The 71,313-nt window shown below is 46.9% G+C and overlaps 4 protein-coding genes and 1 pseudogene across 6 annotated transcripts; 4 read left to right on the top strand and 1 right to left on the bottom strand.

Moving 5' to 3' along the window:
* Positions 1-4,150: 4,150 nt before the first annotated feature.
* On the bottom strand, positions 4,151-10,518 carry LOC311011576 (mitochondrial import receptor subunit TOM20 homolog; the record flags this gene model as incomplete). The annotated part of the gene is made up of 6 exons (XM_084006611.1): positions 4,151-4,747; positions 4,872-5,014; positions 5,134-5,215; positions 9,711-9,757; positions 10,097-10,104; positions 10,514-10,518. The coding sequence occupies 6 exons, from the start codon at positions 10,516-10,518 to the stop codon at positions 4,703-4,705; spliced, it is 330 nt and encodes a 109-aa protein (XP_083862737.1). The 3' UTR covers positions 4,151-4,702.
* Positions 10,519-11,468: 950 nt separating this feature from the next.
* Positions 11,469-28,284, top strand: LOC311011357 (E3 ubiquitin-protein ligase TRIM21-like; the record flags this gene model as incomplete). 2 transcript variants are annotated; one of them, XM_084006263.1, is made up of 2 exons in its annotated part: positions 11,469-13,769; positions 28,160-28,284. In XM_084006263.1, the coding sequence occupies one exon, from the start codon at positions 11,469-11,471 to the stop codon at positions 13,107-13,109; it is 1,641 nt and encodes a 546-aa protein (XP_083862389.1). In that variant the 3' UTR covers positions 13,110-13,769; positions 28,160-28,284. The 2 variants fall into 2 exon arrangements, with proteins under 2 accessions (XP_083862389.1, XP_083862390.1); XM_084006264.1 differs by lacking the exon at positions 28,160-28,284 and adding an exon at positions 13,863-13,950.
* LOC311011359 (E3 ubiquitin-protein ligase TRIM21-like) lies at positions 22,406-25,566 on the top strand. Its single transcript, XM_084006266.1, has 2 exons — positions 22,406-22,516; positions 23,233-25,566. Exon 2 carries the CDS (start codon positions 23,243-23,245, stop codon positions 24,881-24,883), a length of 1,641 nt encoding a protein of 546 aa, XP_083862392.1. The 5' UTR covers positions 22,406-22,516; positions 23,233-23,242; the 3' UTR covers positions 24,884-25,566.
* Positions 28,285-30,136: 1,852 nt separating the features above from the next.
* LOC311011360 (E3 ubiquitin-protein ligase TRIM21-like) lies at positions 30,137-32,898 on the top strand (annotated as a pseudogene). The gene is made up of 2 exons (XR_014599438.1): positions 30,137-30,236; positions 31,250-32,898. The product of XR_014599438.1 is annotated as an E3 ubiquitin-protein ligase TRIM21-like (transcript).
* An 8,160-nt stretch (positions 32,899-41,058) lies between these two features.
* LOC311011577 (uncharacterized protein) lies at positions 41,059-52,265 on the top strand. The gene is made up of 6 exons (XM_084006612.1): positions 41,059-41,186; positions 42,071-43,706; positions 44,480-44,535; positions 48,475-48,592; positions 49,866-49,879; positions 49,986-52,265. The coding sequence occupies exons 2-6, from the start codon at positions 42,081-42,083 to the stop codon at positions 51,634-51,636; spliced, it is 3,465 nt and encodes a 1,154-aa protein (XP_083862738.1). The 5' UTR covers positions 41,059-41,186; positions 42,071-42,080; the 3' UTR covers positions 51,637-52,265.
* The last annotated feature ends 19,048 nt before the right edge of the window (positions 52,266-71,313 follow it).

The raw sequence follows: 71,313 nt of genomic DNA on the forward strand, positions 1-71,313 counted from the left end.
GCAGGAAGAGGCGGAGCGACGTCACACTCCAGAAACGAAAGTAAAGCTGGTCAGAGCGGCAGCAACGCAGCAGTCGAGACTAACCTCCGTTTGTTTCTCAGAAAACAAGATTCAAAGTGACGTCATCACGTCTTTCTTAAACACGGGTGAGTACAGCTGCTAATATTGACTCTTCCAACAACCAGCATGAACTTCAGCTCGACTCGGCAGGAAGTTCTGGTCGAGTCAGCCGACACACACAAATCGGGAGCGGCCGTGAAGTGATAAAACTTCCGGTTTCAAAATAAAGGCTAGCGTGAAATATAAAAGCTTTTTTTTTTTTTATATATATATATATATAAGATTTTATTCACAATAAGTATAAATCATATTGTGAATGTCTCTCATAAATTAACGTAATGCTCATATGTAATAATGTTTAATCATTTTCAGTTTCGGGGCAGACAGAGATGTCCTGCACACAAATCTATCAGTCCTTTTCTGGAATTATTGAAATCATTATTTTGATATCATCCAAAAGAAATCTCATAAATCTACATATTATTCTGTATACATGTAGGAGTTAAACTAAATACAAATCAATACTGCTTCCTCTACTTTTAAAGGTTTTTACACCAGAGGACCAGTGGGAGGCTTTTATTGTGAAGCAGCTAGAGGAAATGTTTGTCAGTAAGCAGAGCTTTGATAGCAGGGCTATTCTCCAATTAAACTTCTACACAAAATGATGTGTCATCGCTTTGTTTCTCAGCAAGTCAAGACACAGTATCACAGGACAGAAGAACAGTCATCACACGTGTTTCTTAATAATATATGATAAACAACTAAACTGGTATTTTAAATGAAGCGTTTTTCTTTTCTTTCACACTAGGTGTGTAGATATGGCTGCTGCAAACTATCCACATTCTGAAGATCAGTTTCTGTGCTCCATCTGTCTGGATGTGTTCACTGATCCAGTCACCACAACATGTGGACACAACTTCTGCAGAACCTGCATCGATACACACTGGAATACTAACGACCTGTACCTGTGTCCCATGTGTAAGAAGGGTTTTAACCTGAGACCTGAGCTGCACGTCAACACTTTGTTCTCGGAGATGGTTGCTCAGTTCAGACAGTCAGCTCCACAGAAAGCCAGCAGCAGCAGATCAGAGCAGCAGGAGGCCAAACCAGGAGAAGTTCCCTGTGACGTCTGCACTGGATCCAGACTGAAGGCCCTGAAGTCCTGCCTGGTGTGTCTGGTCTCCTACTGTGAGACTCACCTGGAGCCTCATCTGACCATGTCAGGCCTGAAAAGACACCAGCTGATCGACCCTGTGGAGAACCTGGAAGGCAGGATGTGTAGGAAGCACGATAAACCTCTGGAGCTGTTCTGTAAGACCGACCAGACATGTGTCTGCATGCTCTGCAGCGTTTTAGACCACAAGACACACGAGTTTGTTCCTCTGAAAGAAGAATATGAAGACAAGAAGGCAGAGCTGGGGAAGACAGAGGCTGAAGCTCAGCAGATGATCCAGAAGAGACGACTGAAGATTCAGGAGATCAAACGCTCAGTCGACCTCAGTGAGCAAGATGCAGACAGAGTGATAGCAGAAGGTGTTCAGGTCTTTACTGGTCTGATGGAGTCTGTTCAGAGAGTCCAGAATGAGTTCATCAAAACTATAGAAGAGAAGCAGAGAACGACACAGAAACAGGCTGAAGGCTTCATCAAAGAGCTGGAACAGGAAATCTCTGTGCTGAAGAAGAGAAGCACTGAGGTGGAGAAGCTCTCACTCTCTGAAGACCACGTCCTCCTCCTCCAAAGCTTCCCGTCCCTGAAAGCTGCTCCACCCACCAAGGACTGGACAGAGGTCAGAGTTCATCCACCATCATATGAGAGGACTGTGGTGAAAGCTGTGGCCCAGCTGGAGGAGAAGCTCAGTACAGAGATGAAGAAGCTGGTTGAGTCTGAGCTGAAGAGGGTCCAGGTCTATGCAGTAGATGTGACTCTTGATCCTGATACAGCAAATCATCATCTCAACCTGTCTGATGATGGGAAAGAAGTTAGTGATGATGGTGTTTGGAAGAATCTCCCCGACAACCCAAAGAGATTTTCTGATTGTGTTTGTGTCTTAGCAAAGCAGAGTTTCTCTTCAGGCAGATTCTACTTTGAGGTTCAAGTTGAAGGAAAGACTGATTGGGATCTTGGAGTGGCCAGAGAGTCCATCAACAGGAAGGGGGGAATCAAGCTGAGCCCTCAGGAAGGTTATTGGACTATATGGTTGAGAAATGGAAATGAGTACAAAGCTCATGCTCGCCCTCCGGTCCGTCTCTCTCTGAAGTCTCAGCCTCAGAAGGTGGGGGTGTTTGTGGATTATGAGGAGGGTCTGGTCTCCTTCTATGACGTGGATGCTGCAGCTCTTATCTACTCCTTTACTGGCTGCTCCTTCACTGACAAACTCCTCCCATTCTTCAGTCCTTATTTAAATGATTCTGGTAAAAACTCTGCACCTCTGATCATCTGCCCTGTCAGAATAAACTAATCATTTATCTTATTTAATTTATAGAAATTAATCATTGAAAGGAACAAATACACAGTCTCATTTGATAGTGTGGTATTAGTACTTTTACCTGAGTAAAGGATCTGAATACTTCCTCCACGTCTGTGGGAGCGTATGTGACGCAATTCATCCAACAATTTTGCTGTTATTTTATTGTAATAAACATAAAAAAAGATGCTGAAATAACTTCATGATGATGACAATATGTAAAAACCCCAAAGTCATGTTTTTTTTAGGTCTGACTGCAAGACGACAAGCAAATAACTTAAAATGCTTGTTTTCTGAATGGAGTCTGGTTGATGGGAGCTAGGCTACGCTAACATTGTAGCTGCTCCGTCAACACTTAAAATAACATCTAGACATAAATACGGCAGAAACCTCGTTGTTTGTACCGTTGACAGTCCCTGGTTTCATCATAGTCTGGTCTCTGGACTCATGTGGACTACTATCTACACCTCTGGGAGACCACAGACCGCTACGATATGTTTAAGTCTCCATTTCTGATTCAGTGACGACAGGAGGAGAATCTCAATGAAACCATTGAGGAGAATCCACTCTGGGGGATGAAGCAATAAGACATGGAAGAAATGTCCAACAGAAGCTTTGATGAATGTCGACTGTCGTTATTAATGAATGTAAATAAAGGAAGAATGATTTCAAACTGGCCTTTGTTTGTTGGCTTTTGTTTGTACACCAGATTCATGTGAGACTTCATGCTGTTGTACTTCGTGTCGCAGAGCGCCGTCTCGGTCCGGCTGGTGTTGGAACTGGACGGCACTAATCTGGAGGGCAGGTCCATCCGGGTGAAGAAGAATTATAATAACAACAATAATAATAAACTTAATTTGTATAGCACCTTTAAAAATAAGAGTTTACAAAGTGTAAACGCATAGTGACCTGTCAATCAGCAGGTAAGCCCCGCCCCCTAAAGCATCCCCTGCTTCCTGGTCTGGTGGACTCTAAATGGACCATAATGTACTAAATGAACATCATGCTGGATTGAAGAAGACTTGAAACTAGAGATTGAGACCATAAACTCATGTTTACAATGTTTACTGAGATAATACATCAAGAGAGAAGTAGGACCATTTTCTCATAGACTTCTATACGACCAGAGAGGAGTCGCCCCCTGGTGGCCAGCAGAGAGAAGTAGGACCATTTTCTCATAGACTTCTATACAACCAGAGAGGAGTCGCCCCCTGGTGGCCAGCAGAGAGAAGTAGGACCATTTTCTCATAGACTTCTATACAACCAGAGAGGAGTCGCCCCCTGGTGGCCAGCAGAGAGAATGCAGGTTTAAGGCATATTCCAGTCCAACAGTTATTTAAGATGAGAAATGAGAAAGAAAAAGTGATGTTTTGGTGTTTACCCGCGGTGGATGAATCTCTCTGGAGGAGAAGATCTTTGGGACGTCTCTTTTGTTTGTCCCCTTTCCTCCGAGATTATAGCAACAAAAAAAATAAAAGAAATTAAGACGTCTAGATTAAGATGAGACGTCTAAGAAACTGTTCAACCCTGAATAACCTGAATGTAAACTCATCTTTTAAACTTCAGCCGGCTCTTTCAACATAAAAGCATCTCCACAACTTCAGTTTGTTCATGTTTTTTATTTTTTTCCTGAAGAGGGGTCGTCCTCTTTAAAATGAACAGAACATTCCATCACTTAAAAAAAAAAAAAAAAAAAACTGTTTCCAAATCGAGACCAGAAACCGAGAGACGACTGATGACAGAAAGAGAAACAATAAATACTCTGAAGCGTCCGAGCAGAGAGAAGATTCCCGCTCGTGTAACTTTCCACGCCGTGAATCTGGTGCATGACGCTGCCAGGATGTGTGCTACACCAGCCTGGAGGAAGGAGCGGATTCATGTTAACACCCAGTCCACTTAATGAGCACACACACGGTGTAATGATGGGGGGATACGATCCGGAGACTCTTAATACCCCAAAGAACGGCTCATTTAAGTTCAAAAACAGACAAACACTAGTATCGGGGACAAACCAGGGATGGAAAACTAATTCCCTTTAGGACGCCTTGATGGGGGAAGTGTTGGACGTCGGCCGGAGTGATGGAGGCCGAGGCGTTGGCAGGTTGTTGTGGAAGGAGGGGTCCGCGTGAGGAAGAGGAGGGCGAGGAAGAGGACGGGGTTGCTTCCTCCCGGTCCTCTCATTCTATATCGTCCTCGCTCAGACTCTGTGCGCTCACGATACGCTGCAGGACAGAAGCAGAGAACAAACGTTCCACTCATGAACTTTTAAACCGTGGCTTGTTTGTTTGTTTTCTATGAGGAGCAACAGGAGGAGATCCATAGTAAAGGAGGAGGTGTTGGGCCTACCTGGCTGATGCTGGGCAGTTTGGTGAGCAGCATCTGGAAGACGGGCGGAGGCAGAGTCTGCTGCAGCACCTGCAGCAGCTGCTGAGGCTGACCACACACCGCGATGGCGTTGGTCAGGTGGTCCACGCCTTTCTCGTAGTCTCCTGTGGAGCGAAGGGCAAGGCGTGAGGACACGCCCACGGACTACACAAACTACAGGGAGGATCGGACGGGAGAAACAAAGAGTGAATGTGAAGGAGGTGTTGGTGTGAGGAGGTGTTACCCTGAGCCAGCAGCTCCTCCCCCAGCTGGATCTCCTCCAGGAAGAACTTCTGCATCGCCTCGGCGTCCTTCAGGTCTGGGAGCTGCAGGACAAACAAGCGTCAGACGCAGGAAGGAACTGGTGTCTTTGTTTGACCGGGTTCCCACATGAAGGGGAATAAAAACAGGCCGCCTCGGCGTTGAGCGGACAGAAAAACAGACACAGTATTTTAAACCCGTTCATGTGTGAGCTGAAAAACCAAGTAACCATAGTAGAGTTCTCAACGGGTCGGCCCAGCCCGACAAACCCGACGGGACCCGAAGTTTCGGGCCGGGTCCGGGCCAAAAAATACGCAAATGAGCCGGGTCGGGTCGGGCCTCGGGCTTCTTTTTTTTATAAAACACATTTCATTAAAAAAAAAAAAAAAAAAAAAAATTGTAGGTTGTAAATTATATATTGTTTGCTGTGAATCATCGCTGTTCACGTTTGGTCAATCTGGCTGCCTGCTTCATGGGGCAGACGCACACCTGACGACGCTGCGTGACGCACTCACGCCTATAGCTATTGTGTGAAGATTTAATTTAATATTTATTTACGGCATATTTATTTATATAGGCTATTTAAAGTTTCGGTTGTTTGTGTTAAATCTTTTAATTTTAAATAAAGTTTCATTTGAATTCACTTCTGCTGTCTGTCTGATCGTGATAACAAGTGTATGAGGAAAACAATGCAGGCGCGCGGGGGGTCGGGTTCGGGTCGGGTTCGGGCCGACAATTCATGCTGGTGTGTCGGGCTGCGTCGGGTTCGGGTTTAAAAACCCGCGGGCACTTGTAAAAAAAAAAAAAAAGATAAAGAAAAATACAGCGTGGGAAATATTATTGCAACTAAAATGTATAACATGATCAAAACAAAACTCCCTCATATTTAATGACGCGGCCCCAAAAAATGATCAAATCCTCCGACTTTCTACGTCTTCAAAATACTTTTTAAATTCCCCCGATATTCCAGAAACTCCCCGACCCCTGGGAAACCCTGTTTAGAGGTCAGACGTCACAGGAAGTCATCGTCCTGTAAAAGGTAATAAGCTCTGATCTGTGAGTCAGTCAAACTGTCAAAATAAAACAGGAAGTGAAGCTGTTCTGCCTCTAAAATAAAAGCCTACATATAAAGTGGTTACTGCTTCCAGTAGTGCAGTTTATTAATGCTTATACATGATGACATATGTATCAACGATAATTACATATTAATAAGATACAGAGAGGGTTGTATGGTACGTGTTATTTATATGAAAGTTCATTACATGTTTTGTAACAGGAGGAGTCGCCCCCTGATGGCCGACAGAGAGAATGCAAGTTGTAAGACACAATAACCAGTGATGTTACGAGATGTGCCGAGGCTTCAAAGCGTGTGTCGAGTAATGAAGGGGGCGTTTCCGCGAAGCGCCTATCGAGGCTTGCTTCATTTAGGGGAGGAGCCAAAAATGATGACGTCCGAAGCCTCGCTGCCCGGCTGTACCACGTGATTGCTTCTGGAAGTGGTTCAGATTTTGCTGCGAGGTTTTACAGCTATATAGAACCCTCAGGCTCCATTCAAAATGTGGGTTTTTGAAGGCGAGTTGCGGTCAGTTGAGAGTTTGGATAGTTTGGATACTAGAGTTTGGATACTAGAGTTTGGATAGTTTGGATACTAGAGTTTGGATAGTTTGGATACTAGAGTTTGGATAGTTTGGATACTAGAGTTTGGATAGTTTGGATACTAGAGTTTGGATAGTTTGGATACTAGAGTTTGGATAGTTTGGATAGTTTGGATACTAGAGTTTGGATACTAGAGTTTGGATAGTTTGGATACTAGAGTTTGGATAGTTTGGATACTAGAGTTTGGATAGTTTGGATACTAGAGTTTGGATACTAGAGTTTGGATAGTTTGGATACTAGAGTTTGGATAGTTTGGATACTAGAGTTTGGATACTAGAGTTTGGATACTAGAGTTTGGATAGTTTGGATACTAGAGTTTGGATACTAGAGTTTGGATACTAGAGTTTGGATAGTTTGGATACTAGAGTTTGGATACTAGAGTTTGGATACTAGAGTTTGGATAGTTTGGATACTAGAGTTTGGATAGTTTGGATACTAGAGTTTGGATACTAGAGTTTGGATACTAGAGTTTGGATAGTTTGGATACTAGAGTTTGGATACTAGAGTTTGGATAGTTTGGATACTAGAGTTTGGATACTAGAGTTTGGATACTAGAGTTTGGATAGAGTTTGGATAGCGTTTATATAGTTTGGAGAGTTTAGGGAGAGAGAGAGATTTAGGAGAGTGATGATATTACCATTTGGGGAAAATTTACACACACAGAATACATACATAAAAATGTATTATACACATATGCAGTGTTTCCCCTACCATTGTACCGGGGCCGCCAGTCCAAGGAGACCTACCGCCAGGCCAAAAAAAAAAAATCAATACGCCAAAAATAAGCCACCTATCAATTCATTCATAAATCAATAATCATTTACACTAGGAGCGCCTCCGCGCAACACAGTAGACTTGCTCCGCAAGACGCGCGGCCGCAACAATCCACGCTGCGCGCTCCAGCTACGTTCTTCTTCGTGTACTTTATGCGCTTGATGTTGTTCTGATGCCGCTCTGCCTCGTTAAACCACCACGATGTCGCTTTCTACTTTGAAAACACGGAAAGTTGACACTGTATTTTGATAAGCTGTTGCACTCTTCAGACTCGTGGTGTGAGCGGAACCGGACCGGTGCCGGAACCGGACCGGTGCCGGTCCAAAATCCGCTTTCCTCGCGCTGCCTGCTCTCACAGATCCGCTCGTGCGCACATTCGAGCGTTGTCGAGAAATATATGCAGAGACGGCGCTCCTTAAAAACAACATCAAGCCATGCGTGTGTAGTATGAGGACGTGGTGACGTATGTACAACCGGCTAACGGGCCAAAGCCTGTTTGGGCTGGAGCAGTGTGAATGCAAAGCTGCGGGGGACCCCCCGGGGGCAACCGTGCCGAGGCACGCTACTGATCGCGCCCTTAGGCAGCCTATGTTAATAAAATAAGGATTGTTTTTTGATAAGCTGTTGAACTCTGAGTTAATCTATTTCTACCTGAATTTCTATGAACTATTAGGCTGTTGAGTAAACCTATAACTTATATTTTACTTGATAAAACGAGACAATATATGCACTCATATGTCGTTATAGTGTTTTACAGTATCTGTAGCTATTAATGTGATGCTCATCATTTTCAAGCCATATTTTTTTGGCCCCTAATTTTGGATAATTTCCATCAACCGGCACCTTAATAAGTCACTCTCTCCTTGAATCCTTGAAAACCTTGAATACACTCTGGTTGAACAAAAATGTTGAATGCAAATATAATAATTGCAGAATTGCAGACTGCTTGCTGTGCCACCTGACTTAATCCAACTGCACCAATACACCATCCCACGCGTCTCGTCTGTTTAGGGTTTTTTCGGTGGGTACCACCGGGCCTGAAAAAAATTCTAGTGGAAACACTGCATGTGTGATCATTTATGTACAGAAATGATTTGGTCATACATTTTTTTGTAATTCAAAGTCATTCCCAACAGACATAACAGACACAAAAATTCAATGCATCACACATTATGTGGTTCAGATACAGCTGCCTGTGATTACACACTTGGCCAGTAGGTGGTTCCGTGTGCACATGAAGCTTCAAGAAATGAACCCTTTCTCGAACCAATTGGCTCAAGTGGTTCGATGGCTCATGAGGCTTCATCTCACCATCACTAATGTGTTGCTGTTGTTCTCACCAGGGGCGGATCTAGGATTATGGGAGATCCGAGGCTTAGCCCAGAGGGACGAAAGATGTATGCGCAAAGTTCTGGCATATATTCTGCGTATGCTAACTGTTATTACAACCGACGGTAATGAAAACCATCTAGCAAAAACTCTATTTTTAAATCTTTTTTTTTAAAGATTTTTTTCTGGCATAGATGCCTTTTATTAGCAGTGGACAGATAGGAAACACAGCAGAGAGGGGGGGTGTGACATGCAGCAAAAGACCACCAGCCTGGATTTGAACCGGGGTCGGTTGCGTATACGGGTATTCATGGCATGTGCTCTAACCACTCGGCCACCTGCACACTTAAAAGATACAACTTTGTCAGTCAATAACTTCTCACACACCGAGTATTAATGTTAACATTCACAGACCTAAAACATCTGTTCCAACGTTAGTCGTTAATTGTTGGTCGTTGCGCCACCGAGAAAAACGTTCTTCTGTCCATCATGTAGCTACGTCCATCTGACATGTCGATTTGAACCCGCGGGCGGAATCAACACAGGAAAGAGAGAGAGGACACACTTCTTCTTGGCAGGGCAGGCTATGAACGCAGGTTTCTTTCCCGCTGCTGCTGCCTCTCTGTTGGACTCCGGTACTGCAGGAAGGCTACACCAGACTCTGGTGCGGTCAGGGGAGGGAGACTGACATAAACCGCGTTGAGCTCCCCCCCCCCCTACTGTAAACATTCGGGGCTTTGGCAAAAACATCCGGGGCTTGAGCCCAAGTAGCCATCCCCTAACCCCGCCCCTGGTTCTCACCTTTGCCAGGCCGGCCCTCTCTTTGGCTGCCTTCTGCTTTCTCCTCCCTGCAACAGAAACACAAAACAAACAAAGTCAGACTCCCAAAGTCAGCGTTTGAAGACATTAGAAACCAAAGAAACCGTTGCAGTTCAAACCTCCCCGTAAGACGACAGACTTTGGTGTTTGTTGAGTTTCTAACTATTGGTTTAAAAGTTGATCTCGGTGTCAGCGGTTGACTTAATGACAGCTGACACGTCTCTGTCTCTCTGTATTCAGCGTGCAGAGAGGTGAAAACCAGATTTACACCAAACAGCTGTTTCCTGTGACCTCTTACGTCCTCGGCAGGCTTTGGGATGTTTACGGTGGAAACAACTGGAACAACTGGGAGGAGGAAACAACCTCACCAGCAGAGCTGCAGGAAGAGGCGGAGCGACGTCACACTCCAGAAACGAAAGGAAAGTTGGTCAGAGCGGCAGCAACGCAGCAGTCGAGACTAACCTCCGTTTGTTTCTCAGAAAACAAGATTCAAAGTGACGTCATCACGTCTTTCTTAAACACGGGTGAGTACAGCTGCTAATATTGACTCTTCCAACAACCAGCATGAACACAAACTAAAGCTTGACTCGGCAGGAAGTTCTGGTCGTGTCAGCCGACACACTGGTAGCAGTCAAATAGTCAAAAAAATAAGGTCCTAACTCCTATTCCTTGACCTCTGGGGAAAACGTCACGGGGTTAAGGAAAGGCGATAGGAGAACTCAAAAGGATTTAGGAAAAGACGACCGCGGTGCTCAGAGAATCCGACCGGACTTTCACCCAGCTACGTCATCATAATGACCGCTAATGATTAACAGCTGATGATCGGCACCGGCGATTAGGCTCGTTGGAGATGAACTGCGCCTCACCTGGAAAGTAGACGAGAGCAGGCGGAGCAGCAGGAGGCGGAGCCTAAAAGCTGCGCTCCAGTTTCCATCGGCCAAGAAGATTTGACAGGAAGTCATAGAAAAAGTTACATCCTGTTAGACGCTAGGCTATCTGTAGTTTGTGACCACATTCGCATTTATTTATATTTGTTCATACATTTCTGTGGAAATGTAAATGTAAAGCTGCAGTTGCTCCTTAAGAGTCAGGAAAGAAAGTCAAATAAGTATAAAAAAGTGCCAATAAATATCACTAAAATGTATTGGCATTATTTTATACTTTATTTTTTTGACAGTTATACTGTATTAAATGTGTATGTTTTTTTTTTTTTATGTCTGCCTCTTAAAGCACACCGTAGGGTAATTGCTCGTTTTGATAAGGGCTATATAAATGACCTCTTTTATTGTCGTTTTTATTATTATTATTAATATATAAACCACATGAGATGTTTAACGGACTGAACTGTGATTGCACAACATGAGACTAACAGCCCACGATCTAGTGTTAAATATTAGACTCACATAGGAAATTTGCATTTTCTACATAACGTGCCATTTGTTGTCAAAACTAAGAGCCAATCAGCTATTAGATGAGGCGAGAGCCGGGCTTTTCCCATCATGCCCCGGGGCTTGCAGTCAGTTTAGAGCAACGGCGGCGCATTGTTTTTAAATACAAGATTTTATTTATTTTATTTTAAGTATAAATCATAGTGTATGTCTCTTATCAATTAAGTCAAGACACAGTATCACAGGACAGAAGAACAGTCATCACACGTGTTTCTTAATAATATATGATAAACAACTAAAGTGGTATTTTAAATGAACCGCTTTTCTTTTCTTTCACACTAGGTGTGTAGATATGGCTGCTGCAAACTATCCACATTCTGAAGATCAGTTTCTGTGCTGCATCTGTCTGGATGTGTTCACTGATCCAGTCACCACATCATGTGGACACAACTTCTGCAAAACCTGCATCGATACACACTGGAATACTAAAGACCTGTACCTGTGTCCCATGTGTAAGAAGGGTTTTTACCTGAGACCTGAGCTGCACGTCAACACGTTCATCTCTGAGATGGTTGCTCAGTTCAGACAGTCAGCTCCACAGAAAGCCAGCAGCAGCAGATCAGAGCAGCAGGAGGCCAAACCAGGAGAAGTTCCCTGTGACGTCTGCACTGGATCCAGACTGAAGGCCCTGAAGTCCTGCCTGGTGTGTCTGGTCTCCTACTGTGAGACTCACCTGGAGCCTCATCTGACCATGTCAGGCCTGAAAAGACACCAGCTGATCGACCCTGTGGAGAACCTGGAAGTCAGGATGTGTAGGAAGCACGATAAACCTCTGGAGCTGTTCTGTAAGACCGACCAGACATGTGTCTGCATGCTCTGCAGCGTTTTAGACCACAAGACACACGAGTTTGTTCCTCTGAAAGAAGAATATGAAGACAAGAAGGCAGAGCTGGGGAAGACAGAGGCTGAAGCTCAACAGATGATCCAGAAGAGACGACTGAAGATTCAGGAGATCAAACGCTCAGTCGACCTCAGTGAGCAAGATGCAGACAGAGTGATAGCAGGAGGTGTTCAGGTCTTCACTGGTCTGATGGAGTCTGTTCAGAGAGTCCTGAATGAGTTCATCAAAACTATAGAAGAGAAGCAGAGAACGACACAGAAACAGGCTGAAGGCTTCATCAAAGAGCTGGAACAGGAAATCTCTGAGCTGAAGAAGAGAAGCACTGAGGTGGAGAAGCTCTCACTCTCTGAAGACCACGTCCTCCTCCTCCAACGCTTCCCGTCCCTGAAAGCTGCTCCACCCACCAAGGACTGGACAGAGGTCAGAGTTCATCAACCATCATATGAGGGGACTGTGGTGAAAGCTGTGGTCCAGCTGGAGGAGACGCTCAGTACAGAGATGAAGAAGCTGGTTGAGTCTGAGCTGAAGAGGGTCCAGGTCTATGCAGTAGATGTGACTCTTGATCCTGATACAGCACATCCTAAACTCAAGCTGTCTGATGATGGGAAAGAAGTTAGTGATGATGGTGTTTGGAAGAATCTCCCCGACAACCCAGAGAGATTCTCTCTTTACATTTGTGTCTTAGCAAAGCAGAGTTTCTCTTCAGGCAGATTCTACTTTGAGGTTCAAGTTGAAGGAAAGAATAAATGGGATCTTGGAGTGGCCAGAGAGTCCATCAACAGGAAGGGGAGAATCCAGCTGAGACCTCAGGAAGGTTACTGGACTATATGTTTGAGAAATGGAAATGAGTACTACGCTCTTGCTGGCCCTCCGGTCCGTCTCTCTCTGAAGTCTCAGCCTCAGAAGGTGGGGGTGTTTGTGGATTATGAGGAGGGTCTGGTCTCCTTCTATGACGTAGATGCTGCAGCTCTTATCTACTCCTTTACTGGCTGCTCCTTCACTGACAAACTCCTCCCACTCTTCAGTCCTTGTCTTAATGAAGGTGGTAAAAACTCTGCACCTCTGATCATCTGCCCTGTCAGAATAAACTAATCATTTATCTTATTTAATTTATAGAAATTAGTCATTGAAAGGAACAAATATACAGTCTCATTTGATAGTGTGGTATTAGTACTTTTACTTGAGTAAAGGATCTGAATACTTCCTCCACGTCTGTGGGAGCGTATGTGACGCAATTCATCCAACAATTTTGCTGTTATTTTATTGTAATAAACATAAAAAAAGATGCAGAAATAACTTCATGATGATGACAATATGTAAAAACCCCAAAGTCATGTTTTTTTTAGGTCTGACTGCAAGACGACAAGCAAATAACTTAAAATGCTTGTTTTCTGAATGGAGTCTGGTTGATGGGAGCTAGGCTACGCTAACATTGTAGCTGCTCCGTCAACACTTAAAATAACATCATCTAGACATAAATACGGCAGAGACCTCGTTGTTTGTATAGTTGACAGTCTCTGGTTTCATCATGGTCTCTGGACTCATGTGGACTACTATCTACACCTCTGGGAGACCACAGACCGCTACGATATGTTTAAGTCTCCATTTCTGATTCAGTGACGACAGGAGGAGAATCTCAATGAAACCATTGAGGAGAATCCACTCTGGGGGATGAAGCAATAAGACATGGAAGAAATGTCCAACAGAAACTTTGATGAATGTCGACTGTCGTTATTAATGAATGTAAATAAAGTAAGAATGATTTCAAACTGGCCTTTGTTTGTTGGCTTTTGTTTGTAAACCAGATTCATGTGAGACTTCATGCTGTTGTACTTCGTGTCACAGAGCGCCGTCTCGGTCCGGCTGGTGTTGGAACTGGACGGCACTAATGTGGAGGGCAGGTCCATCCGGGTGAAGAAGAATTATAATAACAACAATAATAATAAACTTAATTTGTATAGCACCTTTAAAAATAAGAGTTTACAAAGTGTAAACGCATAATGACCTGTCAATCAGCAGGTAAGCCCCGCCCCCTAAAGCATCCCCTGCTTTCTGGTCTGGTGGACTCTAAATGGACCATAATGTACTAAATGAACATCATGCTGGATTGAAGAAGACTTGAAACTAGAGATTGAGACCATAAACTCATGTTTACTGAGATAATAAATCAAGAGAGAATTAGGACCATTTTCTCATAGACTTCTATACAACCAGAGAGGAGTCGCCCCCTGGTGGCCAGCAGAGAAAAGTAGGACCATTTTCCCATAGATTCTATACAACCAGAGAGGAGTCGCCCCCTGGTGGTCAGCAGAGAGAATGCAGGTTTAAGGCATATTCCAGTCCAACAGTTATTTAAGATGAGAAATGAGAAAGAAGAAGTGATGTTTTGGTGTTTACCCGCGGTGGATGAATCTCTCTGGAGGAGAAGATCTTTGGGACGTCTCTTTTGTTTGTCCCCTTTCCTCCGAGATTATAGCAAAAAAAAAGAAAAAAAGAAATTAAGACGTCTAGATTAAGATGAGACGTCTAAGAAAGTGTTCAACCCTGAATAACCTGAATGTAAACTCATCTTTTAAACTTCAGCCGGCTCTTTCAACATAAAATCATCTCCACAACTTCAGTTTGTTCATGTTTTTTATTTTTTTCCTGAAGAGGGGTCGTCCTCTTTAAAATAAACAGAACATTCCATCACTTAAAAAAAAAAAAAAACTGTTTCCAAATCGAGACCAGAAACCGAGAGACGACTGATGACAGAAAGAGAAACAATAAATACTCTGAAGCATCCGAGCAGAGAGAAGATTCCCGCTCGTGTAACTTTCCACGCCGTGAATCTGGTGCATGACGCTGCCAGGATGTGTGCTACACCAGCCTGGAGGAAGGAGCGGATTCATGTTAACACCCAGTCCACTTAATGAGCACACACACGGTGTAATGATGGGGGGATACGATCCGGAGACTCTTAATACCCCAAAGAACGGCTCATTTAAGTTCAAAAACAGACAAACACTAGTATCGGGGACAAACCAGGGATGGAAAACTAATTCCCTTTAGGACGCCTTGATGGGGGAAGTGTTGGACGTCGGCCGGAGTGATGGAGGCCGAGGCGTTGGCAGGTTGTCGTGGAAGGGTAGCCGACAGCTCCCTCTAGTGGGCTTGTGTGTGTATGGACTCGGGCAGTCGTCACGCGTCAGTCCTGTTCCCGCTAACTCGTTCAATACATATTACTATGAGACACAGCCCGACTCCGTGTATTCTTCTATGCACCTTCACTTGCAACATGGTGTCAGAAGTGGTTTTGGAACCCAGAGTGCGTGCTACGTTGCCTGTCAATGGAACAGCGTGCGTTTATTTGTTTTGCTAGACATAGTTAGAAGTTTCAGTTAGCCTGTTAGCTTTAGCACCGCGCGGGGAAGATGGCTTCAAACATTCCGCCACCGGAGCCCATGAAGATGACTGGGGATCTTCACTGCCACTGGGCTAGCTTTCGTTCAGAGTTTGAGGATTATCTGCTTGCGACCGGGATCGACAAGGCAGAGAAGCCGGTGCAGGCAGCAACGCTCAGGAGGCTAATGGGGAAGGATTGCCACCATGTTTACAAGCACAACCTGGGACTCACAGAGGAAGAGCAGAAAGACGCGGGTGCGATACTCGACAAACTGGGGCAATACTTCATACCCAGCAAGAATGTGATCTTTGAGAGGTATGTTTTTGGAAACCTTAAACAAGAGGATGGAGAGTCAGTGGATGCTTTTGTCACAAGACTGAGAGCGAAAGCTGCCACATGTGAATATGGAGCTTTAAGAGATGAGCTCATAAGGGACAGGCTTGTTCTGGGAATAACTGATGAGGGCGCCAGACGACGCATGCTAAGAGAAAAGGACCTTAAGTTGGAGGGGGCTATTGACATTGGCCGTGCAGTGGAGGTGTTGGACAATAAGTTAAAATCCATGTCACTTAGCAGCTCTGTGCCTGGGGAGAGCATCAATGTAGCATATGGACAGCGACCAGGACGGAGGCCTACCGGCAGGCCATCCGAGTCCGCCAGCACATCTGCACAGCCACAGAGAGGCACAGGTGGATGCAAGTACTGTGGCACACCACACAGACGGGGGCGAGACCTGTGCCCCGCATTTGGAAAGACATGTCGCTTGTGCGGCACTGCTAATCACTTTGCCAAAGTATGCATGAAAGGAGGCCAGCAAGGACGTCAGTTGAACGCTGTGGATGACCCGCCGCTGGGGGACCCGGAAGACCGCCACCGCGATGAGAGAGATGTGTACACGGCGGAGAGCTTGGGGGCTGTGAACACTCAAAGGAAAAAGTGGTTTGTAAACCTGCCACTCCACAGAGGGGTCCAGAGGTGCCAGCTTGACTCTGGAGCCACCTGCAATGTGATGAGCATGAAAGACAAGATGAGACTGGCACCTAGAGCTCCTCTTCAGAAAAGTCTCACCAGACTGAGGCTTTACAACAGTGAGTGGATGAGCTCAATGGGCGTGTACAGCACATGGTGTGTCATCAGGGGCAAGACACACAGACTGGATTTTGAGGTCGTGTGCACCAGCCAGAAGCCCTTGCTTTCAGGGGAGACATGCGAGAGACTTGGCCTGATGCGTTTCACCATTCCAGAAGAGCTGAACAAAGTGGAGCACTGCAAGGCAGGTGAGCTGACCAGAGACTGTCTTATTAAAGCTTACAATGACGTGTTCACCAGCCCAGTCGAGTCACTGCCGGGTGATATTCACTTTGTGTTGGACAGCACTGTTGTGCCCGTACAGTGCGCACCAAGGAAGGTCCCGGTGGCCCTCAAGGCGGCTGTTAAGGCGCAGCTGGACCAGTATGAAAAGGATGGACACTTAACCACAGTCACTCAGCCCACGGACTGGATAAGCAATCTAGTCATAGTGAAGAAGCCAGACAAATTGAGGCTTTGCATCGACCCTAAGCCCCTTAACCGAGCCCTGAAGAGGTCCCATTACCTCATGCCCACTTTAGATGACGTGCTATACAAGCTGCCAAAGGCACGCGTCTTCACCCTGGTGGATGCGCGCGACGCATTCCTGCAGTGTCGCCTGGATGAGGAGAGCAGCCTGATGACAACGTTCTGGACGCCGTGGGGTAGAAAGCGATGGCTGAAGCTCCCTTTCGGTGTGTCAGTCGCACCGGAGCTATACCAGAGGAAACAACATGAGCTGCTGGCCGGTTTGAAAGGGATTGAGCCTATAGCGGATGACATCCTTGTGGTCGGCTGTGGGGACACAGAGGAGGAGGCTGTACAAGATCACGACGCAAACCTCATTGCTCTCATGGACAGATGCAGGGAAGTGAAGCTGAGGCTGAGCATAAAGAAGCTGCAGTTTCGTGTGAGGGAGGTCCGTTTCCACGGCCACGTACTGTCGGCGGAGGGCCTCAAAGCTGACCCCGAGAAGGTCAGGGCGGTCCTCGACATGCCAAACCCCACGGATGCAAAAGGCGTTCAGCGGTGTGTCGGCTTCGTTAACTACTTATCAAGGTTCATGCCCCGCTTGTCAGAGGTGTGTGAACCGTTGAGAAGGCTGCTGGACAAAGAGGTGCCGTGGCACTGGTTGCCCAAACATGATGCTGCTATGAAGGAGATCAAGACGCTGGTCACGGCGGTGCCAGTACTACGTTATTATGATGTCAGCAAGCCAGTCACCATACAGAGTGACTCCAGTCAGACCGGGTTGGGCTGCTGCCTGCTTCAGGGGGGGCAGCCGGTTGCGTTCGCCTCCCGAGCGCTAAACCAGACGGAGCAAAACTATGCACAGATCGAGAAGGAGTGCCTGAGCATCGTATTCGCTTGTCAACGCTTCCACTACTACCTATATGGGAGGGGCGATGTGACTGCAGAGACCGACCACCGCCTGCTAGTGTCAATCTTCTCTAAGCCCCTTCTCAGTGCACCAAAGCGCCTGCAGAGCATGCTCCTTACACTGCAGAACTACTGCCTCACAGTGGTGTACAAGCCAGGCCCTGAAATGTACATAAGTGACACGCTCAGCAGGGCCCCCACCCCGCCACAGAGAATGGACATTCAGTACAGACGTGAAATGGTCTGCAGCATGCAGCAGGAGCAGTGTGACGCAGCAGCCATTCAGCAAGCAGACTACCTCAACGTCACTTGCCAACGCCTCGCACAGATACGGAAACACACAGAGGAGGATGTGTGTCTTCAAACACTCAAGTCGGTCGTGCTGGGCGGATGGCCAGAACACAAAGAGGAGAGCCCCATGGCCATCAGAGATTACTGGGCCATCAGAGATGAAATAAGCACACAGGACGGTGTGCTTTTTAGGAGCCAGCGAGTCATCATTCCGAAATCTATGCGCCCCGAGATGCTGAGACGGATCCACTACAACCACGTGGGGGGTGAGGCTTGTTTCAGACAGGCCCGCGATACTCTCTACTGGCCAAACATGCAGGGAGAAACCAAAGACTATGTCCAACAGTGTTCAGTGTGTAATGAGTATGCACACGAGCAACAGAAGGAGACTATGATGTCACACCCGCTCCCCACACGTCCCTGGCAGCTGGTGAGCATGGACCTTTTCAGCTACGCAAGGCAGGATTTCCTGCTCATGGTGGATCATTATTCTGACTTCTGGGAGATTGATCTACTTCCAGACCTGTCAGCTGGTACGGCCATCAGAAGGTGCAAGGCGCAGTTTGCAAGGTACGGCATCCCTGACCGGGTCATTTCAGACTGTGGAGGTCAGTTTGACTGTGGAGAGTTTCGGGCGTTTGCGAGGGAGTGGGGCTTCGAACATGTCATGTCCTCCCCGAGACACCCAAAGGCTAATGGCAAGGCAGAGTCTGCAGTGAAGATTGCGAAGAGCTTATGCAGAGAAGAAGACCGTGCCGACGAGGACCCCTGGAAGGCTTTTCTGCACTGGAGGAACACGCCCACTGAGGGCATGCACTGCAGCCCAGCACAGCGACTGATGTCACGGAGGCTGAGAACTCTTCTCCCTGTGGCCGACCAGCTGCTAGAGCCTCAGGTCACCACTGGGGTTACAGACAAGCTGAGAGTGAAGCGTCAGGCAGCGAAGCTGACTTACGACAGATCTGCGAGGGATCTGCCGGAGCTGAACGTCGGCCAGCCCATCAGGATGAAACCACTCCCGGGCGACAGGACGGCCGATGGAGGAGAGGTGTATGCTTGCAGCAGGTGGGACCGCGGTCCTATCTCGTCAACGTGGAGGGAACCGCGTATCGTCGCAACAGGATCGATCTCCGACCAGCAGAGGTTTCCCCTCCACAGCCAGCAGCTCACGAAGAACGGCCACCTGAGCAGCCTGTGGACGCGGGTGCAGCTGACGGGGGCCATGCAGGCGGGGGCAATGCAGAGGAAGTCGTCAGCAGCCCTGCGACGTCTCCAAGGTTATCAGCCCCGAGGTCACCGCCATCTCCCTCACGGGCTGTGTCCACACCATGCCGTGCGTTACAGGGCCGGGCCTTCTCCCGGAGCGGGAGGCATATTAAGCCTCTGGACAGACTTGACCTTTAGGTCATACACTGAGCTGAGACTGACACACGCTCGCACACACACACACGCAGGCACACGCGCACACACACACACACGCAGGCACACGCGCACACACACGCACACACACACACGCAGGCACACGCGCACACACACACACACGCAGGCACACGCGCACACACACACACACACACACATGCGGGACAGTGGATTATTGTTTCGAAAAAAAAAAAGAAAAGATGGTCACTTCGAATGTTCTTATGCGGTTGTTTTGTGCATGCTTTGATACTGCTATTTTGTGGTTATAGTTCTGCAAAGGTCCTGGTTCCTATTAACTTACTGTCTCGTCTTGATACATATTTCTATTGCACTATTTTGATATGTGGATATGAGCACTAATGTTCTAAAGACTGATACTATCCATGTTATTGTTTGGTATTGTGTTATACTAAAGGAAGGGAGATGTTGTAGGGTAGCCGACAGCTCCCTCTAGTGGGCTTGTGTGTGTATGGACTCGGGCAGTCGTCACGCGTCAGTCCTGTTATGCGCTAACTCGTTCAATACATATTACTATGAGACACAGCCGACTCCGTGTATTCTTCTATGCACCTTCACTTGCAACAGTTGTCGTGGAAGGAGGGGTCCGCCTGAGGAAGAGGAGGGCGAGGAAGAGGACGGGGTTGCTTCCTCCCGGTCCTCTCATTCTATATCGTCCTCGCTCAGACTCTGTGCGCTCACGATACGCTGCAGGACAGAAGCAGAGAACAAACGTTCCACTCATGAACTTTTAAACCGTGGCTTGTTTGTTTGTTTTCTATGAGGAGCAACAGGAGGAGATCCATAGTAAAGGAGGAGGTGTTGGGCCTTCCTGGCTGATGCTGGGCAGTTTGGTGAGCAGCATCTGGAAGACGGGCGGAGGCAGAGTCTGCTGCAGCACCTGCAGCAGCTGCTGAGGCTGACCACACACCGCGATGGCGTTGGTCAGGTGGTCCACGCCTTTCTCGTAGTCTCCTGTGGAGCGAAGGGCAAGGCGTGAGGACACGCCCACGGACTACACAAACTACAGGGAGGATCGGACGGGAGAAACAAAGAGTGAATGTGAAGGAGGTGTTGGTGTGAGGAGGTGTTACCCTGAGCCAGCAGCTCCTCCCCCAGCTGGATCTCCTCCAGGAAGAACTTCTGCACCGCCTCGGCGTCCTTCAGGTCTGGGAGCTGCAGGACAAACAAGCGTCAGACGCAGGAAGGAACTGGTGTCTTTGTTTGACCGGGTTCCCACATGAAGGGGAATAAAAACAGGCCGCCTCGGCGTTGAGCGGACAGAAAAACAGACACAGTATTTTAAACCCGTTCATGTGTGAGCTGAAAAACTAAGTAACCATAGCAACCACTCACCAAATTGGGAGACACTCTTAAAAAAAAAAAAAACGATAAAGAAAAATACAGCGTGGGAAATATTATTGCAACTAAAATGTATAACATGATCAAAACAAAACTCCCTCATATTTAATGACGCGGCCCTAAAAAATGATCAAATCCTCCGACTTTCTACGTCTTGAAAATACTTTTTAAATTCCCCCGATATTCCAGAAACGCCCCCGAACCCTGTTTAGAGGTCAGACGTCACAGGAAGTCGTCGTCCCATGAAAGGTAATAAGCTCTGATCTGTGAGTCAGTCAAACTGTCAGAATAAAACAGGAAGTGAAGCTGTTCTGCCTCTAAAATAAAAGCCTACATATAAAGTGGTTATTGCTTCCACTAGTGCAGTTTATTAATGCTTAAACATGATGACATATGTATCAACGATAATCAGTGTTACTTCAAAAGCATAATGCATTATTTATTACTTGTTACTGTCATTTCAAAGTAATTAGTTACATTACAATATTACTGTCTTTGAATTGTAAGGCATTACACTACTTTTACATTACTTTTGCATTACTTTTCTCCAAAATAAAAGGAAATATGGATTCTGTGTTCTCAATAGATCTTCTTGTGTTAAATAAAGCTCGTTACACAGCAGGATGTGATGTGGTTTGGCATAATGACTGAGCTAGGCTTAAGGCTGACAAAAGTACAATATAATGTATAATATAAGACATTATAGAAATACTGTAACTTTAGGTATTCATATTGAAATCAATAGAGCTAGAGCCTACTGTAGATTGTAAAAAAAAAAAAAGTCATGACAAGATACACAACCCTTTTTCGTTTCTATCCATGGACGTCGGAACTATTTTCTGAGAGGGGGGGCGGGATTTCTGTTGGGAGGGTCGGGGGAGAGACCACAATGATTAACGAACTAGACTGGATAAACGGTCCGCGTACGTTGCGGCCATCCGACTTTCGTTTTTACTCGACAGTAAAACGGACAACGAGTCGTTTCCCGTTTTTCGCTTCAAAATAAAAGAACGAAAAACGGAAAATGACTCGCATCCCGTTATTCGTTTTAAAAACGGAAAAGTTAAAGTTAACTGATATTAGATATTTTGTTCATGAATGGGATTCGGGGATGAAATAACAGGGCCGTTTTTCATTCCAGATTTGCCGTACGTCTTTTTTAATGACCCGGAAGGCGCTGTGTTATGCTGCGAAATGACCTGAAAGCCTACCTGAGACATTTAGAGGGACATTTAGAGGGAGCTCTAAAACACTGTTCACTGTCAGCGGTTGACTTAATGACAGCTGACACGTCTCTGTCTCTCTGTATTCAGCGTGCAGAGAGGTGAAAACCAGGTTTACACCAAACAGCTGTTTCCTGTGACCTCTTACGTCCTCGGCAGGCTTTGGGATGTTTACGGTGGAAACAACTGGAACAACTGGGAGGAGGAAACAACCTCACCAGCAGAGCTGCAGGAAGAGGCGGAGCGACGTCACACTCCAGAAACGAAAGGAAAGCTGGTCAGAGCGGCAGCAACGCAGCAGTCGAGACTAACCTCCGTTTGTTTCTCAGAAAACAAGATTCAAAGTGACGTCATCACGTCTTTCTTAAACACGGGTGAGTACAGCTGCTAATATTGACTCTTCCAACAACCAGCATGAACACAAACTAAAGCTTGACTCGGCAGGAAGTTCTGGTCGAGTCAGCCGACACACACAAATCGGGAGCGGCCGTGAAGTGATAAAACTTCCGGTTTCAAAATAAAGGCTAGCGTGAAATATAAAAGCTTTTTTTTTTTTAATATAAGATTGTATTCACAATAAGTATAAATCATATTGTGAATGTCTCCTATAAATTAACGTAATGCTCATATGTAATAATGTTTAATCATTTTCAGTTTCGGGGCAGACAGAGATGTCCTGCACACAAATCTATCAGTCCTTTTCTGGAATTATTGAAATCATTATTTTGATATCATCCCAAAGAAATCTCATAAATCTACATATTATTCTGTATACATGTAGGAGTTAAACTAAATACAAATCAATACTGCTTCCTCTACTTTTAAAGGTTTTTACACCAGAGGACCAGTGGGAGGCTTTTATTGTGAAACAACTAGAGGAAATGTTTGTCAGTAAGCAGAGCTTTGATAGCAGGGCTATTCTCCAATTAAACTTCTACACAAAATGATGTGTCATCACTTTGTTTCTCAGCAAGTCAAGACACAGTATCACAGGACAGAAGAACAGTCATCACACGTGTTTCTTAATAATATATGATAAACAACTAAAGTGGTATTTTAAATGAAGCGTTTTTCTTTTCTTTCACACTAGGTGTGTAGATATGGCTGCTGCAAACTATCCACATTCTGAAGATCAGTTTCTGTGCTCCATCTGTCTGGATGTGTTCACTGATCCAGTCACCATAACATGTGGACACAACTTCTGCAAAACCTGCATCGATACACACTGGAATACTAACGACCTGTACCTGTGTCCCATGTGTAAGAAGGGTTTTAACCTGAGACCTGAGCTGCACGTCAACACGTTCATCTCGGAGATGGTTGCTCAGTTCAGACAGTCGGCTCCACAGAAAGCCAGCAGCAGCAGATCAGAGCAGCAGGAGGCCAAACCAGGAGAAGTTCCCTGTGACGTCTGCACTGGATCCAGACTGAAGGCCCTGAAGTCCTGCCTGGTGTGTCTGGTCTCCTACTGTGAGACTCACCTGGAGCCTCATCTGACCACGTCAGGCCTGAAAAGACACCAGCTGATCGACCCTGTGGAGAACCTGGAAGGCAGGATGTGTAGGAAGCACGATAAACCTCTGGAGCTGTTCTGTAAGACCGACCAGACATGTGTCTGCATGCTCTGCAGCGTTTTAGACCACAAGACACACGAGTTTGTTCCTCTGAAAGAAGAATATGAAGACAAGAAGGCAGAGCTGGGGAAGACAGAGGCTGAAGCTCAGCAGATGATCCAGAAGAGACGACTGAAGATTCAGGAGATCAAACGCTCAGTCGACCTCAGTGAGCAAGATGCAGACAGAGTGATAGCAGAAGGTGTTCAGGTCTTCACTGGTCTGATGGAGTCTGTTCAGAGAGTCCAGAATGAGTTCATCAAAACTATAGAAGAGAAGCAGAGAACGGCACAGAAACAGGCTGAAGGCTTCATCAAAGAGCTGGAACAGGAAATCTCTGAGCTGAAGAAGAGAAGCACTGAGGTGGAGAAGCTCTCACTCTCTGAAGACCACGTCCTCCTCCTCCAAAGCTTCCCGTCCCTGAAAGCTGCTCCACCCACCAAGGACTGGACAGAGGTCAGAGTTCATCCACCATCATATGAGAGGACTGTGGTGAAAGCTGTGGCCCAGCTGGAGGAGAAGCTCAGTACAGAGATGAAGAAGCTGGTTGAGTCTGAGCTGAAGAGGGTCCAGGTCTATGCAGTAGATGTGACTCTTGATCCTGATACAGCACCTCCTCAACTCAACCTGTCTGATGATGGGAAAGAAGTTATTCATTTAGATGTGAAGAAGAATCTCCCCGACAACCCAAAGAGATTTTCTCATTGTGTTTGTGTCTTAGCAAAGCAGAGTTTCTCTTCAGGCAGATTCTACTTTGAGGTTCAAGTTGAAGGAAAGCCTGAATGGGATCTTGGAGTGGCCAGAGAGTCCATCAACAGGAAGGGGAGAATCCAGCCGAGACCTCAGGAAGGTTACTGGACTATATGTTTGAGAAATGGAAATGAGTACAAAGCTCTTGCTGGCCCTACGGTCCGTCTCTCTCTGAAGTCTCAGCCTCAGAAGGTGGGGGTGTTTGTGGATTATGAGGAGGGTCTGGTCTCCTTCTATGACGTAGATGCTGCAGCTCTTATCTACTCCTTTACTGGCTGCTCCTTCACTGACAAACTCCTCCCATTCTTCAGTCCTCGTCTTAAAGATGGTGGTAAAAACTCTGCACCTCTGATCATCTGCCCTGTCAGAATAAACTAATCATTTATCTTATTTAATTTATAGAAATTAATCATTGAAAGGAACAAATATACAGTCTCATTTGATAGTGTGGTATTAGTACTTTTACCTGAGTAAAGGATCTGAATACTTCCTCCACGTCTGTGGGAGCGTATGTGACGCAATTCATCCAACAATTTCGCTGTTATTTTATTGTAATAAACATAAAAAAAGATGCAGAAATAACGACATGATGATGACAATATGTAAAAACCCCAAAGTCATGTTTTTTTTAGGTCTGACTGCAAGACGACAAGCAAATAACTTAAAATGCTTGTTTTCTGAATGGAGTCTGGTTGATGGGAGCTAGGCTACGCTAACATTGTAGCTGCTCCGTCAACACTTAAAATAACATCTAGACATAAATACGGCAGAGACCTCGTTGTTTGTACCGTTGACAGTCTCTGGTTTCATCATAGTCTGGTCTCTGGACTCATGTGGACTACTATCTACACCTCTGGGAGACCACAGACCGCTACGATATGTTTAAGTCTCCATTTCTGATTCAGTGACGACAGGAGGAGAATCTCAATGAAACCATTGAGGAGAATCCACTCTGGGGGATGAAGCAATAAGACATGGAAGAAATGTCCAACAGAAACTTTGATGAATGTCGACTGTCGTTATTAATGAATGTAAATAAAGGAAGAATGATTTCAAACTGGCCTTTGTTTGTTGGCTTTTGTTTGTAAACCAGATTCATGTGAGACTTCATGCTGTTGTACTTCGTGTCGCAGAGCGCCGTCTCGGTCCGGCTGGTGTTGGAACTGGACGGCACTAATCTGGAGGGAAGGTCCATCCGGGTGAAGAAGAATTATAATAATAACAATAATAATAAACTTAATTTGTGTAGCACCTTTAAAAATAAGAGTTTACAAAGTGTAAACACATAGTGACCTGTCAATCAGCAGGTAAGCCCCGCCCCCTAAAGCATCCCCTGCTTTCTGGTCTGGTGGACTCTAAATGGACCATAATGTACTAAATGAACATCATGCTGGATTGAAGAAGACTTGGAACTAGAGATTGAGACCATAAACTCATGTTTACAATGTTTACAATAATGTGTGTGTGTGTGTGTGTGTGTGTGTGTGTGTGTGTGTGTGTGTGTGTGTGTGTGTGTGTGTTCTCAGAGATGAATGAGCTGGCTTTTCGGCAACACTTTGAGGAGTGTGGCGCCGTGGAGGCTGTACGAATGGTGCGAGACCAGAACTCTGGCTATGGAGCTAGAACAGTCTCATAATTCATAAATGCACACAGAAATTCATAAATGCACAAAAAAGATTTACAAATGTATTTGGGGATTTGTATATACATGTGACTCAAAACACAAATACATTTTCAATGCACACACAAATATGTTTCATTTCATATGTATGGAGCTAGAACAGTCTCATAATTCACAAATGCACACAGAAATTCACAAATGCACACAGAAATTCACAAATGCACAAAAAAGATTTACAAATGTATTTGGGGATTTGTATATACATGTGACTGAAAACACAAATACATTTTCAATGCACACACAAATATGTTTCATTTCATATGTAAGTAAAAAATATTCACATATAAAAAACAAGATTCATAAACATATTTCCAATGCACACACAAATCTAAAAAAAAATCACAAATACATGAATGTTAAAGTATTTGCAATCTTCATCAAATACGCATTTGGGGCTTGTTACATTCATATATGAACTGTTGGACCTGTATTTACAAAGTGCTTTTAATTTGTAAACCTCCCTGCATTTGTGTGTGAAACTTTTGAGACTCCCCTGACGTGACTCCGATCCACAAATGCGTTTTTTCTAAGAGGAGGTTGTCTGTAGCCAATCAGATGTCTCCCTCCTTTACAGCCAATCACGTGAGTGTCTCCACCAAAAGTCTAAAACACAACTCCGCCCGCACCGGTTCATCTTCCCCAGAATGAGGGAATAAATTACTTCCATAAAATGCTTCTTTATAAAAGAAAAATAGATATTTATATAACTGTACACCTAATCTATACAGCATATAGACAGGGAGCACAGGAAGAAGGGAAATTATCTCCAGAAATAAGGTTGATTCTGGCTCTAGCACCCATATCCCTCCAACGCAACGCACTCACGTGATTGGCTGTAAAGGAGGGAGACATCTGATTGGCTACAGACAACCTCCTCTTAGAAAAAACGCATTTGTGGATCAGAGTCACGTCAGGGGAGTCTCAAAAGTTTCACACACAAATGCAGGGAGGTTTACAAATGAAAAGCACTTTGTAAATACAGGTCCAACAGTTCATATATGAATGTAACAAGCCCCAAATGCGTATTTGATGAAGATTGCAAATACTTTAACATTCATGTATTTGTGATTTTTTTTTAGATTTGTGTGTGCATTGGAAATATGTTTATGAATCTTGTTTTTTATATGTGAATATTTTTTACTTACATATGAAATGAAACATATTTGTGTGTGCATTGAAAATGTATTTGTGTTTTCAGTCACATGTATATACAAATCCCCAAATACATTTGTAAATCTTTTTTGTGCATTTGTGAATTTCTGTGTGCATTTGTGAATTTCTGTGTGCATTTGTGAATTATGAGACTGTTCTAGCTCCATACAAAACACTCTTTTCCTTCCTTTTACAGCTGGTTTCATGTTATTTATACAGCTGGTTTTATGTTATTTATACAGCTGGTTTATGCTATTTATACAGCTGGTTTTATGTTATTTATACAGCTGGTTTTATGTTATTTATACAGCTGGTTGTATGTTATTTATAAAGCTGGTTTTATGTTATTTATACAGCTGGTTTTATGTCGTTTATACAGCTGGTTTTATGTCGTTTCTACAGCTGGTTTCATGTTGTTTCTACAGCTGGTTTCATGTTATTTATACAGCTGGTTTTATGTTATTTATACAGCTGGTTTATGTTATTTATACAGCTGGATTTATGTTATTTATAAAGCTGGTTTTATGTCGTTTCTACAGCTGGTTTCATGTTGTTTCTACAGATGGTTTTATGTTATTTATACAGCTGGTTGTATGTTATTTATAAAGCTGGTTTTATGTTATTTATACAGCTGGTTGTATGTTATTTATACAGCTGGTTTATGTTATTTATACAGCTGGTTTTATGTTATTTATAAAGCTGGTTTTATGTAGTTTCTACAGCTGGTTTCATGTTGTTTCTACAGCTGGTTTCATGTTGTTTCTACAGCTGGTTTTAGGTGAGAGTTCATGCTCCTGTACTTGCTTGTCTTCGTGTCGCAGAGCGCCGACTCGGTCCAGCTGGCGTTGGAACTGGACGGCACCAAACTGGAGGGCAGGTCCATCCGGGTGAAGAGGTCGGTGAATCAAAAACACAAAACCAACAGCAAGGGCCCCACGGGGAGGACCGGCAAGGGCCCCGCGAAGGGATCGGGGCAGGAGAGAGGAGGCTTCAAGTCTCAGAAGAAGTTCTCTGGAAAGCAGCAGGAGTCGACCAAAAGCTCCGCCTCCTTCAAGGGAGAGATGGTGGATCCCAAGAAAAAGAGTAAAAAGAAAGGACTGAAGAAGAAACCGAAACCAAAGAAGACGGTTCATATCTGACATCACGGCGGCATCTTACAGAAATAAAAGTGTGAGGACTCTTTGTGAATCCGAGGTCGTGTTATTTTTTGTAGTAGAACCTGGATAAAATACTGAATAAAAAGCTGTAAAGTAGCCGGAGCATAAGATGAACCGAAGGTCTGTCCAGCACAGAGATACTACAAGAGGTAGTACAATACCAGCACAGAGATACTACAAGAGGTAGTACAATACCAGCACAGAGATACTACAAGAGGTAGTGCAATACCAGCACAGAGATACTACAAGAGGTAGTACAATACCAGCACAGAGATACTACAAGAGGTAGTGCAATACCAGCACAGAGATACTACAAGAGGTAGTACAATACCAGCACAGAGATACTACAAGAGGTAGTGCAATACCAGCATCGAGATACTACAAGAGGTGGTACAATACCAGTACAGAGATACTACAAGAGGTAGTACAATACCAGCACAGAGATACTACAAGAGGTAGTGCAATACCAGCATCGAGATACTACAAGAGGTGGTACAATACCAGCACAGAGATACTACAAGAGGTAGTGCAATACCAGCACAGAGATACTACAAGAGGTAGTACAATACCAGCACAGAGATACTACAAGAGGTAGTGCAATACCAGCATCGAGATACTACAAGAGGTGGTACAATACCAGTACAGAGATACTACAAGAGGTAGTACAATACCAGCACAGAGATACTACAAGAGGTAGTGCAATACCAGCATCGAGATACTACAAGAGGTGGTACAATACCAGTACAGAGATACTACAAGAGGTAGTGCAATACCAGCACAGAGATACTACAAGAGGTGGTACAATACCAGCAAAGAGATACTTCAAGAGGTAGTGCAATACCAGCACAGAGATACTACAAGAGGTAGTACAATACCAGTACAGAGATACTACAAGAGGTAGTACAATACCAGCACAGAGATACTACAAGAGTTAGTACAATACCAGTACAGAGATACTACAAGAGGTAGTACAAGAGGCAGTACAATACCTGCACAGAGATACTACAAGAGGTAGTGCAATACCAGCACAGAGATACTACAAGAGTTAGTACAATACCAGTACAGAGATACTACAAGAGGTAGTACAAGAGGCAGTACAATACCTGCACAGAGATACTACAAGAGGTAGTACAATACCAGCAAAGAGATACTACAAGAGGTAGTGCAATACCAGCACAGAGATACTACAAGAGGTAGTGCAATACCAGCACAGAGATACTACAAGAGGTAGTACAATACCTGCACAGAGATACTAGAAGAGGTAGCACAATACCAGCAGAGATACTACACAAGGTAATAGTATACCAGCAGAGCGATACTACAACAGATAGTACAAGGGGTACTACAATACTAGCAGAGCGATACTACAAGATAGCACAAGAGATATTACCAGCACAGCAATAATATAAGATATAGTACAAGAGGTACTAGAATACTAGCAGAGCGATAGGACAAGAGATACAACAATACCAGCACAGATATACTACAAGAGGTGGTACAATACCAGTACAGAGATACTACAAGAGATACAACAATACCAGTACAGAGATACTACAAGAGGTACTACTATAGTGAAAACAACCGGGACAACTATGAGGAGGAGCAGAGCTGTGACGTCACACTCCAGAAACAAAAGTAAAGTTAGTCAGAGTGGCAGCAACGCAGCAGTCGAGACAAACCTCTGTTTGTTTCTCAGAAAACCAGATTCAACGCGACTTCATCACGTCTTTCTCAAACACGGGTGAGTTCAGCTGCTAATATCTTTTTGATTTGTTTCAATCAGTAATTTAGTTTCGTTTTTGTCAAATTTGTAACATGATAAAAAAAAAATAGAATTCAATTATTTTTACTGTCCACACACATTTATCAACACAATTCCAATGACTATATGTCAGCTTGAAAGTAATTGTTAAACATGTAAATGCACATATCGTTTATTTTCATGAACGACTGAGGTGTGTGGCACTTTAAACGTTGCTCTCGCAAAGCATTGTTGGGTGCGGTCGAATAGTCTATTTTGCTTCGGAAGGATCCTAACTGAAGAAGTGACCCGGAAGTAAACAAGTGGCCGCCATGATAAGAGCCGTTTAATTCTCTAAATGCAAAGGAAAGGAGCTCCAATGCTTCCTTTCAGAGCTCCTTTAGGATGCACCGGACCTTCCTATACGAAAGGAAAGGAGATTACGCCGACCCACAATTCTTTGTGAGAGCAACATTTAAAGTGACGCACACCTCGGCTGTTCATGAAAACAAACGATATGTGCATTTGCATATTTAACAATTACTTTCAAGCTGACATATAGTAACTGTAATTGTGTTGATAAATGTGTGGACAGTGTTAATAATTGAATGGTATTACACATTTGACAAAAACAAAACTAAAACCACAAATGAAATGTAAATACAGCAACCGGTCAAACAGGAGCTGCTGGAAGTGAAGCCGATCACTGAACAAGCTGCTGATAGAACCAACAACATGGTTTCACATTAAAGGTTTTACACCAGAGGACCAGTGGGAGGCTTTTATTGTGAAGCAGCTAGAGGAAATGTTTGTCAGTAAGCAGAGCTTTGATAGCAGGGCTATTCTCCATTAAACTTCTACACAAAATGATGTGTCATCGCTTTGTTTCTCAGCAAGTCAAGACACAGTATCACAGGACAGAAGAACAGTCATCACACGTGTTTCTTAATAATATATGATAAACAACTAAAGTGGTATTTTAAATGAAGCGTTTTTCTTTTCTTTCACACTAGGTGTGTAGATATGGCTGCTGCAAACTATCCACATTCTGAAGATCAGTTTCTGTGCTCCATCTGTCTGGATGTGTTCACTGATCCAGTCACCACATCATGTGGACACAACTTCTGCAAAACCTGCATCGATACACACTGGAATACTAACGACCAGTACCGGTGTCCCATGTGTAAGAAGGGTTTTAACTCGAGACCTGAGCTGCACGTCAACACGTTCATCTCTGAGATGGTTGCTCAGTTCAGACAGTCAGCTCCACAGAAAGCCAGCAGCAGCAGATCAGAGCAGCAGGAGGCCAAACCAGGAGAAGTTCCCTGTGACGTCTGCACTGGATCCAGACTGAAGGCCCTGAAGTCCTGCCTGGTGTGTCTGGTCTCCTACTGTGAGACTCACCTGGAGCCTCATCTGACCACGTCAGGCCTGAAAAGACACCAGCTGATCGACCCTGTGGAGAACCTGGAAGGCAGGATGTGTAGGAAGCACGATAAACCTCTGGAGCTGTTCTGTAAGACCGACCAGACATGTGTCTGCATGCTCTGCATCGTTTTAGACCACAAGACACACGAGTTTGTTCCTCTGAAAGAAGAATATGAAGACAAGAAGGCAGAGCTGGGGAAGACAGAGGCTGAAGCTCAGCAGATGATCCAGAAGAGACGACTGAAGATTCAGGAGATCAAACGCTCAGTCGACCTCAGTGAGCAAGATGCAGACAGAGTGATAGCAGAAGGTGTTCAGGTCTTCACTGGTCTGATGGAATCTGTTCAGAGAGTCCAGAATGAGTTCATCAAAACTATAGAAGAGAAGCAGAGAACGACACAGAAACAGGCTGAAGGCTTCATCAAAGAGCTGGAACAGGAAATCTCTGTGCTGAAGAAGAGAAGCACTGAGGTGGAGAAGCTCTCACTCTCTGAAGACCACGTCCTCCTCCTCCAAAGCTTCCCGTCCCTGAAAGCTGCTCCACCCACCAAGGACTGGACAGAGGTCAGAGTTCATCCACCATCATATGAGAGGACTGTGGTGAAAGCTGTGGCCCAGCTGGAGGAGAAGCTCAGTACAGAGATGAAGAAGCTGGTTGAGTCTGAGCTGAAGAGGGTCCAGGTCTATGCAGTAGATGTGACTCTTGATCCTGATACAGCAAATCATTATCTCAACCTGTCTGATGATGGAAAAGAAGTTAGTGATGATGGTGTTTGGAAGAATCTCCCCGACAACCCAAAGAGATTTTCTGATTATATTTGTCTTAGCAAAGCAGAGTTTCTCTTCAGGCAGATTCTACTTTGAGGTTCAAGTTGAAGAAAAGACTGATTGGGTTCTTGGAGTGGCCAGAGAGTCCATCAACAGGAAGGAGAGCATCCAGCCGAGCCCTCAGGAAGGTCACTGGACTATAGGTTTGCTAAATGGAAATGAGTACAAAGCTCTTGCTGGCCCTCCGGTCCGTCTCTCTCTGAAGTCTCAGCCTCAGAAGGTGGGGGTGTTTGTGGATTATGAGGAGGGTCTGGTCTCCTTCTATGACGTAGATGCTGCAGCTCTTATCTACTCCTTTACTGGCTGCTCCTTCACTGACAAACTCCTCCCATTCTTCAGTCCTGGTCTTAATGAAGGTGGTAAAAACTCTGCACCTCTGATCATCTGCCCTGTCAGAATAAACTAATCATTTATCTTATTTAATTTATAGAAATTAGTCATTGAAAGGAACAAATATACAGTCTCATTTGATAGTGTGGTATTAGTACTTTTACTTGAGAAAAGGATCTGAATACTTCCTCCACATCTGTGGGAGCGTATGTGACGCAATTCATCCAACAATTTTGCTGTTATTTTATCGTAAATAACGGATAAAAAAAGATGCCGAAATAACTACATGATGATGACAATATTTAAAACTCTAAAGTCATGTTTTTTTAGGTCTGATTGCAAAACGACAAGCAAATAACTTAAAATGCTTGTTTTCTGAATGGAGTCTGGTTGATGGGAGCTAGGCTACGCTAACATTGTAGCTGCTCCGTCAACACTTAAAATAACATCTAGACATAAATACAGCAGAGACCTCGTTGTTTGTACCACAGACAGTCTCAGGTGTCATCATAGTCTGGTCTCTGGACTCATGTGGACTACTATCTACACCTCTGGGAGACCACAGACCGCTACGATATGTTAAAGTCTCCATTTCTGATTCAGTGACGACAGGAGGAGAATCTCAATGAAACCATTGAGGAGAATCCACTCTGGGGGATGAAGCAATAAGACATGGAAGAAATGTCCAACAGAAACTTTGATGAGTGTCGACTGTCGTTATTAATGAATGTAAATAAAGGAAGAATGATTTCAAACTGGCCTTTGTTTGTTGGCTTTTGTTTGTTAACCAGATTCATGTGAGACTTCATGCTCCTGTACTTGCTTGTCTTCGTGTCACAGAGCGCTGTCTCGGTCCAGCTGGCGTTGGAACTGGACGGCACCAAACTGGAGGGCAGGTCCATCCGGGTGAAGAGGGCAGTGAATCAGAAACACAAAACTAACAGCAAGGGCCCCACGGGGAGGACCGGTAAGGGCCCCGCGAAGGGCTGGGGGCCAGAGAGAGGAGGCTTCAAGTCTCAGAAGAAGTTCTCTGGAAAGCAGCAGGAGTCGACCAAAAGCTCCGCCTCCTTCAAGGGAGAGATGGTGGATCCCAAGAAAAAGAGTAAAAAGAAAGGACTGAAGAAGAAACCGAAACCAAAGAAGACGGTTCATATCTGACATCACGGCGGCATCTTACAGAAATAAAAGTGTGAGGACTCTTTGTGAATCCGAGGTTGTGTTATTTTTTGTAGTAGAACCTGGATAAAATACTGAATAAAAAGCCGTAAAGTAGCCGGAGAATAAGATGAACCGAAGGTCTGTCCAGCACAGAGATACTACAAGAGGTAGTACAATACCATGTAGAGATACTACAAGAGGTAGTACAATACCATGTAGAGATACTACAAGAGGTATACAATACCAGCACAGAGATACTACAAGAGGTAGTACAATACCAGCACAGAGATACTACAAGAGGTAGTACAATACCATGTAGAGATACTACAAGAGGTAGTACAATACCATGTAGAGATACTACAAGAGGTAGTACAATACCAGCACAGAGATACTACAAGAGGTAGTACAATACCAGCACAGAGATACTACAAGAGGTAGTACAATACCATGTAGAGATACTACAAGAGGTAGTACAATACCAGCACAGAGATACTACAAGAGGTAGTACAATACCATGTAGAGATACTACAAGAGGTAGTACAATACCATGTAGAGATACTACAAGAGGTAGTGCAATACCATGTAGAGATACTAAAAGAGGTAGTACAATACCATGTAGAGATACTACAAGAGGTAGTACAATACCAGCACAGAGATACTACAAGAGGTAGTACAATACCAGCACAGAGATACTACAAGAGGTAGTAAAATCCCAGCATAGAGATACTACAAGAGGTAGTACAATACCAGCACAGAGATACTACAAGAGGTAGTACAATACCAGCACAGAGATACTACAAGAGGTAGTACAATACCATGTAGAGATACTACAAGAGGTAGTACAATACCATGTAGAGATACTACAAGAGGTAGTGCAATACCAGCACAGAGATACTACAAGAGGTAGTGCAATACCAGCACAGAGATACTACAAGAGGTGGTACAATAACATGTAGAGATGCTACAAGAAGTAGTGCAATACCAGCACAGAGATACTACAAGAGGTGGTACAATACCATGTAGAGATACTACAAGAAGTAGTGCAATACCAGCACAGAGATACTACAAGAGGTAGTACAATACCATGTAGAGATACTACAAGAGGTAGTACAATACCAGCACAGAGATCCTACAAGAGGTAGTACAATACCATGTAGAGATACTACAAGAGGTAGTACAATACCAGCACAGAGATACTACAAGAGGTAGTACAATACCATGTAGAGATACTAAAAGAGGTAGTACAATACCATGTAGAGATACTACAAGAGGTAGTGCAATACCATGTAGAGATACTAAAAGAGGTAGTACAATACCATGTAGAGATACTACAAGAGGTAGTACAATACCAGCACAGAGATACTACAAGAGGAAGTACAATACCAGCACAGAGATACTACAAGAGGTAGTAAAATCCCAGCATAGAGATACTACAAGAGGTAGTACAATACCAGCACAGAGATACTACAAGAGGTAGTACAATACAGTACAATAACATTGCCCTGACTGTCCGGTCCTGCACCACAACCACCTCCTGACTCACTACACCCACACACAGGCCCCCAGCACCTCACTCACACTCACCTTAACCTGCCCCTCCCTCAGTGGCCCCAGTGGCACAGGACAATGTTCACATGATCAAAACAATAATTTCACACAGACATATGAAATCCAGGACTGTTTTTAGATCGAATTGTGTTTTTAACATCTCACTTATGAAACGTGATGAGCGCACATTCGGAGCAGACATTAAAATGGCTGTTCTGAATGTGCGCTCTCTTTTAAAGGAGTCATCACCAGGAAATCGCAATTTCTCTTGTTAAAACATGCATATCTGTGTTTGACCTCAGTTGAAACTTGCCTGAAAGGCTGGAGTTTGAAAGTGGCGCCGTTTTTTCGCTTCTGCTCTTTTTCCGAACAGGAATAGCACACAAGGGTGTGCATTCCTAAAGCACGAGATTTTGATTCTGCGCCTACGGTGACGTCACCGTGGAGGCTACTTGCATAAGCCCACCCCTCTTTCACCACCCAACCCCCCCCCGTCCGCTACCTGACGTCCTGCTGTAAACGTGTCTCTTCAACCGTCTCTGGCTCTTCACTCTCCGGTTCGGGTTCCGACTCTGGTTCGTACATAAATGCCTGAATTCCGTAAGGTTCGTCATTTAGTGTGTGCGCCATGACAGGGGGCTGTTTATGTTTTGGAGTCTGCATGCAGGCAAGCCCCCCCGGCTCTGTCCTTCCTGCGGCGAATCAACGCGCGCCTCATTACATATTATACAATGCACATCCGGACCAGTCAAAACCTCGCGCGTAATCTCGCGTGATAAAATCGCGGTACGAAAAAGGGTCAGAACAAGCTCAACGTTTGATTAAAATTTTTTTTTTTTTTTCTAATAAGTTTTACGAATTGATCCAAAGCGATCCAAGGGGGGCTGGATACGTATAAAACCAGGTTATGACTCCTTTAAATAAATCTTTTATCATAAATGATATCATTTTAGATAATAACCTGGACAGTATTCTCCTTACAGAGACATGGCTTGGCACTGATGCATCTGTTGTTCTCACTGAGGCCTCCCCACCAAATTTTAACTTTTTATTTTCAACTAGGGGGTGCAGAAGAGGAGGCGGCACTGCTTCAATTACGAAGAACACCATGAACATTAGCGAAGTCTCTTTTAACAGTTACTCAGCATTTGAGTACCATGCCTTCGTTTTTAGCAGCCCACCTATTCTTTGTATAACAGTTTACAGACCACCCCAGTATTCCACTTCTTTTATTAGTGAATTTTCTGAACTTTTATCAATCATTCATGCCACTTTTAACAGAATTTTAATAACTTTATATTTAATTTTAACATTTAATTTTAATCTATATGTGGACAGCTCCTCAGACTCAATGTCTAGAGACTTTTTAAACATTTTACACTGCCTTGATTTTAGGCAACATGTCATGCAGCCGACCCACAGCAGAGGGCGCACTTTGGACCTGGTTATTTCCTATGGCCTGTCCATTAGTGCGCCCTCTGTTGTGGACCTGGCTGTATCTGACCACTTTTGTGTGTTTTTTACAATCACCAGTTTTAATAAGCACTCCTGCCGAAATTTTACCAGCCCCCTACGATTTTATCACTGACAACCTGAATAATAAAATAAAGACAACACTGGACTCAGTGGCTCCACTTTTTATTAAAACAATTTAAACACGACCTACACCACCATGGAGAACCGAGGACATTAAAAAACTCAAAAGGGAATGCAGGAGTGCTGAAAGGAGATGGAGGAAATCTAAGTTAACCGTTCACTATGAAATTTTTACGTCAAAACCTCAAAACTTACAATAACACAGTCAAACGAGCAAGAATCTCCCATTTCCAAAAATGAATCAATGACAATAAAAATAACCCCAAATTCCTATTCTCCACATTTGATCTTTTAACAAACACAAACTTTAAAAAATCCTCCAAAACAACAGATAACATCCTTTGCGAGGACTTTGCAGACCACTTCAGAAGAAAAATCAATGTCATCAGATCCAGTCTTTTATCCCAACAGCTTTTAACACCTGGATCATTGCTTTTACCGGAGGAAACACTGGAGAGTTTTGCCCTGGTTGATGCTAGGACACTTGGTCGAGTCTTCTCCCAGGTGAAGCCCACAACCTGCCTTTTAGATCCAATGCCCACACCGTTTTTTTAAAACACTCTATGGATTCTTTGAGGAACAGCTGTTGTATCTGGTGAATTGCTCTCTTCAGACGGGTGTCTTCCCCACCTCCTTTAAAACGGCGGTGGTGAAGCCCCTTCTGAAGAAGAGTGATTTAGACCCCAATGTCTTAAATAACTACCGGCCTGTATCCAACTTTTACCATTTTTAAGTAAAATTTTTGAAAAACTTGTTTTTAATCAAGTAAATGAGTTCTTAAACTCAAAACATATTTTAGAGACTCATCAGTCTGGTTTAAGGAGGAACCACAGTACAGAAACCGCGCTTTTAAAGATTTTAAACGACATCAGGTGTAATTTAGATAATCATAAACTCACAGTCTTGATACTACTGGATCTAACCGCCGCCTTCGATACAGTAGACCATCACATTTTCTTAAATAGATGAGGAACCTGGTCGGCCTCTCTGGTACTGTTTTTAACTGGTTCACGTCCTACCTTACTGATCGACGTTTCTTTGTAAGTATGGATACATGTTCCTCAGAAACCCATAAGATAAAGTGTGGGGTTCCCCAAGGGTCAATTTTAGGTCCAACTCGTTTTAACCTTTACATGCTTCCCCTTGGGGACGTCATCAGGAGGCACGGCATCAGCTTTCATAGTTATGCTGACGATACGCAACTGTACATCGCTGTGTCTCCTGATGACACAGGGCCAATTGATGCCCTTTTTAACTGCATTATAGACATCAAGTCATGGATGGCAGCAAACTTCCTGCAGCTCAATCAGGACAAAACAGAGGTTTTAGTCATTGGTCCTGAAGGCCAGAGAGAGAAACTTTTACCAAAGTTACAGGATTTTAAACCCGCAAAATCTGTAAAGAATCTGGGCGTGATTTTTGACTCTGAGCTCACTTTTATTCCACACATCAAAAACATAACAAAGATAGGTTTTTATCATCTTAAGAACATATAGTCCGCCCGTTTCTCTCTCAGGCCAGCACAGAGGTGCTGATGCATGCTTTTATCTCTTGTCGTTTAGATTATTGTAATGCCCTGCTCTCTGGTCTTCCCAAAAAGAACATGTACAATTTACAATTATTACAGAACTCAGCTGCACGTGTGCTGACGAGGACCAGAGGGCGGGAGCAGGCGAACACCAGTTTTAAAATCGCTGCATTGGCTCCCTGTGCGTTTCAGGATCGATTTTAAGGTTCTTTTACTAATTTTTAAATGTCTTAATGGTCTTGGGCCTTCTTTCTTATCTCCTACCCTTTTACCCTATCAACCCTCGCGGACCCTGAGGTCCTCCCGTGCTGGCCTTTTAACCACAGATGAGAACCAAAACACATGGGGAGGCGCCGGCATTCAGTTACTATGGCCCCCGATTGTGGAACAGCCTGCCGGAGAACCTCAGGGCCGCAGAGAATGTTGATGTTTTTAAAAAGAGGCTCAAGACCCACCTTTTTCCGGTCGACACCTGCCAGTGGTCTTCAGTCGGCGGTCCGGTCGACACCTGCCATTGGTCTTCAGTCGGCGGTCCGGTCGACACCTGCCAGTGGTCTTCAGTCGGCGGTCCGGTCGACACCTGCCAGTGGTCTTCAGTCGGCGGCCCGGTCGACACCTGCCAGTGGTCTTCAGTCGGCGGTCCGGTCGACACCTGCCAGTGGTCTTCAGTCGGCGGCCCGGTCGACACCTGCCAGTGGTCTTCAGTCGGCGGCCCGTCCGTCACCAGTCCCGGCGGAGGATCGCCCGGCACCAGCCCAGACAGGGGACCGTCCCACACCTGCTCCTCGCAGCCTATTGGGGGTTCGCCTGTCACCCATTCCTGCTCCGACGGGGGTCCGTCCGACGCCTGCTCCACGCAGCCTTCGGGAGGTCCGCTCGTCACCCGTTCCTGTTCCGACGGGGGGCCGTCCTACGCCTGCTCCGCGCAGCCTCCGGGAGGTCCGCTCGTCACCCGTTCCTGTTCCGACGGGGGTCCGTCCGATGCCTGCTCCACGCAGCCTTCGGGAGGTCCGCTCGTCACCCGTTCCTGTCCAGACGGGGGGCCGTCCGACGCCTGCTCCACGCAGCCTTCGGGAGGTCCGCTCGTCACCCGTTCCTGTTCCGACGGGGGGCCGTCCTACGCCTGCTCCACGCAGCCTTCGGGAGGTCCGCTCGTCACCCGTTCCTGTTCCGACGGGGGGCCGTCCTACGCCTGCTCCACGCAGCCTTCGGGAGGTCCGCTCGTCACCCGTTCCTGTTCCGACTGGTGGTCGTCCTATGCCTGCTCCACGTCGCCTTCCTGAGCGGCCACGTCAGCTAGGTCGTCCTCAGGCCCGGCCTCCTGAGCGGTCCCGCCCGCCAGGTCGCCCTCATGCCCGGCCTCCTGAGCGGTCCCGCCCGCTAGGTCGCCCTCATGCCCGGCCTCCTGAGCGGTCCCGCCCGCTAGGTCGCCCTCATGCCCGGCCTCCTGAGCGGTCCCGCCCACTAGGTCGCCCTCATGCCCGGCCTCCTGAGCGGTCCCGCCCGCTAGGTCGCCCTCATGCCCGGCCTCCTGAGCGACCCCGTCCGCTGGGTCGCCCTCATGCCCGGCCTCCTGAGCGGTCCTGCCCGCTAGGTCGCCCTCATGCCCGGCCTCCTGAGCGGTCCCGCCCGCTAGGTCGCCCTCATGCCCGGCCTCCTGAGCGGTCCCGCCCGCTAGGTCGCCCTCATGCCCGGCCTCCTGAGCGACCCCGTCTGCTGGGTCGCCCTCATGCCCAGCCTCCTGAGCCCCTCCTCCTGGCCCCCTCCACCCACCCTATGTATCATGGACCATAGGGACATCTGGGATCCGTCCCTTAAGGGGGGGGTACTGTCACGCCGGTGAGGTAATGTCTCGTCTTGGGTTTTTGTCTTGTCATTTCCTGTCTTATTTTGAAAATAACTCCCTTCTCGTTTCAGGTCACTTGCCCTTCCTCATGTGTTCCCTGGTCTTATGTCATCCCTGGTCCCTGATTGTTGTCACCTGTTGCTCGTTATCCCTCTGTGTATTTAAGTCTGCGTCTCCCCTTGTCTTGTGCCAGTTCGTTCCTGTCTCTCGTCACGATCCACGTCACGGTCCTCGTCACGTCACGTCACGTCACGTCACGCCTTTGTCAAGTTAAGTTTGTGTTTTTGCCGTCTTTGTTCATTTTGTTTATAGTTTATTCCCGGAGCCTGTTTTTCCTCCGGTTGGAGCGGTTTTTGTTTGTTCGTTTTTATGTTAAGAATAAAAGCCTTTTTAAAAACTGCTTGCCCTGCATCTGAGTCCTCCCTCCAAGTCCGAAAACCCTGACAAATAGTAGTATAGAGATACTACAAGAGATACAACAATACCAGTACAGAGATACTACAAGAGGTACTACTATAGTGTAAACAACCGGGACAACTATGAGGAGGAGCACAGCTGTGACATCACACTCCAGAAACGAAAGTAAAGTTGGTCAGAGTGGCAGCAACGCAGCAGTCGAGACAAACCTCCGTTTCATTAGAAGAAAACAAGATTCAACACGACTTCATCACGTCTTTCTCAAACACGGGTGAGTACAGCTGCTAATATCTTTTTATATTCATTTCAATCAGTAATTTAGTTTCGATTTTGTCAAATTAGTAACATGATAAAAAAAAATACCATTCAATTATTTTTACTGTCCACACACATTTATCAACACAATTCCAGTTACTATATGTCTACTCGAAAGTAATTGTTAAACATGTAAATGTACATATCGTTTGTTTTCATGGCACTTTAAACGTTGCTCTCGCAAAGCATTGTTGGGTGCGGTCGAATAGTCTATTTTGCTTCGGAAGGTTCCTAACTGAAGAAGTGGCCCGGAAGTAAACAAGTGGCCGCCATGATAAGAGCTGTTTAATTCTCTAAATGCAAAAGAAAGGAGCACCAATGCTTCCTTTCAGAGCTCTTTTAGGATGCACCGGACCTTCCTATACGAAAGGAAAGGAGATTACGCCGACCCACTATTCTTTGCGAGAGCAACATTTAAAGTGCCGCACACCTCGGCCGTTCATGAAAACAAACGATATGCTTATTTGCATATTTAAGTTAGTTTCATGCAGCAACCGGTCAAACAGGAGCTGCTGGAAGTGAAGCCGATCACTGAACAAGCTGCTGATAGAACCAACAACATGGTTTCACATTAAAGGTTTTTACACCAGAGGACCAGTGGGAGGCTTTTAATGTGAAACAACTAGAGGAAATGTTTGTCAGTAAGCAGAGCTTTGATAGCAGGGCTATTCTCCAATTAAACTTCTACACAAAATGATGTGTCATCGCTTTGTTTCTCAGCAAGTCAAGACACAGTATCACAGGACAGAAGAACAGTCATCACACGTGTTTCTTAATAATATATGATAAACAACTAAAGTGGTATTTTAAATGAAGCGTTTTTCTTTTCTTTCACACTAGGTGTGTAGATATGGCTGCTGCAAACTATCCACATTCTGAAGATCAGTTTCTGTGCTCCATCTGTCTGGATGTGTTCACTGATCCAGTCACCACATCATGTGGACACAACTTCTGCAAAACCTGCATCGATACACACTGGAATACTAACGACCTGTACCTGTGTCCCATGTGTAAGAAGGTTTTTAACCCGAGACCTGAGCTGCACGTCAACACTTTGTTGTCTGAGATGGTTGCTCAGTTCAGACAGTCAGCTCCACAGAAAGCCAGCAGCAGCAGATCAGAGCAGCAGGAGGCCAAACCAGGAGAAGTTCCCTGTGACGTCTGCACTGGATCCAGACTGAAGGCCCTGAAGTCCTGCCTGGTGTGTCTGGTCTCCTACTGTGAGACTCACCTGGAGCCTCATCTGACCACGTCAGGCCTGAAAAGACACCAGCTGATCGACCCTGTGGAGAACCTGGAAGGCAGGATGTGTAGGAAGCACGATAAACCTCTGGAGCTGTTCTGTAAGACCGACCAGACATGTGTCTGCATGCTCTGCAGCGTTTTAGACCACAAGACACACGAGTTTGTTCCTCTGAAAGAAGAATATGAAGACAAGAAGGCAAAGCTGGGGAAGACAGAGGCTGAAGCTCAGCAGATGATTCAGAAGAGACGACTGAAGATTCAGGAGATCAAACGCTCAGTCGACCTCAGTGAGCAAGATGCAGACAGAGTGATAGCAGAAGGTGTTCAGGTCTTCACTGGTCTGATGGAGTCTGTTCAGAGAGTCCAGAATGAGTTCATCAAAACTATAGAAGAGAAGCAGAGAACGGCACAGAAACAGGCTGAAGGCTTCATCAAAGAGCTGGAACAGGAAATCTCTGAGCTGAAGAAGAGAAGCACTGAGGTGGAGAAGCTCTCACTCTCTGAAGACCACGTCCTCCTCCTCCAAAGCTTCCCGTCCCTGAAAGCTGCTCCACCCACCAAGGACTGGAAAGAGGTCAGAGTTCATCCACCATCATATGAGAGGACTGTGGTGAAAGCTGTGGCCCAGCTGGAGGAGACGCTCAGTACAGAGATGAAGAAGCTGGTTGAGTCTGAGCTGAAGAGGGTCCAGGTCTATGCAGTAGATGTGACTCTTGATCCTGATACAGCACCTCCTCAACTCAACCTGTCTGATGATGGAAAAGAAGTTAGTAATGATGGTGTTTGGAAGAATCTCCCCGACAACCCAGAGAGATTTTCTGATTGTATTTGTGTCTTAGCAAAGCAGAGTTTCTCTTCAGGCAGATTCTACTTTGAGGTTCAAGTTGAAGGAAAGACTGAATGGGGTCTTGGAGTGGCCAGAGAGTCCATCAACAGGAAGGAGAGAATCAAGCTGAGACCTCAGGAAGGTTACTGGACTATATGTTTGCTAAATGGAAATGAGTACAACGCTCTTGCTGACCCTCTGGTCCTTCTCTCTCTGAAGTCTCAGCCTCAGAAGGTGGGGGTGTTTGTGGATTATGAGGAGGGTCTGGTCTCCTTCTATGACGTAGATGCTGCAGCTCTTATCTACTCCTTTACTGACTGCTCCTTCACTGACAAACTCCTCCCATTCTTCAGTCCTTGGTCTAATGATTCTGGTAAAAACTCTGCACCTCTGATCATCTGCCCTGTCAGAATAAACTAATCATTTATCTTATTTAATTTATAGAAATTAATCATTGAAAGGAACAAATATACAGTCTCATTTGATAGTGTGGTATTAGTACTTTTACCTGAGTAAAGGATCTGAATACTTCCTCCACGTCTGTGGGAGCGTATGTGATGCAATTCATCCAACAATTTTGCTGTTATTTTATTGTAATAAACATAAAAAAAGATGCAGAAATAACTACATGATGATGACAATATGTAAAAACCCCAAAGTCATGTTTTTATTAGGTCTGACTGCAAGACGACAAGCAAATAACTGAAAATGCTGGTTTTCTGAATGGAGTCTGGTTGATGGGAGCTAGGCTATGCTAACATTGTAGCTGCTCCGTCAACACTTAAAATAACATCATCTAGACATAAATACGGCAGAGACCTCGTTGTTTGTACCGTTGACAGTCTCTGGTTTCATCATAGTCTGGTCTCTGGACTCATGTGGACTACTATCTACACCTCTGGGAGACCACAGACCGCTACGATATGTTTAAGTCTCCATTTCTGATTCAGTGACGACAGGAGGAGAATCTCAATGAAACCATTGAGGAGAATCCACTCTGGGGGATGAAGCAATAAGACATGGAAGAAATGTCCAACAGAAACTTTGATGAATGTCGACTGTCGTTATTAATGAATGTAAATAAAGGAAGAATGATTTCAAACTGGCCTTTGTTTGTTGGCTTTTGTTTGTTCACCAGATTCATGTGAGACTTCATGCTGTTGTACTTCGTGTCGCAGAGCGTCGTCTCGGTCCGGCTGGTGTTGGAACTGGACGGCACTAAACTGGAGGGCAGGTCCATCCGGGTGAAGAAGAATTATAATAACAATAATAATAAACTTAATTTGTATAGCACCTTAAAAATAAGAGTTTACAAAGTGTAAACGCATAATGACCTGTCAATCAGCAGGTAAGCCCTGCCCCCTAAAGCATCCCCTGCTTTCTGGTCTGGTGGACTCTAAATGGACCTGTCAATCAGCAGGTAAGCCCCGCCCCCTAAAGCATCCCCTGCTTTCTGGTCTGGTGGACTCTAAATGGACCTGTCAATCAGCAGGTAAGCCCCGCCCCCTAAAGCATCCCCTGCTTTCTGGTCTGGTGGACTCTAAATGGACCATAATGTACTAAATGAACATCATGCTGGATTGAAGAAGACTTGAAACTAGAGATTGAGACCATAAACTCATGTTTACAATGTTTACTGAGATAATACATCAAGAGAGAAGTAGGACCATTTTCTCATAGACTTCTATACAACCAGAGAGGAGTCGCCCCCTGGTGGCCAGCAGAGAGAAGTAGGACCATTTTCTCATAGACTTCTATACAACCAGAGAGGAGTCGCCCCCTGGTGGCCAGCAGAGAGAAGTAGGACCATTTTCTCATAGACTTCTATACAACCAGAGAGGAGTCGCCCCCTGGTGGCCAGCAGAGAGAAGTAGGACCATTTTCTCATAGACTTCTATACAACCAGAGAGGAGTCGCCCCCTGGTGGCCAGCAGAGAGAATGCAGGTTTAAGGCATATTCCAGTCCAACAGTTATTTAAGCTGAGAAATGAGAAAGAAGAAGTGATGTTTTGGTGTTTACCCGCGGTGGATGAATCTCTCTGGAGGAGAAGATCTTTGGGACGTCTCTTTTGTTTGTCCCCTTTCCTCCGAGATTATAGCAAAAAAAAAAAAAAAAAAAATTAAGACGTCTAGATTAAGATGAGACGTCTAAGAAAGTGTTTAACCCTGAATAACCTGAATGTAAACTCGTCTTTTAAACTTCAGCCAGCTCTTTCAACATAAAAGCATCTCCACAACTTCAGTTTGTTGATGTTTTTTAAAAAATTTTCCTGAAGAGGGGTCGTCCTCTTTAAAATGAACAGAATTCCAGAAACTCCCCGACCCCTGGGAAACCCTGTTTAGAGGTCAGACGTCACAGGAAGTCATCGTCCTGTGAAAGGTAATAAGCTCTGATCTGTGAGTCAGTCAAACTGTCAGAACAAAACAGGAAGTGAAGTTGTCCTGCCTGTAAAATAAAAGCCTACATATAAAGTGGTTACTGCGTCCACTAGTGCAGTTTAATAATGCTAATACATGATGACATATGTATCAACGATAATACAATATTAAGATACAGAGAGGGTTGTATGGTACCTGTTATTGATATGAAAGTTCATTACATGTTTTGTAATAGGAGGAGTCGCCCCCTGATGGCCGACAGAGAGAATGCAAGTTGTAAGACACAATAACCAGTGATGTTACGAGATGTGCCGAGGCTTCAAAGCTGTCGAGTAATGAAGGGGGCGTTTCTGCGAAGCGCCTATCGAGGCTTGCTTCATTTAGGGGAGGAGCCAAAAGTTATGACGTCCGAAGCCTCGCTGCCCGGCTGTACCACGTGATTGCTTCGGGAAGTGGTTCAGATTTTGCTGCGAGGTTTTACAGCTATATAGAACCCTCAGGCTCCATTCAAAATGTGGGTTTTTGAAGGCGAGTTGCGGTCAGTTGAGAGTTTGGATACTAGAGTTTGGATAGCGTTTATATAGTTTGGAGAGTTTAGGGAGAGAGAGAGATTTAGGAGAGTGATGATATTACCATTTGGGGAAAATTTACACACACAGAATACATACATAAAAATGTATTATACACATATGCAGTGTTTCCCCTACCATTGTACCGGGGCCGCCAGTCCAAGGAGACCTACCGCCAGGCCAAAAAAAAAAATCAATACGCCAAAAATAAGCCACCTATCAATTCATTCATAAATCAATAATCATTTACATTAGGAGCGCCTCCGCGCAACACAGTAGACTTGCTCCGCAAGACGCGCGGCCGCAACAATTCTACCTGAATTTCTATGAACTATTAGGCTGTTGAGTAAACCTATAACTTATATTTTACTTGATAAAATGAGACAATATATGCACTCATATGTCGTTATAGTGTTTTACAGTATCTGTAGCTATTAATGTGATGCTCATCATTTTCAAGCCATATTTTTTTGGCCCCTAATTTTGGATCATTTCCATCAACCGGCACCTTAATAAGTCACTCTCTCCTTGAATCCTTGAAAACCTTGAATACACTCTGGTTGAACAAAAATGTTGAATGCAAATATAATAATTGCAGAATTGCAGACTGCTTGCTGTGCCACCTGACTTAATCCAACTGCACCAATACACCATCCCACGCGTCTCGTCTGTTTAGGGTTTTTTCGGTGGGTACCACCGGGCCTGAAAAAAATTCTAGGGGAAACACTGTATATGTGATCATTTATGTACAGAAATTATTTGGTCATATATTTTTTGTAATTCAAAGTCATTCCCAACAGACATAACAGACACAAAAATTCAATGCATCACACATTATGTGGTTCAGATACAGCTGCCTGTGATTACACACTTGGCCAGTAGGTGGTTCCGTGTGCACATGAAGTTTCAAGAAATGAACCCTTTCTCGAACCAATTGGCTCAAGTGGTTCGATGGCTCATGAGGCTTCATCTCACCATCACTAATGTGTTGCTGTTGTTCTCACCAGGGGCGGATCTAGGATTATGGGAGATCCGAGGCTTAGCCCAGAGGGACGAAAGATGTATGCGCAAAGTTCTGGCATATATTCTGCGTATGCTAACTGTTATTACAACCGACGGTAATGAAAACCATCTAGGTAAAACTCTATTTTTAAATCTTTTTTTTTAAAGATTTTTTTCTGGCATAGATGCCTTTTATTAGCAGTGGACAGATAGGAAACACAGCAGAGAGGTGGGGTGTGACATGCAGCAAAAGACCACCAGCCTGGATTTGAACCGGGGTCGGTTGCGTATACGGGTATTCATGGCATGTGCTCTAACCACTCGGCCACCTGCGCACTTGAAAGATACAACTTTGTCAGTCAATAACTTCTCACACACCGAGTATTAATCTTAACATTCACAGACCTAAAACATCTGTTCCGACGTTGGTCGTTAATTGTTGGTCGTTGCGCCACCGCCGAGAAAAACGTTCTTCTGTCCATCATGTAGCTACGTCCATCTGACATGCCGATTTGAACCCGCGGGCGGAATCAACACAGGAAAGAGAGAGAGGACACACTTCTTCTTGGCAGGACAGGCTATGAACGCAGGTTTCTTTCCCGCTGCTGCTGCCTCTCTGTTGGACTCCGGTACTGCAGGAAGGCTACACCAGACTCCGGTGCGGTCAGGGGAGGGAGACTGACATAAACCGCGTTGAGCTTTCCCCCCGATTCAAATGTGTAATCCGCCATTCGAGTCGGTCATTCTTTTACCATTCTGATTGGTGGAGGCTAGCAGCTTGACTAGCGAATCAGTGAAGCCCGGAAGTGACGATGGTAAACATACCAGATAACCAGTGGAATCGAAGAAGGCGGTCTAGAGAGGACCGCCTACTTCCGGTTTTCGTGTTTTTTGGCCCACAATACAGATTAGCGCCGCCTGTTGTTTTGGAGACATTACATCTCGCGCAAGCGCGGAACGTATGGCGTCGGCTGTAATTCCGTAGGTGTGAACCGCCCATGTCGTTGTTCGAGTCGGCCATATTAAGTAGCCGACGCCGAATTTACCGACGCAAGTCGGGCAGTTCTTCCGGTGTGTGCACAGCTTAAAAGTTGATCTCGGTGTCAGCGGTTGACTTAATGACAGCTGACACGTCTCTGTCTCTCTGTATTCAGCGTGCAGAGAGGTGAAAACCAGGTTTACACCAAACAGCTGTTTCCTGTGACCTCTTACGTCCTCGGCAGGCTTTGGGATGTTTACGGTGGAAACAACTGGAACAACTGGGAGGAGGAAACAACCTCACCAGCAGAGCTGCAGGAAGAGGCGGAGCGACGTCACACTCCAGAAACGAAAGGAAAGTTGGTCAGAGCGGCAGCAACGCAGCAGTCGAGACTAACCTCCGTGTCTTGTCTCGTGAAGAAAACAAGATTCAAAGTCATTCATCACGTCTTTCTTAAACACGGGTGAGTACAGCTGCTAATCTTTACTGTTCCAACAACCAGCATGAACACAAACTAAAGCTTGACTCGGCAGGAAGTTCTGGTCGTGTCAGCCGACACACTGGTAGCAGTCAAATAGTCAAAAAAATAAGGTCCTAACTCCTATTCCTAACTCCTATTCCTTGACCTCTGGGGAAAACGTCACAGGGTTAAGGAAAGGCGATAGGAGAACTCAAAAGGATTTAGGAAAAGACGACCGCGGTGCTCAGAGAATCCGACCGGACTTTCACCCAGCTACGTCATCATAATGACCACTAATGATTAACAGCTGATGATCGGCACCGGTGATTAGGCTCGTTGGAGATGAACTGCGCCTCACCTGGAAAGTAGACGAGAGCAGGCGGAGCAGCAGGAGGCGGAGCCTAAAAGCTGCGCTCCAGTTTCCATCGGCCAAGAAGATTTGACAGGAAGTCATAGAAAAACTTACATCCTGTTAGACGCTAGGCTATCTGTAGTTTGTGACCACATTCGCATTTATTTATATCTGTTCATACATTTCTGTGGAAATGGAAATGTAAAGCTGCAGTTGCTCCTTAAGAGTCAGGAAAGAAAGTCAAATAAGTATAAAAAAGTGCCAATAAATATCACTAAAATTTATTTTTTTGACAGTTATACTGTATTAAATGTGTATGTTTTTTATTTTTTATGTCTGCCTCTTAAAGCACACCGTAGGGTAATTGCTCGTTTTGATAAGGGCTATATAAATGACCTCTTTTATTGTCGTTTTTATGATTATAATTAATATATAAACCACATGAGATGTTTAACGGACTGAACTTTGATTGCACAACATGAGACTAACAGCCCACGATCTAGTGTTAAATATTAGACTCACATAGGAAATTTGCATTTTCTACATAACGTGCCATTTGTTGTCAAAACTAAGAGCCAATCAGCTATTAGATGAGACGAGAGCCGGGCTTTTCCCATCATGCCCCGGGGCTTGCAGTCAGTTTAGAGCAACTGTGGCACATTTTTTTTTAAATACAAGATTGTATTTATTTTATTTTAACTATAAATCATAGTGTATGTCTCTTATAAATTAAAATGTTTGTCAGTAAGCAGAGCTTTGATAGCAGGGCTGTTCTCCAATTAAACTTCTACACAAAATGATGTGTCATCGCTTTGTTTCTCAGCAAGTCAAGACACAGTATCACAGGACAGAAGAACAGTCATCACACGTGTTTCTTAATAATATATGATTAACAACTAAAGTGGTATTTTAAATGAACCGTTGTTCTTTTCTTTCACACTAGGTGTGTAGATATGGCTGCTGCAAACTATCCACATTCTGAAGATCAGTTTCTGTGCTGCATCTGTCCGGATGTGTTCACTGATCCAGTCACCACATCATGTGGACACAACTTCTGCAAAACCTGCATCGATACACACTGGAATACTAACGACCTGTACCGATGTCCCATGTGTAAGAAGGTTTTTTACTCGAGACCTGAGCTGCACGTCAACACGTTCATCTCTGAGATGGTTGCTCAGTTCAGACAGTCGGCTCCACAGAAAGCCAGCAGCAGCAGATCAGGGCAGCAGGAGGCCAAACCAGGAGAAGTTCCCTGTGACGTCTGCACTGGATCCAGACTGAAGGCCCTGAAGTCCTGCCTGATGTGTCTGGTCTCCTACTGTGAGACTCACCTGGAGCCTCATCTGACCACGTCAGTCCTGAAAAGACACCAGCTGATCGACCCTGTGGAGAACCTGGAAGGCAGGATGTGTAGGAAGCACGATAAACCTCTGGAGCTGTTCTGTAAGACCGACCAGACATGTGTCTGCATGCTCTGCAGCGTTTTAGACCACAAGACACACGAGTTTGTTCCTCTGAAAGAAGAATATGAAGACAAGAAGGCAGAGCTGGGGAAGACAGAGGCTGAAGCTCAGCAGATGATCCAGAAGAGACGACTGAAGATTCAGGAGATCAAACGCTCAGTCGACCTCAGTGAGCAAGATGCAGACAGAGTGATAGCAGAAGGTGTTCAGGTCTTCACTGGTCTGATGGAGTCTGTTCAGAGAGTCCAGAATGAGTTCATCAAAACTATAGAAGAGAAGCAGAGAACGACACAGAAACAGGCTGAATGCTTCATCAAAGAGCTGGAACAGGAAATCTCTGAGCTGAAGAAGAGAAGCACTGAGGTGGAGAAGCTCTCACTCTCTGAAGACCACGTCCTCCTCCTCCAAAGCTTCCCGTCCCTGAAAGCTGCTCCACCCACCAAGGACTGGACAGAGGTCAGAGTTCGTCCACCATCATATGAGAGGACTGTGGTGAAAGCTGTGGCCCAGCTGGAGGAGACGCTCAGTACAGAGATGAAGAAGCTGGTTGAGTCTGAGCTGAAGAAGGTCCAGGTCTATGCAGTAGATGTGACTCTTGATCCTGATACAGCAAATCATTATCTCAACCTGTCTGATGATGGAAAAGAAGTTAGTGATGATGGTGTTTGGAAGAATCTCCCCGACAACCCAAAGAGATTCTCTGATTGTATTGGTGTCTTAGCAAAGCAGAGTTTCTCTTCAGGCAGATTCTACTTTGAGGTTCAAGTTAAAGGAAAGACTAAATGGGATCTTGGAGTGGCCAGAGAGTCCATCAACAGGAAGGGGGAAATCCAGCTGAGCCCTCAGGAAGGTTATTGGACTATATGGTTGAGAAATGGAAATGAGTACAAAGCTCTTGCTGGCCCTCCGGTCCGTCTCTCTCTGAAGTCTCAGCCTCAGAAGGTGGGGGTGTTTGTGGATTATGAGGAGGGTCTGGTCTCCTTCTATGACGTAGATGCTGCAGCTCTTATCTACTCCTTTACTGGCTGCTCCTTCACTGACAAACTCCTCCCATTCTTCAGTCCTTGTTTTAATGATTCTGGTAAAAACTCTGCACCTCTGATCATCCGCCCTGTCAGAATAAACTAATCATTTATCTTATTTAATTTATAGAAATTAATCATTGAAAGGAACAAATATACAGTCTCATTTGATAGTGTGGTATTAGTACTTTTACTTGAGTAAAGGATCTGAATACTTCCTCCACGTCTGTGGGAGCGTATGTGATGCAATTCATCCAACAATTTTGCTGTTATTTTATTGTAATAAACATAAAAAAAGATGCAGAAATAACTTCATGATGATGACAATATGTAAAAACCCCAAAGTCATGTTTTTTTTAGGTCTGACTGCAAGACGACAAGCAAATAACTTAAAATGCTTGTTTTCTGAATGGAGTCTGGTTGATGGGAGCTAGGCTACGCTAACATTGTAGCTGCTCCGTCAACACTTAAAATAACATCTAGACATAAATACGGCAGAGACCTCGTTGTTTGTACCGTTGACAGTCTCTGGTTTCATCATAGTCTGGTCTCTGGACTCATGTGGACTACTATCTACACCTCTGGGAGACCACAGACCGCTACGATATGTTTAAGTCTCCATTTCTGATTCAGTGACGACAGGAGGAGAATCTCAATGAAACCATTGAGGAGAATCCACTCTGGGGGATGAAGCAATAAGACATGGAAGAAACGTCCAACAGAAACTTTGATGAATGTCGACTGTCGTTATTAATGAATGTAAATAAAGGAAGAATGATTTCAAACTGGCCTTTGTTTGTTGGCTTTTGTTTGTACACCAGATTCATGTGAGACTTCATGCTGTTGTACTTCGTGTCGCAGAGCGCCGTCTCGGTCCGGCTGGTGTTGGAACTGGACGGCACTAATGTGGAGGGCAGGTCCATCCGGGTGAAGAAGAATTACGATAACAATAATAATAAACTTAATTTGTATAGCACCTTTAAAAATAAGAGTTTACAAAGTGTAAACGCATAGTGACCTGTCAATCAGCAGGTAAGCCCCGCCCCCTAAAGCATCCCCTGCTTTCTGGTCTGGTGGACTCTAAATGGACCATAATGTACTAAATGAACATCATGCTGGATTGAAGAAGACTTGAAACTAGAGATTGAGACCATAAACTCATGTTTACAATGTTTACTGAGATAATACATCAAGAGAGAAGTAGGACCATTTTCTCATAGACTTCTATACAACCAGAGAGCAGTCGCCCCCTGGTGGCCAGCAGAGAGAAGTAGGACCATTTTCTCATAGACTTCTATACAACCAGAGAGGAGTCGCCCCCTGGTGGCCAGCAGAGAGAATGCAGGTTTAAGGCATATTCCAGTCCAACAGTTATTTAAGATGAGAAATGAGAAAGAAGAAGTGATGTTTTGGTGTTTACCCGCGGTGGATGAATCTCTCTGGAGGAGAAGATCTTTGGGACGTCTCTTTTGTTTGTCCCCTTTCCTCCGAGATTATAGCAAAAAAAAAAAAAAAAAAATGAAGACGTCTAGATTAAGATGAGACGTCTAAGAAAGTGTTCAACCCTGAATAACCTGAATGCAAACTCGTCTTTTAAACTTCGAGAAGATTCCCGCTCGTGTAACTTTCCACGCCGTGAATCTGGTGCATGACGCTGCCAGGATGTGTGCTACACCAGCCTGGAGGAAGGAGCAGATTCATGTTAACACCCAGTCCACTTAATGAGCACACACACGGTGTAATGATGGGGGGATACGATCCGGAGACTCTTAATACCCCAAAGAACGGCTCATTTAAGTTCAAAAACAGACAAACACTAGTATCGGGGACAAACCAGGGATGGAAAACTAATTCCCTTTAGGACGCCTTGATGGGGGAAGTGTTGGACGTCGGCCGGAGTGATGGAGGCCGAGGCGTTGGAAGGTTGTCGTTGTAGGGTAGCCGACAGCTCCCTCTAGTGGGCTTGTGTGTGTATGGACTCGGGCAGTCGTCACGCGTCAGTCCTGTTCCCGCTAACTCGTTCAATACATATTACTTTGAGACACAGCCCGACTCCGTGTATTCTTCTATGCACCTTCACTTGCAACATGGTGTCAGAAGTGGTTTTGGAACCCAGAGTGCGTGCTACGTTGCCTGTCAATGGAACAGCGTGCGCTTATTTGTTTTGCTAGACATAGTTAGAAGTTTCAGTTAGCCTGTTAGCGTTAGCACCGCGCGGGGAAGATGGCTTCAAACATTCCGCCACCGGAGCCCATGAAGATGACTGGGGATCTTCACTGCCACTGGGCTAGCTTTCGTTCAGAGTTTGAGGATTATCTGCTTGCGACCGGGATCGACAAGGCAGAGAAGCCGGTGCAGGCAGCAACGCTCAGGAGGCTAATGGGGAAGGATTGCCACCATGTTTACAAGCACAACCTGGGACTCACAGAGGAAGAGCAGAAAGACGCGGGTGCGATACTCGACAAACTGGGGCAATACTTCACACCCAGCAAGAATGTGATCTTTGAGAGGTATGTTTTTGGAAACCTTAAACAAGAGGATGGAGAGTCAGTGGATGCTTTTTGTCACAAGACTGAGAGAGAAAGCTGCCACATGTGAATATGGAGCTTTAAGAGATGAGCTCATAAGAGACAGGCTTGTTCTGGGAATAACTGATGAGGGCGCCAGACGACGCATGCTAAGAGAAAAGGACCTTAAGTTGGAGGGGGCTATTGACATTGGCCGTGCAGTGGAGGTGTTGGACAATAAGTTAAAATCCATGTCACTTAGCAGCTCTGTGCCTGGGGAGAGCATCAATGTAGCATATGGACAGCGACCAGGACGGAGGCCTACCGGCAGGCCATCCGAGTCCGCCAGCACATCTGCACAGCCACAGAGAGGCACAGGTGGATGCAAGTACTGTGGCACACCACACAGACGGGGGCGAGACCTGTGCCCCGCATTTGGAAAGACATGTCGCTTGTGCGGCACTGCTAATCACTTTGCCAAAGTATGCATGAAAGGAGGCCAGCAAGGACGTCAGTTGAACGCTGTGGATGACCCGCTGCTGGGGGACCCGGAAGACCGCGACCGCGATGAGAGAGATGTGTACACGGCGGAGAGCTTGGGGGCTGTGAACACTCAAAGGAAAAAGTGGTTTGTAAACCTGCCACTCCACAGAGGGGTCCAGAGGTGCCAGCTTGACTCTGGAGCCACCTGCAATGTGATGAGCATGAAAGACAAGATGAGACTGGCACCTAGAGCTCCTCTTCAGAAAAGTCTCACCAGACTGAGGCTTTACAACAGTGAGTGGATGAGCTCAATGGGCGTGTACAGCACACGGTGTGTCAGGGGCAAGATGATATTACTGCGCCGACGTCGAAGTGCTTCCAGTTGTTATTCCGCCATACTATATAGTTATCCTTGTTATCCGCTTAGAAAAATTGGCATGTTTCATTTTGTGTAACCAAACTTGGGTCGTGTAACTACTCACGTAACCGTATTTAAATAGGGACAACGTGGAAGTGCCTGGTCGCTTCTAACTTCACCCCCCTTTGGATCCTAAGGACAAGCTACATGCTAGCAAATTAGCGCTGCGCGGAGTGCGCGCAAGAGCCATTGAGTGCACGCACAGAGGAGAGGGAGGTATGTATCACCTCGTCTAAGATCAGAGCAGAACATAGTTCAGTATGGAAATGCGGTGGTGTTTTCCTTTAAAGCTTACAATGACGTGTTCACCAGCCCAGTCGAGTCACTGCCGGGTGATATTCACTTCGTGTTGGACAGCACTGTTGTGCCCGTACAGTGCGCACCAAGGAATGTCCCGGTGGCCCTCAAGGCGGCTGTTAAGGCGCAGCTGGACCAGTATGAAAAGGATGGACACTTAACCACAGTCACTCAGCCCACGGACTGGATAAGCAATCTAGTCATAGTGAAGAAGCCAGACAAATTGAGGCTTTGCATCGACCCTAAGCCCCTTAACCGAGCCCTGAAGAGGTCCCATTACCTCATGCCCACTTTAGATGACGTGCTATACAAGCTGCCAAAGGCACGCGTCTTCACCCTGGTGGATGCGCGCGACGCATTCCTGCAGTGTCGCCTGGATGAGGAGAGCAGCCTGATGACAACGTTCTGGACGCCGTGGGGTAGAAAGCGATGGCTGAAGCTCCCTTTCGGTGTGTCAGTCGCACCGGAGCTATACCAGAGGAAACAACATGAGCTGCTGGCCGGTTTGAAAGGGATTGAGCCTATAGCGGATGACATCCTTGTGGTCGGCTGTGGGGACACAGAGGAGGAGTGTACAAGCCAGGCCCTGAAATGTACATAAGTGACACGCTCAGCAGGGCCCCCACCCCGCCACAGAGAATGGACATTCAGTACAGACATGAAATGGTCTGCAGCATGCAGCAGGAGCAGTGTGACGCAGCAGCCATTCAGCAAGCAGACTACCTCAACGTCACTTGCCAACGCCTCGCACAGATACGGAAACACACAGAGGAGGATGTGTGTCTTCAAACACTCAAGTCGGTCGTGCTGGGCGGATGGCCAGAACACAAAGAGGAGAGCCCCATGGCCATCAGAGATTACTGGGCCATCAGAGATGAAATAAGCGCACAGGACGGTGTGCTTTTTAGGAGCCAGCGGGTCATCATTCCGAAATCTATGCGCCCCGAGATGCTGAGACGGATCCACCACAACCACGTGGGGGGTGAGGCTTGTTTCAGACAGGCCCGCGATACTCTCTACTGGCCAAACATGCAGGGAGAAATCAAAGACTATGTACAACAGTGTTCAGTGTGTAATGAGTATGCACACGAGCAACAGAAGGAGACTATGATGTCACACCCGCTCCCCACACGTCCCTGGCAGCTGGTGAGCATGGACCTTTTCAGCTACGCAAGGCAGGATTTCCTGCTCATGGTGGATCATTATTCTGACTTCTGGGAGATTGATCTACTTCCAGACCTGTCAGCTGGTACGGCCATCAGAAGGTGCAAGGCGCAGTTTGCAAGGTACGGCATCCCTGACCGGGTCATTTCAGACTGTGGAGGTCAGTTTGACTGTGGAGAGTTTCGGGCGTTTGCGAGGGAGTGGGGCTTCGAACATGTCATGTCCTCCCCGAGACACCCAAAGGCTAATGGCAAGGCAGAGTCTGCAGTGAAGATTGCGAAGAGCTTATGCAGAGAAGCAGACCGTGCCGACGAGGACCCCTGGAAGGCTTTTCTGCACTGGAGGAACACGCCCACTGAGGGCATGCACTGCAGCCCAGCACAGCGACTGATGTCACGGAGGCTGAGAACTCTTCTCCCTGTGGCCGACCAGCTGCTAGAGCCTCAGGTCACCACTGGGGTTACAGACAAGCTGAGAGTGAAGCGTCAGGCAGCGAAGCTGACTTACGACAGATCTGCGAGGGATCTGCCGGAGCTGAACGTCGGCCAGCCCATCAGGATGAAACCACTCCCGGGCGACAGGACGGCCGATGGAGGAGAGGTGTATGCTTGCAGCAGGTGGGACCGCGGTCCTATCTCGTCAACGTGGAGGGAACCGCGTATCGTCGCAACAGGATCGATCTCCGACCAGCAGAGGTTTCCCCTCCACAGCCAGCAGCTCACGAAGAACGGCCACCTGAGCAGCCTGTGGACGCGGGTGCAGCTGACGGGGGCCATGCAGGCGGGGGCAATGCAGAGGAAGTCGTCAGCAGCCCTGCAACGTCTCCAAGGTTATCAGCCCCGAGGTCACCGCCATCTCCCTCACGGGCTGTGTCCACACCATGCCGTGCGTTACAGGGCCGGGCCTTCTTCCGGAGCGGGAGGCATATTAAGCCTCCGGACAAACTTGACCTTTAGGTCATACACTGAGCTGAGACTGACACACGCTCGCACACACACACGCAGGCACACGCGCACACACACACACACACGCAGGCACACGCGCACACACACACACACACACACACACACACACACACATGCAGGCACACGCGCACACACACACACACACACACACATGCGGGACAGTGGATTATTGTTTCAAAATGAAGAAAAGATGGTCACTTCGAATGTTCTTATTTGGTTGTTTTGTGCATGCTTTGATACTGCTATTTTGCGGTTATAGTTCTGCAAAGGTCCTGGTTCCTATTGACTTACTGTCTCGTCTTGATACACTATTTCTATTGCAGTATTTTGATATGTGGATATTGTTGTACTTCGCCCTCTGGCAATAAGTTTTTATATTCAATAAACCGCTGACACTGGCTTGCGTGTACTCTTGTTTATTCCGCCATCTTGAATCACGTACACTCGAACATTCTCGCGTGAGTTGTCACACACCTACGGTGGCCGCAGTGGCCGGAATGTTACATCTCCCTTCTTAACAAAAAACAGGGTTATTCACTTACACACAGGGAACAAGTATTTGTAGGTGCATTTAAAACAAGTGCAACAATCTTTGTAACTCTGGACCAATGTCCTTCACATTAGTATTTTTTCACAGTGCATCCAACGCTACTTATGTAAACGCAAAATTAGGAAAAACATTCAAGTACATCCATTATGTCGGATATGTAAACTTCGTTCTTTGATTATTGTATTCAACCAACAGGTAAGTAACAGGTTAGTATTTCTTTTTAACAGGTAAGTGCTTTCCTTCTACAGGCACATACTTTTTCCTCCTTTTTTTTTTGAACAGGGCAGCGATCCGCCTACACCCTTTACAATGTTTACAAGTCCAGGACTTGTCTCGGCCTGATGGTGCGGCCGGATCTTGTCGTGTGGCCAGGTGGCTGGCTGTCTGGCGGTGGTTGGTCCACAGGCTCGGGGTGTGGGGGCTGTATGTTTTTGACAGGTGAGTGTTGTTGTATGTTGTTTGTGTGTGCGTGTTGGGTGTCTGTGGTGTTTGTGTTTCCCTTGCTTTCATGGAGGTGCCGTCTGTTGCGTCGGAACGTCTGGCCCTCACTTGTTTGGATGTGATAGCTTCTTTGTGTGTCTGCCAGTTGTGTTACCGTTGCTGGTTTCCACGACCCGTCATCTTGCTGGAAACGGACAGGAGCGCCGACAGGTAGGTGGGAGAGTGGTCTTGCAGATCTGTCGTAGTATACCTGCTGGCGGTGCTGGCATACTTCTCTCCTCTCACGTACAACTTTTTGATGTGTCACTTGTGGCTTCAGCTGTCTCGCAGTCACTGGGAGCACTGAGCGGAGTCTGCGGCTCATCAAGAGTTGGGCGGGGGACTTCAAGTTGTCGACCGGGGTGTTCCTGTGTTCTAGCAGACTCAGGTGGTGGTCTTTCTTCCCAGCTTTGGCCTTGTCTAGGATGTGTTTTGCCGTCTGGACTGTTCTTTCGGCGAGGCCGTTGCTTTGTGGGTAGCGCGGGCTTGAGGTGACGTGCTTAAAGTCCCACTCGTTTGCGAAAAGCCGGAACTCAGTGGAGCTGTAGCACGGCCCATTGTCGCTGACCACAATGTCCGGGATGCCGTGGTGTGCAAATGACGCTTTGCACTTTGTGATGACTGAAGACGACGTGCAGCTGGTAAGTTTCTCCATCTCAAAATACCTGCTGTAGTAGTCAACAATGATGATAAAGTCTTGTGAGTTCCATGTGAACAGGTCGGTTCCCACGACCTGCCATGGTCTCTCTGGTATGGCATACGAGAGGAGTGGCTCTTTGGTGTTGGAGCTGCGTCGTTCCTGGCATATGTCGCACTTTGCCACGGAGACTTCAATTTGCTTCCCCATGCCGGGCCAGAAGAGGATGTCGCGAGCGCGACTCTTGCTTTTCTCTACGCCCATATGTCCGGTGTGTATGCGGGCAATCATGTCGTCTCTGAGGGTGTGAGGGATGATGATTTTCTCACCTTTGAACAGTATGCCGTTGACTTCAGCGATTTCGTTCCTGTGGTTCCAATATTCCTGGATGTTGAGTGGACACCTCCTCCTTTCGTCGGGCCAACCTGATCTCGTGGTGTTCCTCAGTGTGGTAAGCTGGGCATCTTGGGCTGTTGCCTCTCTGATTTCCTGCAGTTTGGTCTTACTCACCGGGACGTTGCTGACGAGCGTGTGCACCTGTGCCTCTAATCCTTCTGTTATGCTGCTGTCGTGATACTGTATCGACTTTCGTGACAGGGTGTCGGCCACTGGGATGTCTTTTCCAGGGCGGTGGATGATCTGAATGTCGTATCTTTGTAATTGCAGTATCATCCTTTGGAGCCGTGGGGGCGCTGCAGCCAGGGGTTTGCGTAGTATGGCTTCTAATGGCTTGTGGTCCGACTCAACGATCACCCTGCGGCCATACATATATTCGTGAAAACGCTTGCACCCAAACAGCACTGCATATAGTTCTTTTTCTATTTGTGCGTAGTTTTCCTCTGTGCTGTTGAGTGATTTGGATGCGTACGCCACAGGTCTTTCGTCTTGAAGCATGACTGCTCCCAGGCCGCATTTCGATGCATCTACCTGGAGCCTCAACTCCTTCTTTGGATCGAAGAATGTGAGCACAGGGTGGTGCGTTATCAGCTCTTTGATCCGTTTGAACGCCTCCTCCTGCTGCTGGTCCCATGCGAACTCGTTTTCATGTTTCAGGAGCAGCCGTAACGGTTTGTTTATCTGAGACAGGTGAGGTGCGAATCTGGCCAGGTAATTGACCATCCCTAGGATAGTCTCCAGCTCGGCTTTGTTCTTCGGCGGTGGCATCTCTTGGACGGCTTTTACCTTTGCGGGGTCTGGTTTGATACCCTCACGGGACAGCGTATGTCCGAAATACTTGACCTCAGGCACGCAGATCTGGCACTTTTCTGGATTCAGTCGCACCCCTCTCTCTCTTGTGCGCTGCAACATGGGCCTGAGGTTCTCGTTGTGCTCTTCTCTCGTCTTTCCGAACACCAGGATGTCGTCGACGATGGCTGTTACTCCGCTGAGGCCTTCGTACGTCTCGTCGACTCGCCTCTGGAACTCGTCTTGGGCCGTGTTAAGCCCGAAAGGTAACCTGAGGAATCGATATCTGCCGAACGGCGTGTTGAACGTCGTCAGCACGGATGACTTTGGGCATAGCTTGATTGTCCAGTAGCCAGACCTGGCGTCCAGGACGCTGAAAAACTGTGCGCCAGCTAGCTTCGTCGTGGCGTCCTCTAGCGTGGGCAGTGGGTAGTGAGGTCTTTGAAGTGCCTTGTTGAGGTCCCTGGGGTCCAGGCATACTCTCAACTTTCCACTGTGTGGCTTCTCCACTACCACTAACGCGTTCACCCACTCGGTGGGCTCAGTCACCTTACATATGATGTTGGACTTTTCCATCTTGTCCAGCTCCTGCTTGAGCCTGCCGCGCAGTGCGATGGGGACGCGGCGTGGCGGGTATGCCACGGGCGTGGCATCCGGGTCGACGTGGAGGCGACATTCGCCTGGGAATTCTCCGATGCCCTGGAAAACGTCTGCATACTCCTCTAGTAGACTCTGTGCCTCGTCCTCTCTTGCTACTGCCAATATCAGCTTGATCAGGTTCAGGTCCAAGCTGGCCCTCATGCCTAGTATGGGTGGCGCTTTGGTGTCGACGATGTGGAACTCCAACGTCGCTGAGTGGTCTTTGTGCTTGCACCTTAGCTGACAGGTGCCGCTCACCTTCAGCTGCTCTCCTCCATAGGACGTGAGCCTCTGCGTAGCTGGCTGTAGAGCTATGTCTTTGAATAGCCGTCGGAACATGTATTCAGGAATGGCGTTAGTCTGTGCACCAGTGTCTATTTTGAATTTAATGTTCTGTGTGGCTACCTTTATCTCTGCATAGGCTTGTTCGATGTCTTTGCCAGCGTGCTCCGTCGTGAGCCCGTCTATGAAGAGTTCTTGTTCCTCCTCGTCGCTCGCTTCCATCACGGCGTGTATGTCTTTACGGTGGCGCGGCGTAGCAGTCTTTGCTTTACACACTTTGGCGAAGTGATTTAACTTGCTGCAGTTTAAGCATTGCTTGCCTTTTGCCGGGCACGTGTCTTTGACGCTGTGTTGGCCTCCGCATCTGCCACAGCCTGTGTGGGTTGAGGTAGGCTCCTTTGGTCTTGCTCCTCTTTTAAATGGTCTCCTGTTGTCAGGTCTCTTGCTAATGGCGTGCACAGCTTCACTAGCATGGTCCTTATTTCCTGCCATTTCTTTCATTTGTGCTTGGGCTAGCTCGTATGACCGTGCTATGTCAATAGTCTTTTCTAGCGTGAGCTCTGCTCCATAGCTGAGTAGCTTCTCGCGTATACGCGGAGAGTTGGTTGCGATGACTATCCGGTCTCTAACCATTTCATCGCTGTTTGGATAGCTGCAGTCCCTCACGAGTAGTTTCAACTCGGTAATGAAATGCTCAAACGTTTCCTTATCGCCTTGCGTCTTCTCATGAAAACGGTATCTAGCGTAAATGGGGTTGGACTTGGGAGTGAGATATTTCGTGTACGAGTCGTAGTACGTCTGTAGCTTTTTAGCGTCATCTGCCGACAATGTCCATGTGTTATATACATCCCTGCCTTTCTCTCCGACCCACAGCAACAGGTAACTGCACTTATCCTTCTCTGCTTTCTCTTGCAGGGGTCCCGAGAACATCAGTTCGGCGTGTTGTTGAAAACGACGCCATGCCTTTCGGGAGGTTCGCCGAATCCCAGTCCATCCCGGGTGTAGGAACGCCATACGTCTCCATACCGGTCTTGCTGTGTGTATGCTGCCTCTACTCTGACACCATGTTGTACTTCGCCCTCTGGCAATAAGTTTTTATATTCAATAAACCGCTGACACTGGCTTGCGTGTACTCTTGTTTATTCCGCCATCTTGAATCACGTACACTCGAACATTCTTGCCTGAGTTGTCACACACCTACGGTGGCCGCAGTGGCCGGAATGTTACAGATATGAGCACTAATGTTCTAAAGACTGATACTATCCATGTTATTGTTTGGTATTGTGTTATACTGAAGGAAGGGAGATGTTGTAGGGTAGCCGACAGCTCCCTCTAGTGGGCTTGTGTGTGTATGGACTCGGGCAGTCGTCACGCGTCAGTCCTATTTCCCGCTAACTCGTTCAATACATATTACTATGAGACACAGCCCGACTCCGTGTATTCTTCTATGCACCTTCACTTGCAACATGGTGTCAGAAGTGGTTTTGGAACCCAGAGTGCGTGCTACGTTGCCTGTCAATGGAACAGCGTGCGTTTATTTGTTTTGCTAGACATAGTTAGAAGTTTCAGTTAGCCTGTTAGCGTTAGCACCGCGCGGGGAAGATGGCTTCAAACATTCCGCCACCGGAGCCCATGAAGATGACTGGGGATCTTCACTGCCACTGGGCTAGCTTTCGTTCAGAGTTTGAGGATTATCTGCTTGCGACCGGGATCGACAAGGCAGAGAAGCCGGTGCAGGCAGCAACGCTCAGGAGGCTAATGGGGAAGGATTGCCACCATGTTTACAAGCACAACCTGGGACTCACAGAGGAAGAGCAGAAAGACGTGGGTGCGATACTCGACAAACTGGGGCAATACTTCACACCCAGCAAGAATGTGATCTTTGAGAGGTATGTTTTTGGAAACCTTAAACAAGAGGATGGAGAGTCAGTGGATGCTTTTGTCACAAGACTGAGAGCGAAAGCTGCCACATGTGAATATGGAGCTTTAAGAGATGAGCTCATAAGGGACAGGCTTGTTCTGGGAATAACTGATGAGGGCGCCAGACGACGCATGCTAAGAGAAAAGGACCTTAAGTTGGAGGGGGCTATTGACATTGGCCGTGCAGTGGAGGTGTTGGACAAGAGTTAAAATCCATGTCACTTAGCAGCTCTGTGCCTGGGGAGAGCATCAATGTAGCATATGGACAGCGACCAGGACGGAGGCCTACCGGCAGGCCATCCGAGTCCGCCAGCACATCTGCACAGCCACAGAGAGGCACAGGTGGATGCAAGTACTGTGGCACACCACACAGACGGGGGCGAGACCTGTGCCCCGCATTTGGAAAGACATGTCGCTTGTGCGGCACTGCTAATCACTTTGCCAAAGTATCCATGAAAGGAGGCCAGCAAGGACGTCAGTTGAACGCTGTGGATGACCCGCTGCTGGGGGACCCAGAAGACCGCCACCGCGATGAGAGAGATGTGTACACGGCGGAGAGCTTGGGGGCTGTGAACACTCAAAGGAAAAAGTGGTTTGTAAACCTGCCACTCCACAGAGGGGTCCAGAGGTGCCAGCTTGACTCTGGAGCCACCTGCAATGTGATGAGCATGAAAGACAAGATGAGACTGGCACCTAGAGCTCCTCTTCAGAAAAGTCTCACCAGACTGAGGCTTTACAACAGTGAGTGGATGGGCGTGTACAGCACACGGTGTGTCATCAGGGGCAAGACACACAGACTGGATTTTGAGGTTGTGTGCACCAGCCAGAAGCCCTTGCTTTCAGGGGAGACATGCGAGAGAATTGGCCTGATGCGTTTCACCATTCCCGAAGAGCTGAACAAAGTGGAGCACTGCAAGGCAGGTGAGCTGACCAGAGACTGTCTTATTAAAGCTTACAATGATGTGTTCACCAGCCCAGTCGAGTCACTGCCGGGTGATATTCACTTCGTGTTGGACAGCACTGTTGTGCCCGTACAGTGCGCACCAAGGAATGTCCCGGTGGCCCTCAAGGCGGCTGTTAAGGCGCAGCTGGACCAGTATGAAAAGGATGGACACTTAACCACAGTCACTCAGCCCACGGACTGGATAAGCAATCTAGTCATAGTGAAGAAGCCAGACAAATTGAGGCTTTGCAACGACCCTAAGCCCCTTAACCGAGCCCTGAAGAGGTCCCATTACCTCATGCCCACTTTAGATGACGTGCTATACAAGCTGCCAAAGGCACGCGTCTTCACCCTGGTGGATGCGCGCGACGCATTCCTGCAGTGTCGCCTGGATGAGGAGAGCAGCCTGATGACAACGTTCTGGACGCCGTGGGGTAGAAAGCGATGGCTGAAGCTCCCTTTCGGTGTGTCAGTCGCACCGGAGCTATACCAGAGGAAACAACATGAGCTGCTGGCCGGTTTGAAAGGGATTGAGCCTATAGCGGATGACATCCTTGTGGTCGGCTGTGGGGACACAGAGGAGGAGGCTGTACAAGACCACGACGCAAACCTCATTGCTCTCATGGACAGATGCAGGGAAGTGAAGCTGAGGCTGTGTCAGGATCCTGTCCGGATTCGGTTCTTCTCTGCTCTTTGTCCGTGTTTTCTTTCCCCCCGGGCTGGGCGGGGCCTTCAGGACCTACTGCATACACCCTCTGCACACCTGCTGCTCATCTACCTGATTCCCTGATCTCCACTGCAGTCTTAAGCCGGTCTCTCCCTCCACTCATCGCCAGTTCGTTGTTTCACCCTCGTGGTAACGCTACTCGGCTCCTTGACGTTGAGATCAAGCATTTTTTGCCTCTCTGTTCTGACCTTAGCTCACCTGTTTTTGTGTTTTCTCCTCCAGCCCTGCCATTTGCCTGCCCCCAGCCCTGCCTCGCCCAGCCCTGTCGTCGGACACCTTTTGTTTCCCCCTTTTTTTGAACCTTTGTTTAATTAAATTTCCGTTGATCTGCATTGTGGGTTCAGTTCGGTTTTTTTACGCCTGACAGAACGAACTGGCCATGGCACAGGACCCCGCAGATCCGACCCGTAAGGCTCTTATTAATCAGGGCACAATGATTGGACAGCATGACCAGATAATCCGCGCCCTGTTTGAAAGCAATCAGACCCTGACTGCTAGTGTAATGGAGGTTTCCAGACAGGTTATTTCCCTGGCTTCCTCTTTCCAATCCTCGCAGGCTGACTCTGCTCCGGGGGCATCTCCAGACACCGTTTCTCCCAAGGACTCTCACGTGAGTGACCCTGAGCCATTTGATGGCAATTTGGATCTTTGCCGAGGATTTTTGTTGCAGTGTGGACTGGTTTTTGCTCAACGTCCTGCATCTTTTTCCTCTGATGCATCCAGGATACGTTACGTGCTGGGGTTGCTGAGGGCTAGAGCTTTGGCCTGGGCAGAAGCAGCTAGTTCCCATGAGGACTTTTGTTCTTTACCTTTTGATGTGTTTAAAGATAAGCTAAGTACTGTTTTTGATCATCCTAATCATGGGGGGGACGCAGCTGCTCGTCTATTAAAACTGAAGCAAGGCACTAGGTCCGTGGCTGACTACGCAGTTGAATTTTGGACTTTGTCAGCTGACGCGAATTGGGATGATGCTAAGCTGTCGCCAGAGGAATGCCAGCGGCGCCTGAGGTCCGGTGAGTGCTTGTACTGTGGTAGACAGGGGCACCTGGTGGCCAACTGCCCATCTTGCCCAAAAGGGGAGGCTCGTCAGTAAGTTTGGGGGTCCTGACGAGCTCCTCAGCACTCAATGTTAAAACCCCCATCTTGTCTCGTCTGCTGGTTCCTGCCTCTGTTATGTGTGGACAGACTGTGCTACCTCTACAGGCTCTAATTGATTCTGGTGCAGAGGACAACCTCATCGACTGGGAGGTTGCCACCCAACTGGGGTGCCAGTTGGAGGAGATGGACAGACCCATACCTGCCTTGGCTTTGGATGGTAACATGTTTACACAGATCACGCATCAAACTTCCCTGGTCACCCTCACCGTCTCTGGCAACCATCATGAACAGATCACTCTAAAGGTAATCTCAGCTCCACGTACACCTCTGGTATTAGGACACCCGTGGTTAATGCTCCATAACCCACACATCGATTGGTGCACCGGCTCCATAAAGGGGTGGAGTCTCCTCTGTCATTCACTCTGCCTTCATTCAGCTCGACCGCCCAGTGTTTCTGATCTCCAGGCTGAGACCAAAGAGTCTGACTTTCCTGATTTGTCTGCTGTACCCAGTGAATACCATGACCTCAAAGAAGTCTTCAGTAAAGCTAAGGCCTTATCTCTTCCACCACACAGACCTTATGATTGTTCCATAGATCTGTTTCCAGGGGTCACCCTTCCATCCAGCCGTTTGTACAACCTTTCCAAGCCAGAGCGTGTAGCCATGGAGAAATATATCTCAGAGTCCCTCGCAGCAGGCATAATTCAGCCCTCGTCCTCGCCCCTAGGAGCTGGGTTTTTCTTTGTGAACAAGAAGGACAATACTCTCCGCCCATGCATTGATTTTCGGGGTTTGAACAACATTACCGTTAAGAACAAGTACCCACTCCCGTTACTCAACTCTGCCTTCGAACTCCTGCATGGTGCAACAATTTTCACTAAATTAGATCTTCGTAATGCCTATCATCTCATTCGCATCAAGGAAGGGGACGAGTTGAAAACGGCATTCAACACACCACTGGGCCATTTTGAGTATTTAGTAATGCCGTTTGGGCTCACCAATGCTCCTGCAGTCTTTCAAGCTCTGATTAATGACATCCTGAGAGATTTCCTCAACAGATTTGTTTTTGTTTACCTGGATGACATCCTGATTTTTTCCCGCTCTGTCGACGAACACATAACCCACGTCAGACAAGTCCTCTCCCGTCTGTTGGAAAACAAACTGTTTGCTAAAGCTGAGAAATGTGAGTTTCACACTAACACTGTCTCTTTCCTTGGCTACATTGTTCAGAGTGGTCGTCTCATGCCGGATCCAGCCAAGGTCCGGGCGGTGGAGGAATGGCCGGTTCCAGCTTCCAGGAAGGAACTGCAGCGGATTCTGGGCTTTGCCAATTTCTACCAGCGCTTCATTCGAGACTACAGTAAGGTTGCCTCGCCTCTGACCAAACTCACGTCTGTCAATGTGACGTTTAGGTGGACAGAGGAGGCCGACATGGCTTTTCGTAAGCTTAAGAAATTGTTCACCTCTGCACCAGTTCTCATACAGCCTGACACCAGTAAGCAGTTCATTGTGGAGGTTGATGCTTCTGACTCTGGTGTCGGCGCTGTTCTATCACAGTATGTTGGTCCCGATAATCGCCTGCATCCTTGTGCCTTTCTGTCTCGTCGTTTGTCCCCTGCAGAGCAGAACTATGATGTCGGCAACCGGGAGCTACTAGCCGTCAAGCTAGCTCTGGAGGAGTGGAGGCACTGGCTGGAGGGGGCAGAGAAGCCATTCATCGTCTGGACAGACCACAAGAACCTTGCGTACATCCAAACTGCAAAGAGGTTGAATGCTCGCCAAGCCCGGTGGGCTCTCTTTTTTGGCCGATTTGACTTCTCCCTCACCTACCGTCCTGGGTCTAGGAATGGGAAGCCAGATGCTCTGTCTCGCCAGTTTTCCTCCAATAGCACCGAGTCTGAGAAAGAAACCATCCTCCCTCCAGAGCGAGTAGTGGCAGTGCTCACCTGGGGCATAGAAAAGACTGTGCGTGATGCTCAAGTGATCCAACCTGACCCAGGCACAGGTCCAGTCAACCGCCTGTTTGTTCCCAGCACTGTTCGCTCCCAGCACTGTTCGCTCCCAGGTGCTGCAGTGGGGCCACGTCTCCCGGTTTGCCTGTCATCCAGGCGCTAGGCGCACCATTGCCATCCTGAAGAGGCATTTTTGGTGGCCTAACATGGACTCGGATGCCAAGGAGTTTGTGGCAGCCTGCACCACATGTGCCCGTAGCAAAGCATCGAATCAAGCTCCCGCTGGTCCACTGCGGCCACTCCCAGTCCCTGGGCAGCCTTGGTCACACATCGCTCTGGACTTTGTTACGGGTTTGCCTCCCTCTAGAGGTAAGACAGTGGTACTCACAATAGTTGACAGATTTTCTAAGGCTGCTCACTTTATTGCTCTCTCTAAACTCCCCTCTGCACTTGCCACAGCTGAACTTCTCGTCGAGCATGTTTTCAGACTTCATGGTATTCCCATTGACATTGTCTCCGACAGGGGTCCTCAGTTCATCTCCCGGGTGTGGAAAGCCTTCTGTAAAGCCTTGGGGGCCACAGCCAGCCTGTCCTCTGGTTACCACCCCCCAAACCAATGGGCAGTCTGAAAGGGCCAACCAGATTCTGGGGACTTCACTTCGCTGCATGGTTGGGAAAGAGCCAGACTCCTGGAGTAACTTACTTCCCTGGATTGAGTATGCCCACAACAGCCTCCCAAGCTCGTCCCCTGGTAGGTCACCATTTGAGGTTTCTCTTGGCTATCAACCCCCTCTGTTCCCCTCCCATGAGCAAGACATCTCAGTCCCCTCAGTACAGGACTTCATGGACCGCTGCAAAAGGATCTGGACCGAGACTAAGGCCGCCCTTGAACGCACCCAGGAGAACCAAAGACGGCTTGCTGACCAGCACAGGAATCAAGCTCCTCCCTATCAGCCAGGTCAGTCTGTCTGGCTCTCCACTAAGAACATTCCTCTAGCAGCTGAATCCCGCAAGTTGTCCCCCAGGTATATAGGCCCATTTCCCATTGTCAAGATCATTAATCCAGCTGCTGTCGAACTTAAGTTACCTGCATCTTTGAAGATCCATCCCACATTCCATGTCTCCCAGTTGAAGCCAGTCTCTTCCAGCAACCTGAACCCTCCTTCCGACGCCCCTCCACCCCTCCACCCCCCCGACTCATCGACAATCATCCAGCCTATGATGTGCGGAAGTTACTTGACGTGAGGCGCATGGGCCGGGGGTTGCAGTTCCTGGTGGATTGGGTGGGGTATGGTCCGGAGGCACGCTCCTGGGTTCCTCGTTCCTTCATTCTGGACAACACATTGGTTGCTGACTTCTACCGGGAACACCCTGATAAGCCTGGGCCGTCGCCAGGAGGCTCCCGTTGAGGGGGAGGTACTGTCAGGATCCTGTCCGGATCCAGTTCTTCTCTGCTCTTTGTCCGTGTTTTCTTTCCCCCCGGGCTGGGCGGGGCCTTCAGGACCTACTGCATCCACCCTCTGCACACCTGCTGCTCATCTACCTGATTCCCTGATCTCCACTGCAGTCTTAAGCCGGTCTCTCCCTCCACTCATCGCCAGTTCGTTGTTTCACCCTCGTGGTAACGCTACTCGGCTCCTTGACGTTGAGATCAAGCATTTTTTGCCTCTCTGTTCTGACCTTAGCTCACCTGTTTTTGTGTTTTCTCCTCCAGCCCTGCCATTTGCCTGCCCCCAGCCCTGCCTCGCCCAGCCCTATCGTCGGACACCTTTTGTTTCCCCCTTTTTTTGAACCTTTGTTTAATTAAATTTCCGTTGATCTGCATTGTGGGTTCAGTTCGTTTTTTTTACGCCTGACAGGCTGAGCATAAAGAAGCTGCAGTTTCGTGTGAGGGAGGTCCGTTTCCACGGCCACGTACTGTCGGCGGAGGGCCTCAAAGCTGACCCCGAGAAGGTCAGGGCGGTCCTCGACATGCCAAACCCCACGGATGCAAAAGGCGTTCAGCGGTGTGTCGGCTTCGTTAACTACTTATCAAGGTTCATGCCCCGCTTGTCAGAGGTGTGTGAACCGCTGAGAAGGCTGCTGGACAAAGAGGTGCCGTGGCACTGGTTGCCCAAACATGATGCTGCTATGAAGGAGATCAAGACGCTGGTCACGGCGGTGCCAGTACTACGTTATTATGATGTCAGCAAGCCAGTCACCATACAGAGTGACTCCAGTCAGACCGGGTTGGGCTGCTGCCTGCTTCAGGGGGGGCAGCCGGTTGCGTTCGCCTCCCGAGCGCTAAACCAGACGGAGCAAAACTATGCACAGATCGAGAAGGAGTGCCTGAGCATCGTATTCGCTTGTCAACGCTTCCACTACTACCTATATGGGAGGGGCGATGTGACTGCAGAGACCGACCACCGCCCGCTAGTGTCAATCTTCTCTAAGCCCCTTCTCAGTGCACCAAAGCGCCTGCAGAGCATGCTCCTTACACTGCAGAACTACTGCCTCACAGTGGTGTACAAGCCAGGCCCTGAAATGTACATAAGTGACACGCTCAGCAGGGCCCCCACCCCGCCACAGAGAATGGACATTCAGTACAGACGTGAAATGGTCTGCAGCATGCAGCAGGAGCAGTGTGACGCAGCAGCCATTCAGCAAGCAGACTACCTCAACGTCACTTGCCAACGCCTCGCACAGATACGGAAACACACAGAGGAGGATGTGTGTCTTCAAACACTCAAGTCGGTCGTGCTGGGCGGATGGCCAGAACACAAAGAGGAGAGCCCCATGGCCATCAGAGATTACTGGGCCATCAGAGATGAAATAAGCGCACAGGACGGTGTGCTTTTTAGGAGCCAGCGAGTCATCATTCCGAAATCTATGCGCCCCGAGATGCTGAGACGGATCCACTACAACCACGTGGGGGGTGAGGCTTGTTTCAGACAGGCCCGTGATACTCTCTACTGGCCAAACATGCAGGGTGAAATCAAAGACTATGTACAACAGTGTTCAGTGTGTAATGAGTATGCACACGAGCAACAGAAGGAGACTATGATGTCACACCCGCTCCCCACACGTCCCTGGCAGCTGGTGAGCATGGACCTTTTCAGCTACGCAAGGCAGGATTTCCTGCTCATGGTGGATCATTATTCTGACTTCTGGGAGATTGATCTACTTCCAGACCCGTCAGCTGGTACGGCCATCAGAAGGTGCAAGGCGCAGTTTGCAAGGTACGGCACACCTGACCGGGTCATTTCAGACTGTGGAGGTCAGTTTGACTGTGGAGAGTTTCGGGCGTTTGCGAGGGAGTGGGGCTTCGAACATGTCATGTCCTCCCCGAGACACCCAAAGGCTAATGGCAAGGCAGAGTCTGCAGTGAAGATTGCGAAGAGCTTATGCAGAAAAGCAGACCGTGCCGACGAGGACCCCTGGAAGGCTTTTCTGCACTGGAGGAACACGCCCACTGAGGGCATGCACTGCAGCCCAGCACAGCGACTGATGTCACGGAGGCTGAGAACTCTTCTCCCTGTGGCCGACCAGCTGCTAGA

Source organism: Eutrigla gurnardus (assembly GCF_963514095.1).
Source record: "Eutrigla gurnardus genome assembly, chromosome: 3".
Taxonomy (NCBI): domain Eukaryota; kingdom Metazoa; phylum Chordata; class Actinopteri; order Perciformes; family Triglidae; genus Eutrigla; species Eutrigla gurnardus.

Excerpts from the sequence above, each read along its gene's own strand:
- LOC311011577 (XM_084006612.1), top strand. The coding sequence starts at position 42,081 with ATGGCTGCTGCAAACTATCCACATTCTGAAGATCAGTTTCTGTGCTCC. Across the intron at positions 43,707-44,479 it reads CACCTCTGATCATCTGCCCT|AGCGTCGTCTCGGTCCGGCT; the intron begins GTCAGAATAAAC and ends TTCGTGTCGCAG. Across the intron at positions 44,536-48,474 it reads GGCACTAAACTGGAGGGCAG|GCTTTGGGATGTTTACGGTG; the intron begins GTCCATCCGGGT and ends CGTCCTCGGCAG.
- LOC311011359 (XM_084006266.1), top strand. The coding sequence starts at position 23,243 with ATGGCTGCTGCAAACTATCCACATTCTGAAGATCAGTTTCTGTGCTCC.